Raw genomic sequence first — 72,089 nt, forward strand, 5'->3', positions numbered from 1 at the left:
GATTCAAATGTAAGATGTCAAGCTATATAATCCTAGAAGAAAACCTAGGAAATACCCTTCGCAACATTCTAGCTTTGGCAAAGAACTTATGGCTAAATGCTGAAAAGCAATTGCAACAAAAACAAAAATTGACAAGTGGAACCTCATTAAACTATACAGAATTTCCACACAGCAAAAGAAATTACCAATAGAGCAATCAAATAAGTCCACAGAATGGAAGAATATATTCACATATTATGCACCTGACAAAGATCTCATATCCAGAATCTATAAAGAATTTTAAAAAATCAACAAGCAAAAAACAAATAATCCAGTTGAAAATGGGCAAAAGACATGAACAGATAGCTCTCAAAAGAAAATATAAAGGCAGCCAATAAACATATAAAAATACTCAACATCACCAATTATCAGATAAATGCACATCAAAACCACAATGAGATACCATCTCACACCAGTGAGAATGGCAATTATTTAAAAGTCGAAAAATAACAGATGCTATGGAGGCTGCAGAGAATAAAGAGCACTTACACACTGATGAGGGGAATGCAAACTAATTCAGTCACTGTGGAAAACAGTTTGGAGATTTCTCAAAGAAATTATAATAGAACCTCCATTTAACCCAGCAATCCCACTGCTGGGTATATACCAAAAGGAAAATAACATTCTATCAAAAAGACACATGAACTCATGTGTTCATTGCACCACTGTTCACCATAGCAAAGACATGGAATCAATGTAGGTGCCCTTCAACAGTGGACAGGATAGAAAAATGTGATACATGTGCACCATGGAATACTACACAACCATAAAAGAGAATGAAATCATGTTCTTTGCAGCAATATGTATGCAGCTGGAGGCCATTATCCTAAGAGAATTAACACAGGAACATAAAGCCAAAAAATTCATGTTCTCACTTATAAGTGGGAGCTAAATATTGAATACACATCAACATAAAGATGGGAACAATAGGCACTAAGGATTACTAGAAGGGGGAGAGGGGAGAGAGAACATGGGATGAAAAACTACCTTTTGGGTTACTGGGTTCTAGGCTCACTACCAGGGTAACGAGATTATTTGTACTGAAACTTCGGCATCACACAATATAACCAGTAATAAACCTGCACTTGTACTGCTTTAATCTATAATAAAAGTTGAAATTATAAAACAAAATAAAATTCATTCATTCATAAATGTTTTGTTTTTGACTCTAGGGAGGTCACATGAAGAGAGCCTGCAACTATATTGATAGAAAAAGTTGCTCAGCTGATCTCTGTCATCTAAGTGTCTAGTCATCCTTGCCAAAGTATCAGGCATTTGAGTGAGACCTTTTTCAGGTTATACAATTACATTTATATTAATACATTTGAAATTTCCATAATAAAATGTTTGCTTTTCAAAAAGAAAATAATCTAAAATCTTGCCTACCCTTCATTATGTTTATAACGAAGATGTATACCTTCACTAACTAAAGATAAGCTTGAGTGGGGTGCGTGACTTAGTCATGCATGGGGGAAAAAACTTGCATAAAGTTACAAGTTTCTAGCTGATTCTTAATGGTAATTAAAATATATAGGCCTAAACAATTATCTTGTTAAATTTTATAGGTAACATTCAAGAATGCATCAACAATCAGCACTGCAAAATATTCTCTGAGATGCAATGTTCTCTGAGATAAAAATCAACTTTTTATTAGATGACTGATGCATCTGCTAATACTATAAAAAGAGAGATATGTGTATAATTTGGCAAATATTAAAAATTAAATTATCTCTATTACAAATCAGAATTCCATTGAATATAAAATTGTTTATACATATATATGCTATATTTTAATATTTATGTATATGTTATATATGCATATATTTAGACACATGTGTATATACATGGATTTTAAATTTTGCAGGGAGAAAATTTTTTTGCTTGTTTTCTGACAATAGAACACCAGTGTTTTCATCGAGTTTAGGACAAATACAAAAAATTTAGTTTTTCATGTCTAGGAATATTTTATTTTCTCTCACTTTACTATAGGATGTAGAAACTATTATAACTCATCCATTTTTGTTATTGTTGTTCTTCTTCAATTTTCCTCTGCATCATCTAAATTAATCTTATTTTATGAGATCTTGTTTTTTATCAAGTTAATTATTTTTTTAAAAAAGTCAATTTCAGATGGCTCTGGTCAAATCTCTCTCTAAAGAATGATCTTAAAATGTATCGTTATGACGTATCAGTGGAGGGAGGCTTAGAATGACTGACTCTTGGGAACACCCACACTAAGGGCACAGCAAGACACATCTTCACCAGGTGAGTGCAATGGGTAACTGACCCACTTAGGAAAGAAACTTTTGTGGCATACATGTGAAAAAACATGGGAAAGTTCAAAATCTTGCCAGGTTTTCTAGGACTCCATCTGGTTGCATATTATGGCCCGTCCTTGTGCACATTTTAAAACTGATAGGCAAATTATAGCAAGGAAAATTCAGAGCTCAAATGGTCAACCTGCAACTATAGAGTTAAGTAAAGCTCTCTATTTCTCTTTCCTTTTTTGCCTGCTTTGAATCTGCTGCTATTAAGCTACTGGTGTTGAGATAAAACACACTGTTTATAGTACTACTAATTTAAGGCTACTTTGAGATTTTGTTTTTCTTACATAGTTCAGCCTGTTCTATCTAAAATGTAAAGATTGGAAACATTTGAAACTGAAGGAGAAAAGATGAAAAAGAGGTTTTTAAAAATGAAACTGACATGGAAAATGTGCTACTCAAAACTTTGGTACACAGCCTTCATTGGTTTACCTATCAGTGAAAACAAAGTTTAGCCATGTGAACAAGACCCAATTTTGTAGAAATAATTTGGATCCACCTGTCTTTTTAAAACTGATTTATAGAAATACGGTGACTTGATCTATGTCATCTGAAGTCAGCTGACTAAGAATAAAAAAGTTTCACAACTTCCTCAGAACTTTGCTGGTGCTCACATTTCTGCAGTTGATTGTCATTTCTTTAATCCCCTCCTAAGGGAGTCTAAGTTTATACAAACTTAAGTTGGTTCTTTAGGACACTAGACAGCCATATTCTCAGTTTACTGGCTTTCTGAATAAAGTTGCTTTCCTTGTTCCAATATCTTGTCCCTTGACTTATTGGCTGTGATGCAGCAAGTGGTATGAGTGTAGACTTGGTTACAATGTAGCTATTAGCTTAAGACTACAGGCTTTCCCATCCAAGTATAAAATCTTGAATTACTAGAAGCAGTTAGCGTGCACCACTTTTATGAATAGAATAAAGTGTGGTGGTTAAACACTAGCTCTTTAACTGGATCATCCAGGTGGACACACTGGGATTCATTGAGGAATCAATGCAACCCACAGAGAACAGAGAAGAGATACGCCAACCACCCACCCAGAAGTGGTGTAGAGCCAGGGGAGACCCCTCACTGTGGGGAAATGGTAAATGAGTGACAGGAACTGGGGACCCACACTTCTGCCATGGACCTCTGCAACCCTGAACTCAGGAGATCCCCCATGATCCTCCCTGCAATGGGGTCTCCAGACTGACATGGAGAGCTACATGGAGTCTCAGTATAGCTGCCACTCAAGCACATGAAAAGTCCCTTTGATCCCTAGGACAACCCACAGCCCCCAGAACAAGCAGCTGCAGATCCAGCAATGAGGGAGGCCAGGCTCCCTTGCACATCCGCAGGATGGAGGCAGAATCCATGGGGACTGAGCAGCAGATGAACACCAGGTTTCTCCCGGACTGCACCTCTCTGAACAAGGCCAACTGGCCTGGGACCCTAGCGTGTCCACCCCAGCCCCACCTGAGCTCTCAGGCCAGGAGGAGCTCTGTACTTCCCTGAGATGTAGCTCCCAGAGGGAAGCAAGCAGACCACCATTTTTGCTGCTCCACAGCCCTCACTCCTGTTGTTCTCAGGCTTGGGAGGGAGAGCAATGATTAGGGACTAATGCGGACCCCCAGCACAGTGCAGCTGTCTTATGGAAAAGCAGCAAAACAGTTTTCCACAGGAGACGTCATCCCTCTACTCCTCACTGGTCAGAGACTCCCAACCTGGAACCCCAGGCACCTCTTATCTGGGATCTCAGGCTAGTATCAGCTCTGCACTTTCCTGGGACAGAGCTCCCAGAAGTAACAGGCAGACCACTAGTTTTGCTGCTCCACAGCCCTTACTCCTGTTGCCCTCAGGATTGGGAGGGAGCTCAGTGATTAGAGACTAATGTGGTCCTCCAGCACAGCAAGGATGCCTTATGAAAAAGGAGCCAGACTGTTTTTCTTGTGTGGCTCCACCCATGCTACTTTTGACTGGGCAGGGCCTCCTGACCTGGGACCCCAGCCATCAGCAACCTGGGCTCTTGAGATGGTAGCAGCTCTGCACTTCCCAGGGATGGAGCTTCCGGAAATAGCATGCAGGCCATTATTTTTGCTGGTCCACAGTCCTCACTCCTGTTGCATTCAGGCTTGTGAGGGAGGACGGTGACTAGAGACTAACACATACTCCCAGCACAGCCCAGCTGCCTCATGGAAAAGAGGCCAGACAGATTCCCACATGGGTCCCTGCCTCTGCTATGCCTCACTGGGCAGGGCCACTCAACCAGGGCCTCCAGCACAACCACCCTGCCCCCTGCCTGAACACTCGAGTGTGGTGGCTTTGCATTTCTCTGGGGAAGAAATCTCAGAGACAACCCACAGTCCCTCTACCACTGCAACTGCAGTGGTACCGCTCTTACTGTCCTTGGGCTGGGTAAGGTACAAAGAACCTGAGAATTTTACCCATACCTCCAGCAAACCACAGTGATTTTAAGAAGAGGAGGCTAGTCTGTCTCCCCTGTGAGCCCCTTGTCCCCACTGTTTGTCACCAGGCAGGGACCCCCAGCTTGGTTCCACAACACAGCCACCCAACCCTGGGCCAACTGTACCAATTGGTAGCAGATCCACATTTCTCTGGGGTGGAGCCCCGAGAGACAAGTGAAACGCCTTCTGCTACAGGCACTACCAAGGTCCCTTCCCCTGCTGCCTCCAAGATGGGGAAGAAACATAAAGCCTGAGCTCACCCTAGGACTGTGGTGTGCAGCCTGGGAGTGCCAAACTGAGATTTGCAGCCAACACTCAAGTGGGAGAGGAATCGACACTTTCAGAGCACTGAGAGGATGCACAGCTGCAAACATGAAATATGGAGGAGCCGCATGGATGAGTAAGAGCCTATCTCCCAGCTATTACACTTAAGCAACATCTACTGGATCACAGCCCAAACTTCAACCCCAAAAATACTTTGCAAATATATTCCCCATGAAACAAAGGACAAAAATACTGCTACAAATAAAGACCCTAAACAAAGCTTTGGCCCTCTGAACACATCCAGAAATGAAGTCAATGTATTATACTCAAATACACCACAGTTAAAGGAACATCAGTCCAAAAAGAAGAGAAAGAACCAGTATAAGAACTCTGGCAACTAAAAGTCAACTAAAAGTTGTCATTCCTCCAAATGACAACTCTACTTCCCTAGCAAGGGTTCTTATCCAGACTGAAATGGCTGAAATTGTAGACACAGAACTCAGAATATGCACAGAAACAAAGATTATTAAGATTCAAGGAATCTAAAAATTACAATAAAATGATAAAGGAACTGAAAGATGAAATAGTCATTATAATAAATAACCTAACTGAGCTGATAGAGCTGAAAAACACTATAAGAATTTTGTAATACAATTGCAAGAATTAATAGCAGAATAAAACAAACTGAAGAAAGAACCTCAGAGCTCAAAGACTGGTTCTCTGAACTAAATCAGACAAAAATAAAAAAGAATAAATGAAACCTTTAAGAAATATGGATTAGGTAAAGAGACCAAATCTATAACACATTGGTGCTCCTGAAAAAGAGGGAGACAGAGTAAGCAACTTGGAAAACATATTTCAGGACACTGTCCCTGAAAATTTCCCAAACCTTGCAAGAAAATTCAATATTCAAATTCACGACTGCAGAGAACCTCTGTCAGATAATATCCAAGGTGACCATTCCCAAGACACATAATAATCAGATTCTCCAAGGTTGACATTAAGGAAAAAAAAAAGACATTAAAGGCAGCTAGAGAAAAGGATCAGGTCACCTACAAAGGAAAACCCATTAAGCTAACAGTGGACCTTTCAGCAGAAACCCTACAAGTCAGAAGTGATTGGGGGCCTATGTTCAGCATTGGCGAGGAAAAGACACTCCAACCAAAAATGTAATATCCAGCAAAACTAAGATTCATAACAAAAGGAGAAATAAGATCCTTTTTGGAGAAGCAAATACTAAGGGAATCTATCACCACCAGAACTGCCTTACAAGAGGTACTTAAGAAAGTGCTAAATACGAAAATGAAAGATCATTACCAACCACCACAAAAACAGACTTATGATTATATACCATTGACACTCTGAAACAACCACACAATAAAGTCTGCATAATAATCAGCTAACAACAAAATGACAGGATCAAACCTGCAAATAACAATATTGACCTTGAATTTAAACAGACTAAATGTTCCCCCCACTCCCCGATTAAAAGGCAGAGCATGACAAGTTGAATGAAGAAGCAAGACTGAACACTGTACTGTCTTCAAGAGACCTACCTCACATGAAAAGACACCCATGGGCTCAAAGTAAAGGGATGGAGAAAAATCTACCAAGCAAGTGGAAAACAGACAAAATCAGGGATTGGCATTCTAATTTCAGAAAAGACAACCTTTAACCAACAACGATCAAAAAGGAAAAAGAAAGGCATTACATAATGATAAAGGTTTCAATCCAATAAGAAGACCTAATAATCCTAAATATATACGCACCCTACACAGGAGCACCCAGATTCATTAAGCAATTTCTTAGGGATGTATGAAGAGACTCAGGTAACCACACAATAATAGTGATAGACTTCAACACCCTACTGACAGTATGAGACAAATCATTGAGGCAGAAAACTAACAAAGGTATTTGGGACCTGAAGTTGACACTTGACCAAACAGATATCCACAGAACACTTCACTCAAAACCAACAGAATATATATTCTTACCTTCACATAGCACATACTCTAAAAAAAAAAAAACCTCTAAAATCAACCACACATCCAGACATAAAGCAATCCTCAGCAAATGTAAAGAAACTGAAATTATACCAAACCCACTCTTGAACCACAGAGCAATAAGAACAGAAATAAACATTGAGAAAATTTCTCATAGCTACACAATTTGATGGAAATTAAACAATCTCTTCCTGAATGAGTTTTGGGTAAACTATAAAATTAAGACAGAAACTAATAATTTTTTTGAAATTGATAAAAACAATGATACAACATACTAGAATATCTGGGACACAGCTAAAGAAGTAATTAGAGGAAAGTTTATACTGCTAAATGCCCATATCAAAAAGATGTCAAATTAGCAACCTAATGTCACACCTAGAGGAACTAGAGAAACAAGAGCAAACCAACCCAAAAGCTAGCAGAATACAGGAAATAACAAAAATAAAAACTGAACTGAAGGAAGTTGAGACACAAAAAAGACAGAACATCAACATATCCAGGAGTTTGTTTGTTGGGAGAAAAATAAGATAAACACACTGCTAGCTAGACTATTTGTTTAAAGGAGAAGATCCAAATACACACAATCAGAAATGACAAAGGAGACATTACCACTAAGCCCACGGAAATACAAAAATCACTCAAAGACTAATATGAACACCTCCATGCACACAAACTAGAAAAGCTAGAAGCGATGGATAAATATCTGGAAACATAAACCTCCCAATATTGAAGCAGGCAGAAATTGATACCCTGAATGGACCAATAATGAGTTCCAATATTGAATCAATAATAAAAAGCCTACCAAAGAGAAAAGTCCAGGACCAAATGAATTCACAGCCAAATTCTACCAGATGTATGAAGAAGAGGTGATACCATTTCTACTGAAACTATTCCAAAAATTGTGAAGGAGAGACTCCTTTTCAATTCATTCTCTGAGGCCAGGTTTATCCTGATTCCAAAACCTTGCGAAGACACAACAAAAAATGAAACTTCAGGCCAATATCCTTGATAAACAGATGTAAAAATCCTCAACAAAATACTAGCAAACCAAATCTAGCAGCACATCAAAAAGCTAATACACCATGATCAAGTAGGCTTTATCCCTGGGATGTAAGACTGGTTCAACAGATGCAAATCAATAAATGTGATTCACCACATAAACAGAACTAAAAGGAATACCACATGAGCATCTCAATAGATGAAAAAAAAAAGGCTTTTGATGAACTTCAACATTCTTTCATGTTAAAAATCCTCAACAACTAGGCATTGAAGGTATATATGTCAAAATCATAAGAGCCATTTATGACAATCCCACAGCCAACATCATGCTGAATGAGCAAAAGCTGGAAGCATTCACCTCGAGAAGCAAAACAAGACAAGGATGCCCTCTCTTACCACTCCTATTTAACATAGTACTGGAATTCCTAGCCAGAGCAATCAGGTATGTTTATTGCGGCATTATTCACAATAGCAAAGACTTGGAACCAACCCAAATGTCCAACAATGATAGACTGGATTAAGAAAATGTGGCACATATACACCATGGAATACTATGCAGCCATAAAAAATGATGAGTTCATGTCCTTTGTAGGGACATGGATGAAATTGGAAATCATCATTCTCAGTAAGCTATCGCAAGAACAAAAAATCAAACACCGCATATTCTCACTCATAGGTGGGAATTGAACAATGAGATCACATGGACACAGGAAGGGGAATATCACACTCTGGGGACTGTTGTGGGGTGGGGGGAGGGGGGAGGGATAGCATCGGGAGATATACCTAATGCTAGATGACGAGTTAGTGGGTGCAGCGCACCAGCATGGCACATGTATACATATGTAACTAACCTGCACAATGTGCACATGTACCCTAAAACTTAAAGTATAATAAAAAAAAGAGATAAATAAAATGTATCAAAATAAGAACAGAAGAAGTCAAACTATGTATTTGCAGATGATATAATTCTATAGCTAGAAAATCCTATAGCCTCTGCCCAAAAGCTCCTAGATCTGATAACTTCAGCAAAGTTTTAGGATACAAAATCAATGTACAAAAATCAGTAGCATTTCTATACACCAAAAACATCCAAGCTGAGAGCCAAATCAAGAATGCAATCCCATTCATAATAGCCACAAAACGATAAAATAGAAATACAGCTAATCAGAGAGGTAAAAATATCTCTACAATGAGAATTACAAAACACTGCTGGCCGGGCGCGGTGGCTTACGCCTGTAATCCCAGCACTTTGGGAGGCCGAGGCGGGCGGATCACGAGGTCAGGAGACCGAGACCATCATGGCTAGCACAGTGAAACCCCGTCTCTACAAAAACTACAAAAAATTAGCCGGGCGAGGTGGCGGGCGCCTGTAGTCCCAACTACTCGGGAGGCTGAGGCAGGAGAATGGCGTGAACCCCCGGGGGGCGGAGCCTGCAGTGAGCCGAGATTGCGCCGCTGCACTCCAGCCTGGACGAACTGCACTCCAGCCTGGACGAACTGCACTCCAGCCTGGGCGACAGCGAGACTCCGTCTCAAAACAAAACAAAACAAAACAAAACAAAACAAAAAAACACAACACTGGTTACAGAAATCAGAGATAACACAAACAAATGGAAAAAAGTACTTCGTGCCGATGGATAGGAAGAATCAATATTGTTAAAATGTCCATACTGCCCAAAGATATTTACAGACTCAATTCTATTTTTATCAAATTACCAACAACATTCTTCACAGAATTCCAAAAAAACTATTTCAAAATTCATATGGAACCAAAAAAGAACCTGAACAGCCAAGGCAATCCTAAGAAAAAAGAACAAAGCTGGAGGCATTATGTTACCGAACTTCAAACTGTACTACAAGTCTACAGTAACCAAAACAACATCGTAGTGGTACAAAAATAGACACATAGACCAATGGAAACAAACAGAGAGCCCCAAAATAATGTTACACAACTATAACCAGCTGATCTTCGACAAAGCCAACAAAAACAAACAACAGGGAAGGAATGCCCTATTCAATAAAAGATGCTGGAATAAATGGGTAGCCACAGGCAGAAGATTTAAACTGGACTCCTTTCTTAAACCATATACCAAAATTAATTCAAGATGGGTTAAAGACTTAAAATGTAAAACCTAAAAATTTAAAAATCAAAGAAAATAACCTAGGGAATACTATTCTGGACATAGGCAGTGGCAAAGATTTCATGACAAAGATGCCAGAAGCAATTGCAACAAAAACAAAATTGACAAGCGGGTCTAATTTAAAGAAAGAGCTTCTGCACAGCAAAAGAAGCTATCAACAGAATAAACAGACAGCCTATAGGATGAGAGAAAATATTTGCAAACTATGCATCTAACAAAGGTGTAATATCCAGAATCTATAAGGAACTCTAAAAAATTAAGCAAAAAAGAAAAAAAACATTTAAAAAAATGGGCAAAGAACATTTACAGCCACTTCTCAAAAGAAGATATATACGTGGCCAACAAGCAAATGAAAAAATGCTCCACATCACTAATCATTAGATAAATGCGGATCAAAACCACAATGAGATACCATCTCATACCAGTCAGAATGGCTATTAGTAAAAGTCAAATAATATTAAATGCTGTTGAGGTTGCAGAGGAAAAACACACATACACTGCTTCTTGGAATGTAAATTAGTTCAGTCATTGTGAAAAGCAGTGTGGTAATTTCCCAAAGAACTTAAAACAGAATTACTATTCTCCCCAGCAATTACATTATTGTGTATATACCCAAAGGAATATAAATCATTCTGCCAAAGACATATGCACGTCTATGTTCATCACAGCACTGTTCACAATGGCAAAGACATGGAATCAGCCTAAATGTTCATCTATGATAGACTGGATAAAGAAAGTGTGGTAATATATACACTATGGAATATTACACAGGCATAAAAGAGAATGAAATAATGTTCTTTGCAGCAACAAGATGCAGCTGAAGGCCATTATCCTAAGCAACTAAGGCAGGAAATAAAAACCAAACACCACGTGTTCTCATTCATAAATGGGAGCTAAACATTGAGAACACATGGACACAAAGAAGGGACCAACAGACACCAGGGTCTATTTCAGGGTGATGTGAGAGAAGGGAAAGGATAGAAAAACTACCTTTTGGGTACTGTTCTTATTACCTGAATGATGAAATAATTTGTACACCAAACTTTGTGACACACAATTTACCTATATAACAAACCTGTACATGTAACCCTGACTCTAAAATAAAAGTTAAAAAAAAAAATCTTGCCTGGGTTGAGTGGTGCGTGTCAGTAATCCAAGCACTTTGGGAGGCCAACGTGGGTTGATTGCTCAAGCCCAGGAGTGTGAGACAAGTCTGGGCAACACAGTAAAATCCCATTTATAAAACAAACAAACAAACAAAAAAAGCACATGGTGGCACGCACCTATTGCCCCAGCTACTTGGGGAACTGAAGTGAGGGGAACACTTGAGCCTATGAGGTCAAGACTGAAGTAAGCCGTGATCTTGCCACTGCACTCCAAACTGGACAACAGAGCAAGACCGTGTCTCAACAACAACAACAAAAACAAAAATCTTGAAAGACTCAGTAATTTCAATTATGTAAATTGAATGGAAATTCAGCAAGATTTGTTGTCCACTCTGTTCACTCCTGAAAATCAGCCTCATTACACTTTCAACCATTCTTAGCTTGATTGTGAAGAGGTAAAAAAGTCCTGGATCCAATAAGAAGACTGTTTACAAAACACTTAAACTCAGTTCAAATAAATGTGCACATGTATTACATAACAATGAAATATGAGATCACAGATTTTCAGATAGGAGAAAACATAAGATTTCATCTTCAGAAATGTGTTTTAAACTATGTCAACAAACTGCTCAGAAGAAATGGATGCGTTTGACACTAATTCATGCTAACCCAACCAAGGTTCTCTCTATGCATTTCCTTCATACTCAATATGATGAGAAGAAGTTACCCCTTGACAGGGTCATATTCATTACACATTTAACTGAATTAATAAAGAGACCACATTGTTCAGTCTTGTTCTGTAGTCGCATCCAAGAAGACAGATATAGTAAAAAAAAAAAAAAAAAAAAAGAAATGCCATCCTTTAATTAAAATATTCCCAAAATTCTGACTAGGCTCTAAAGGCACAGCCCAGAACAATCCCTTTTCTGTGATAGCCACTCATGCTTCAAATTATGTCAGTTTAAGAGACTACTTATTACTTTCTAAAAAGTAAAAATATATAGAGTTTAGTCATTATTTTCTTCCCTGAATATCATAACATTTTCTTGAGGTAGGTTTATTTCTTTTCACCAAATAATTCACTTTGGAATAAATAGAGTTGCCTCTTATTATAGACAGAATTTGGAGATGGTCTCAAATATTTTCAGGTCTCTATACCACTTTTGTCCAATTATTCAATGAAAGAGTAGTCTGGGAACTGCTGTGAAGCAATTTTGAAGACGTAAATTAAATTCCCAAATTGATATACCTAACAGTAGAGAGATTATCTGGGTGAGCCTGACCTAATCAAACAATCTCTTTAAATCTGGGCCAGAGACAGAAGAAAGGAGAAAATTGACGCAACCTTGCCGGCTTAAAGATGGAGGGGGCCTTGTGGCACATAATGCAGTTGGCCTTTAGAACCCGTGAGTGGTCCTTAGGTAACAGTCAGAAAGGAAAAGGAGACCTCAGTCCTACAAAGGCAAGCAACTGAATTCAATGCGGAGGTGGATTTTCTAAAGAACCTCCAGATGAGAAATCTGATGTCAGATGATGCCAACCTCTTGGTGTCAGTTTTTGATACCCTAAGGAGACGTCCCAACTGTGTGCTGCTTGGCTTCTGATCTACAGATACTGCAAGGTAATATTTTCCTCTTTTAAGCTGCTAAAATGTTGGTAATTTATTACATAGCAATAGAAAAATAATATACCTCTGCACAATTTTCATCTATGAGCTATTCCCAATCTTCATATAGACAAAATATTTTCAAGCGATATCTATATTATAAATATAGAAGAATGCGTAACAGTTTTAACATTTCAAAAAAATTCCTTGTAGATATACTATTTAACATTATTTTAGTATGGTCATACCATAATCAGAATTATCTTAATCTTTTCTTCATATCCATGTTTTAATGCTATTAGAAATATTATATCACCTTTAGTCATTGTGCTTTGTAACTACTGAAAAAAGTTATAAAATTCTAAGCTTTGACAATTTTTCAAAGCTTATAATAAAATAATATAATAAAAGTCACCTAACTTGCTGCTAAGAGAGATTGTTATGATCCTCCTTGATAACTTTCCAGTAACACTCTCTAAGTAACTATTTTTGGTTAAAAATTGAAACATATTTACATTCTTTAATTCCTATACTGTGTAATTTCTAAACAGACAAAATATTTAGTCAGCTAAACTTAACTATATGTTATGAAATGTTTACTTCTTGTGTTTACCTAATATAGCTGTCAACAATTCTGTATGTGTTGTAGATTGAACTTATATTTGGTTATATTCAGTTTTATGACTACAGATGCTTGACTTTTGCCAAGAATAATCTTAAATATGGTGACAGTAAAAATTATATTTGTTTGAAATGCATTGTTTCATCATGGATGCCACATAGAAACTGACAGACTTTTACTATGGACACCATATAAAAGATGGTGCTTCCAAGTACCAGCTAAAAATGCCCCAAGACAAGTTTTGTTTGATGTTGTCGTGCACTATGTATCTGTGTATTGTTTGCTTTAAAAATCTCTATTTGAAAATTCCATTTTCAAGTTGATGGTGTAAAGTAATGATGCAAGAGTAGTTAATAGTTCTAATTATGACACACATTTTGACAGGAAGTCATTATTATTTTAGACTCAGTAGATGGACCTTTAATATACTTCCAAAAGAATGAAACCTTCCTAGGACCAGAACATAGGCTGACATCAAACTTTTCAATATTTTACAAATTATAAAATTTTAAAGATAATTCTATACAGTTTTCAAGATGTGTGATACTCAGTTACTTGCCTCAGAAAATTGGGATTACATTTATAGTTTCCTATCATTTTCATCAACTGAGGATGTTATTTGGGTAACAATAAATAGAAAAGAATGAGTAGCCTAGTAGTATTCTTTATAACTAAAACAGATAGGTAAAAACATCCTAAACTGAATAGCAGACAATCTGAACACAAAAAAGATTATAAATATGAATGTAAATCACAGGTATATCCAGCATGTCTGCATTTAGTATACTGGTATGTTAATCTATATTGAATGTAGTTTTTAAATCTTAGCTCTACCCTACTATAATAATTGTAGGGGATCCATTGAGAGGTCAATTAAAGTTGAATAACTAAATTCCAGCCCAACATTTTTAAGGAATCACGGTTATAGTTTACTACATATTAAAAGCAGTTCCTTAAACAATTTAGAGTAATGGCTTAGGGTTCTGTTGGTAGCTATTAGTATTACTGACTGTGAAGCAGCTGCTTGATTTAATTGGCAAACACTTGTTCTTTTCATTTACAAGCAAAATTAGCACCTACACTCTTGCCAATAAATTAGACATTGCACCTACCTTGAAATGAGCACTACTAACTACTGATTGTAATTACAGCAGATAACCTATCACACTTGCCTAAGGCCTCTGGTTCTGGTGCTTATACTCACCTTAGAAAATATAAGGAACTGATGTATCCTTGATATAACAAGTTCCTTTGTAAATGTAACACTTTTTTTCTGGTAAACATTTGATGCAGTAATGCACCAAATAATATTTTTATTGTACTGTATATTTTGAATGGAGTTCCACTGCTTGTAAGACAATGGATACAAAATATAATTTAGTAGAAGTTTGCTATGTAATTGGTTTTGCAAATATATAAGGCATAATTTTATTCATATGGCTGCCTAAAATCTGTAGGAGTACAACTTGTTCATACTCTTTTAGAAAACAGTAATAGCCTTATGGTGTTTAGGAGCAAAGTGGTACATTTGAGATTTTGAAATTTTATGCTAGCAGTCTTCCTCAAAACACAGACACCCACATACACACACAAACACACACACACAATTGGCAAAAAGAAAATTTAATCTGAGTCACATCTATGAAAATATGGCCATATTTAGAATAAATTTACTAAATGGTGAATTACTAGTCCACTAGCTAGTCTGGGACAATATAATCTAGATATCTATATATAGCAATCCCTGGAGTGATTCTTTACATGTCTTTAAAGACATTAGGAAAATGAAGATGACAAAACATTTAAGTGAGAATGTCTGAACACAAATTTTTAAATTCACATAGAAATTTACCTTTTTTATTTGCTTGTTTGTTTTTTTGTTTGTTTTTGAGACAGAGTTTCCCTCTTGTTGCCCAGGCTGGAGTGCAGTGGAGCGATCTCGGCTAACCTCAACCTCTGCCTCCCGGGTTCAAATGATTCTCCTCCCTCAGCCTACTGAGCTGGAATTACAGCCATGTGCCAGCACGCCTGGCTAATTTTGTATTTTTAGTAGAGATGGGGTTTCTTCATGTTGGTCAGGCTGGTCTCGAATTCCCGACCTCAGGTGATCCACCTGCCTCGGCCTCCCAAAGTGCTGGGATTATAGGCGTGAACCACTGCCCCCCAGCCAAAATTTATCTATTTTTAAAACTAATATAAATAAATAATTACAATATTTAATTTGTGACTCTATACAGTGTTTAATCATCAATTTTTAATTCTCTCTCACCAAACACGGCCTACTCAGCACCTGGAGTTGACCTCATCTGGACCACTAAGTGGGAGAGAGTTGGGCTTCATTGAGTCGGTACAGTGAGGTATTGAGAAGGGTTTGGGATTTGTTGCTACTCTGGTGCCCTGCAGTGACTTGCAGTGTTACTGTTATAGGTCCTGGGCCTAGGACTGTTGTTCTCTGTCACTTCTCCAATGGCAGGGTTATAGTTGTTTATTTTTTATTTTTTTCTCTTACTCTATGAGAGAAGCTTCCAGGTAAGGCTGAGGTCATGTCCCTTTCTCAGCTGCAGGCATTGTTCCTTCACACCTGCACCACTGACAGAGGCTTTCTGGATATTTCTTCTTCCCTGTGTCTTTTCCATGAATACTAGGTGGACATTCATGAGAAAATGATCTGCAAAGAGCTCTTTTGTCTGGCGCTCTCAGGGGTCTCATACTGTCCCACTGTCCCACACCTGGCCTTTAGCAATTTGTTTAAAGTGTATCTGATTTCTTCTTGCCTACTCTTAGAGTGGCCTTACACTATGTTCTACCACGTTATGTCCCCGGAGTCACTGCTTGTGCCTGGCCATTGGTTGCTCTGGGACGTCAGCTTTCTGTCAGCTTTAAGAATAGTACTGATTTTGCATGTCATTCTGCTTTTTTTTTTTTTGTTTCAAGGTGCAGAGTAATATTCTTTTCAATTTTCTACATCCTAGAGAGAAATGACCTATGCATTTTAATCATTGAAACCTTTATTTTAAAAGACTTTTGAGTTAAATTAGAAGAATTTCATCTGGAATTTCAATTAATGTGACACTTGGTTCGATTGTAAATCAATAAAGTACTAAATAGCCTCATGACAATTTTAATATTTATAACATATTGCAAAGATAACTTGGACACTGGCTTTATATACAATACTTTTAAAAGCACATAAGAATTGTGTGATTTTATTAACCTTTCTATATATGTTGTTTTGCGTGGAAATAGAACACAAATCAGAATTACAATCACCAGGTTGCACTCTTCTGAAGGAATAAAGGAGAAAATAATCCTATTAATATTGTAATATTTACTTTATAATTTTTTAAAAACTTTCTGTCATTCGAAATGGTATGACTTAGTTGCAATATTGTATTTCTCTGATGTGTTAAATACTAAGTCTTTACAATGGAAACAAACATATGGGTATATATACACAATGAAATATTATTCAGTCACAAAAAAATGAATGAAATTCTATCATTTGCAGTAACATGGATGAGTCTGGAGGATATGTTAAGTGCAATAAACCGGGACAGAAAGGCAAATATTGCATGTTCTCACTCATATGTGGGACTAAAATACAGTTAATTTCATGGAGATATAGAATACAATGGTGGTTACCAAAGGTGAGGAAAGGTAGTGGGGGAGGTAGGAATAAAGACAGGTTGGTAAATTGACACAAAAATACAGTTAGATAGAAGGAATGTGTTCTAGTGTTCAATAGCACTATAGGGTGACTATAGTTACCAATAATTATTGTATATTTCAAAATAGCTAGAAGAGAAAATTTAGAATGTTCCCAACACAAAGAAATGAAAAATATTTGAGATGATGGATATCCTTATTACCCTGACTTCACCATTCTACATTGTATTCATATAACAAATGACCACTTGCACCTCATAAATACATACAATTACTATGTATTAACAACAAAAAAAGATTCCACCACAATACTTCTGATGCAATATTTTGACTAAACTTATTGCACTTATGAACCATTTTATTTGTTGAATCAACTAAAGACCATCTATTATGTGGTACTATAACGCTTAATCATTCTTATTCCTCAAAGTTCCTCTCTATATGGTCAAAAAACATTTTTTATTTGCAATCTAAATACATCCTTATCATTATTATTTTGTATCTTTGTTAAATGTTACACATTCTCCCCCACCTATCATTATTCCTTTTCTCTTTATTTTTCCAAATATTTTCTTTCAGGATTTATCTAAATTATCATATGTTTCATAAATATTTCCCCAATTATTTTATTTCACATTATTCTCTCTTGGCTAAATTATCACTTTATTATTCTGTAGTTCATAGTTTCTAATTAGTAATCTAATTTGGTATATTTCTCTCCAATTGTTGATGTGTTAATCATGTCTCCTCATGCAGAATATGAGGCTCCTGGAAAGCAGGTAATGCATATATTTTAATTAAAGCATATAATTCCCTAAGAGTATAAGTACTAACATAAACATTCAGCACCATATAATAGCCAGTAATTAATTGATCATTTGTTAATTATATAGTAAAAATTACATAGATATTTTTATTGTGGCATAAAATAAAATTTGTGTCTGCACACATAAAAAATTTAGTCACCATAAGGATCAAAGTCAATTCAGTGAGAAAAAATATATATATATAATTGGACCAGTGTACTTATAAGATGTATAGTCTGAATCATTGTAATTTTATTATTTGTAATCACCGATTTAGTAACATTTATATAATTCTTATTACTGAATAAGAAAATATCAGATCTGTCTTTACCTAAATGAACAAAAGTTCACAGATTAAAGGCCCTGGTTACCGAAGAAATTTTATAACAAAGCATTGAAATAATCTAAGTAAACTCAAATTATTCTAAGAAGTGAGTCATCGTTTTCTGAACTGATAAAAGGAATTACATTTAAGATCAACTTTGATGTAAGCTTGACTACCAAATCATAAATTAATATCTCCCAAATTTGGCCGGGCGTAGTGGCTCAGGCCTGTAATCCCAGCACTTTGGGAGGCCGAGGCAGGCAGATCACTAGGTCAGGAGATGGAGACCATTCTGGCTAACATGGTGAAACCCCGTCTCAACTAAAAATAGAAAAAATTATCCAGGGGTGGTGGTGGTCGCCTGTAGTCCCAGCTACTCGGGAGGCTGAGGCAGGAGAATGGCATGAACCCAGGAGGCGGAGCTTGCAGTGAGCCCAGATGGCGCCACTACACTCCAGCCTGGGCGACAGCGCAAGACTCCGTCTCAAACACACACACACACACACACACACACACACACACACACAAACAATCTCCCAAATTTTACTTCATATTTTATTAAACTCATTCTTTTTTTTATTTTTTATTTTTATTTATTTATTTATTTATTATTATACTTTAAGTTTTAGGGTATATGTGCACAATATGCAGGTTAGTTACATATGTATACATGTGCCATGCTGGTGTGCTGCACCCACTAACTCGACATCTAGCATTAGGTATATCTCCCAATGCTATCCCTCCCCCCTCCCCCCACCCCACAACAGTCCCCAGAGTGTAATGTTCCCCTTCCTGTGTCCATGTGTTCTCATTGTTCAATTCCCACCTATGAGTGAGAATATGCGGTGTTTGGTTTTTTGTTCTTGCGATAGCTTACTGAGAATGATGATTTCCAATTTCATCCATGTCCCTACAAAGGACATGAACTCATCATTTTTTATGGCTGCATAGTATTCCATGGTGTATATGTGCCACATTTTCTTAATCCAGTCTAACATTGTTGGACATTTGGGTTGGTTCCAAGTCTTTGCTATTGTGAATAATGCCGCAATAAACATACGTGTGCATTTGTCTTTATAGCAGCATGATTTATAGTCCTTTGGGTATATACCCAGTAATGGGATGGCTGGGTCAAATGGTATTTCTAGTTCTAGATCCCTGAGGAATCGTCACACTGACTTCCACAATGGTTGAACTAGTTTACAGTCCCACCAACAGTGTAAAAGTGTTCCTATTTCTCCACATCCTCTCCAGCAGCTGTTGTTTCCTGACTTTTTAATGATTGCCATTCTAACTGGTGTGAGATGGTATCTCATTGTGGTTTTGATTTGCATTTCTCTGATGGCCAGTGATGGTGAGCATTTTTTCACGTGTTTTTTGGCTGCATAAATGTCTTCTTTTGAGAAATGTCTGTTCATGTCCTTTGCCCACTTTTTGATGGGGTTGTTTGTTTTTTTCTTGTAAATTTGTTTGAGTTCATTGTAGATTCTGGATATTAGCCCTTTGTCAGATGAGTAGGTTGCGAAAATTTTCTCCCATTTTGTAGGTTGCCTGTTCACTCTGATGGTAATTTCTTTTGCTGTGCAGAAGCTCTTTAGTTTAATTAGATCCCATTTGTCAATTTTGGCTTTTGTTGCCATTGCTTTTGGTGTTTTAGACATGAAGTCCTTGCCCATGCCTATGTCCTGAATGGTAATACCTAGGTTTTCTTCTAGGGTTTTTATGGTTTCAGGTCTAACGTTTAAGTCTTTAATCCATCTTGAATTGATTTTTGTATAAAGTGTAAGGAAGGCATCCAGTTTCAGCTTTCTACATATGGTTAGCCAGTTTTCCCAGCACCATGTATTAAATAGGGAATCCTTTCCCCATTGCTTGTTTTTCTCAGGTTTGTCAAAGATCAGATAGTTGTAGATATGCAGCATTATTTCTGAGGTCTCTGTTCTGTTCCATTGATCTATATCTCTGTTTTGGTACCAGTACCATGCTAAACTCATTCTTTTATAGATATTTTAATATCTACATCATTAATTCTACTTGTTTCTTTTACATTTGCAGTAAACTTTTTATTTTTGTATACTTTTACATTTATAGAAAAGTTTGAGAATGGTGTGAACCAGAGAGGCGGAGCTTGCAGTGAGCCGAGATCGCTCCACTGCACTCTAGCCTGGCAACAGAGCAAGTCTCCTTCTCAAAAAAAAAAAAAAAAAAAAGTGAAAATACTAAAGAATCCCCATACAACAAAAAGCCTGTTTATCTTAACATCTTACACAATATCAGGCATGATTTTTTTTAACTCATCCATGTTTCTGTTTATATACAGGATAACAAATTCAGGAACAATGGGAAAGTAATATATAAAACCTTAATAGGAAATACAATAGAGATTACAAAACACTACCATTTGATTTTTTATGCAAATACTTCAATAGTACAATATTTTTACTCACTTGATAAATAAAGCACATGACTCAAAATGCTAAATAATTCTGTTAGTCTAAATTTTTAAAGAATAAAATGTTGGTGAAAAACCAAAATTGTTTAGTAAGGTATGTATGATCTTGTTTATTATCTATCATAGATATCAAGAAGATCATAGTTAATAACAATTTAAGCTTTAGAGAATACTGTTTTAGGCCCAATATTGATATATTAAATGAAGGTATCAGAGAATCTTTTATTTATGGTATCAGGTTATAAAGATCTATTCAAAACCATTTTTGTCAAAGTTTAAACACTGGAACAAAAGTCAAATTGTTTCTAAATGAGACACAAAATGATTCTTGCTAATAGTACAAATTTTGTCCCATGGGTAATACTATTGTCTTTTTCTTTTTAAAAAAAATTATTTAAATTTTTATTTCAGATTCAGGGAACACATGGGCAGGTTTGTTAGCTGGGTATACTGTGTGATGTTGAGGTTTGGGGCACGGATGATCCTGTCACCCAGGTAGTGAGCAGAGTCCCCAGTAGGTAGTTTTTCAGCTCTTGCTCCTGCTCCCCTCCCTACCTCCCCAGTGTCTATTATTCCCATGGGTCCTCAGGTATTACTATTTTCAAGTTTTTTTCTTTACATGAAACTACTGAAAGCAAAAGTATGTCATGCTTATAGGTTACTCTGTACATTTATCATTCTATTAATAAACATCTTAAGTAAGTAAGTAGTATATTAAGGCCATAAACCAAGTCATTATCTCCTATCAAAGGACTACTGTTATTCAATCATCTAGAAAATTCATTTTAGGAAGGACGCAGTGGCTCACATCTGTAATCTCAGCACTTTGGGAGGCCAAGGTGGGTGGATCATGAAGTCAAGAGTTCGAGACCATCCTGATCAGCATGGTGTAACCCCGCCTCTACTAAAAATACAAAAATTAGCTGGGCGTGGTTGTGTGTGCCTGTAATCCCAGCTACTCAGGAGGCTGAGGCAGGAGAATTGCTTGAACCCGGAGGCAGAGGTTGTAGTGAGCTGAAATTGCGCCACTGCACTCCAGCCTGGGCAACAGAGAGAAACTCTTGTCTTAAAAAAAAAGAAAATTCATTTTAATGGGTTATGTTACAGGGTTGAGGTCAGCCTACAGACACAAAATAGGTTAACTGAATTTTTTTTTTCGTATCAGGTTTTAATTTTTTCATTGGAACAGGATTTGGGGGTGGGGATACTAAATGTGGCAGGGTTCAACAAATTTACATTTTATCAAAATAAGATTCTTAAAGAATACAATGATAGCATATGCTTTAACTTTTATAGCACAAACCCTCATATTAATTGATGGTCACAGAAAAATACTGTAATGCTCTAAACAAAAGTTTTAAAATACATCAATGACACAAGTTTCAAATAAAATGCAGAGATCAAAATACTTAACTGTCCTTTCATCAAGCTTTTACAAACACAGTCTTCGCTGTCTGAGCAAATCAATTTTAGTTTCTTCATGGTCCTCCATCTGTCTTTTAACATGACATTTGTCCAGCTGTTGAATTTATAATGCAATAGTATTTTAGACCAGTTTCCCTCTCCGTATTTCCTCACGCCAGATCTCAGATTCTTGTCTTCTTCCCAAAGCCATGCCTGTCTTTTTCTAGCTCGATATTTTTCAGGAGTTACCGGTTGACTCTTTGAAACAGGTATTCTGCTTTCAGTGGCTCTTCTGCTTTCTTTTTTCTTTTTTGTACTTTGAAGAGTTCCTACTCTTCTTTATTTCTTATTAAGGTCTTGTTGCTGGGTTCCATGTTGCAACTTAGATAAGAAAAGATTCTTGTGAGACTTTTTCTTGTATCCAAATTAGCTTCAGTTTCCATTTCAACATCATTACCATTAGGTTTATCTTGAGAAGTTACTGTGCTTGTTCTTTTACTTTCTACTACTTTTGCTGCTGCCTTCATTAGAAAGGTTGATGATTTTTCACTTAACACATAATTCACATAACTCTTAATTTTCTCCCTCATGTGGTTGTACCTGAAGTGTTGAAAAAAGGAATGAAATGTATCTTCCTGAGAGATTATCATAAGCAATTTGTTTTTGAGAGGCATATGAAAATTTGGATCACCAAATATTCTTTCAAAGACTTCTTCTGCTTCTTTAAAGTTGCCATTTTCCATACAAACAGCTGTAGCCTGAATTTTAATTAAATTCTGTATTTCTTCGTGAAGTTGGTCATGTTCCTTTTCAATTGAACCCCAAATCATCAGGGCTGATTCCAAGGGTGTAATTCGTTCATCATTTTCGAACTGTGCCTCAAGGGTTTTTCCTGCTGCAATTCTTGTCAAAAACTGACATATGTATATTGTTCTCAACTGGTAAGCTGTTAGACTGGATAGCCCATGAATAATAGCCTCTGCGCTGTTGCGGGTCCGGCGGAAGTCCTCGGAGCGGCCCTCGCGGAAAGCTCCGCAAAGAGAGAGGCAGAGGAAATCGAACATCCAGCCGGCAGCCCATGGCCTTGCCCTCGGCCACCAGGCCGGGGTCCTCCTCCTCCTCCTTGGGCGCCCCCACCTGCACCTGGCACTCGAGCAGTTCCTGGCACTCGAACTGCTCCTCGTCGTTGCTCTTTGTTTCTGCCATCTGCTCCTCGGTAGGGTCGGCATCCCTACCAGCCGCACAACCCCGCGGGCTCGGGGCCCAATATCAGGCATGATTTTTTAAACTACACCTATTTTTCCACAAAGTTCGATTCTCTAAGCTTTTGTAAGTTTTTTTGTAAAAAAAAAAAAAAAACAAAAAACTGGTTGAGTTTTTGAGCCACGAATTTCTCTTTATATCAGTATAGATTTTGCACTATATTATGCAAAGTTAAGGCTGTGGCAAATTAAATAGATTAATATGCATTTAATAATGATAAGTACATTTATCCAAATGTCTAAATCATATCGTTAATAGGAAAATATCTTGGCCTTAACATTTCTTTCCTTATGTTATACCTTAGTGTGTATTTTCAGGAGTTCAACTGTAATCACTTTATAAAAATTGTAAAGGTTTAGCATTTTTGTAAACTGTGACTTTGTAAACTCTGACTGTGGACAGAGAGAAAGAGAGAGAGTTAGAAAGAGGTAAAGTTAAAGATGGAAGAAGGACTAAAGAGATACAACGTTGTTGGCTTTAAAAATGGAAAAAGGAAGCCATGAGCCAAAGAATGCAGAATAGAGGCTGGAAGAAAAAATTGCTTCTCCCATACAGCCTCCAGAAAAAATTAAAATAAATAAAAAATAAAAAACAGTCCGGCTAACACCTCAATTTTAGCCCAAAGAGGCCATATCATACTGTTGATCTGCAAACAAGATAACAAATTGGTACCATTTTAAGCTTTTAAATTTATAGTACTTTAAGGCAGTAGGAGAAAACTAGTATTCTCTCATTTAATAGATTGCCCACAGCCATCTAAAGGTGAATTGAACAAGAAAGTGAAATAAAGTCCAAGAAACGTTCAATTTGATTGCTATTGTTAGCATGACTTAGCACCAGAGTGCTGGCTGGATTCATTTTATGGATTCCTAAGAAAATAACTCTTTCATTGCAGGAGATCTCTCACTCACACATTCATATAAATAATTGTTTTTGCTTGCTTAGTCTTTGTGGCTTTCCACAGGCATCAGTAGTGCCCTTCCATGTTTTTTTCTCCTAAGTTTTTTTTTTTTTTTTATTGCCCTTGGCAACCTTGAAGCTGATCTGAGGGAATTATAGGCTATCATTTAATCACGTAGCATACTGCTACTTAGTGGGAGCCATCCTCTCTACTCTTGCCTATGAAAGAGTATAGAGTATGAAACGAACTGTAACTTGAAAGTTTGCTCAAAAATCATCATTTGATCGCCTACTTAATCATTTTGTATCTTCTATGAATCTTTCTTTCACAATCCTCCATAATGGTCAAGTTATATTCTAAAGAAAATTCTTATCTATTGTTTTGAGGTCAGGCCTGAGATTTAAATAGTATCAGTTACAAATGATTTTGGTTACAAATAACAGAGTACTCACCATTGCAGATATTAAAGGCATTTAATAGTTTTACATAATTAGAGATCACAAGATAGGAAATGTCATATTTGGCACAGTGCCAAAGAAGTTATTAAGAACCTTGCTTTTTAAATTATGTTATTAAATTTTACTTTATATGTTTCTTTTTTAATAATTCAGAATGTTTGTCTGTAGGATAAAATAAGCTGGAAGAATAGGTGAAAAGGCTGAAAAACTGGAATATTCTTGTTCATCTGCCTTTGTTACCAGGAAACTAAATACATTCCAGAAATATTGTCGTGTGAAACTTCCTTTTATAACTATTGACAAAAACTATGCTATATGACCACTGTATCAGAAAATGAAGGAATATTTTAAACTTCTAATTGAGACTGAGCTAAAGTTCACACCTCGATAATGATTAATTTTATAATAAATACTGACTGAGAATACAAAGGAAGAATAATTTTGGTGAAAGATTAATCCTCATCATTCAATTATGTAAAAGGTATAAAATATAATGTCTCAAAATATGTGATTATGGATTAGATAAGACACAAAAAATTGTTCCTAAAAAATCAGAAAAATAAATTACATGTTCCTATTTTCAAGATACTATAAAAAACTAAAACCAAAATTCATTATTCATAATTTTTTATATATTCAAAACATTGTCATTATTATTTTGTGATAACTAGACTACCAGTTATACCATCAAGGACACACAGAAAATGTCTTCTCTTAAAGTTAGCTTTTATCAAGTTGTCTATAGCTCTAAGACATACATTAGTTTAGGAGAAGATGATTTATATAGATTCCAATAATAGTCTCACTGTCCTAGATACCAATCAATAGAGACTCTTTCTATTATTATTCACTTGACTTTGTCATTTGTGCTGACATACAGCCAAAGATCAGTGTGCAAGTTATTAAAGAGAGTTTCGGCATATGAAAATAATGCTTTTAAAAAGAACTTTCAATGTTAGTAAAGCATATTTTAAGGACCTAATAGAATCAACTTACAATGTTTTAAATAACAGCAAGATATCTATCTTCTTTACCTCATTTAGATATTCGCCTATAAAGAATCTTCCTCATTAACTCTTTGCCAGTTTGAACTGGTTACCTACTAAATACAATTGAGTGCAAATTTTAAATTAGTAGTAGTAGTGAAAATATGCCTACTATATATATAACACTGAAACTATAAGATTATGTTACTGAAATTGTTTCAAAATTATTTTTAAGCACAGTAAGTTGTATTGTGGGGGAAAAGGAAGGAGACAAACTGAAAAGGTTGAGAATTACACTCCTAACTAATAAAATATATTGTCTTGTACTTCCATACTTCTGTCCACACTCTTAGTCATCTTTATTCAGGTAAGTCTCTTAAATGAGGTCTTCATACTTTAATAAATCAACAAAATCAATTTTGAAGATAAAATAAATTAAATATTGTTAAAAATTGTTCAATTTGCTAAGCTTATTTTACATAGAGGTAAAATAGGCAAAAGCATAGAAAAAAATTATGTGTGTGTGTGTGTGTTTGTGTATTGGTTATTGCCATTATTTTATTTTATTTTGAGACTGGTTCTTGTTCTGTCGCCCAAGGTTGGAGTGCAGTGACATGATCATGGCTCACTGCAGCCTCAGCCTCCCAGGCTCAAAAGATCTTCCTGCCTCAGCCTCACAAGTAGCTGAGGCCACAGGTGCATGCCATCACACCTGGGTAATATTTTTTAAGTTATAGAGATGAGGTCTCCCTGTATTGCCCGGGCTGGTTTTGAACTCCTGGATTCAAGCAATTCTCCTGCCTCAGCCTTCCAAAATGCTGGATTATAAGCATGAGCCCTGGTGCCCAGCCTTTGTCATTCTTTTATAAAATAATTTTAAATGTAATGTATTTCAACTGAGGTACAAAATATTCCAGGCTCCTTCATGTAACTCCAGGCTTACTTATGAGAAAGATGTCTAATAATGGCTTTAAATTAAGAAGATTCTAATCATTGAATTAATAAGTCCATGTATATTATAAACATTTTATTAACATAAAAGAATACAAAAATTATTTTTGTAACATGAAATACAGTAGAGATAAAACAAACCACGAACAGAAAAATACCCAATATTTTCCACATGGAGGCATAAGATATTGGAAAACTATTTTACAGGGTAACTTCCACAAGTCTTGAGAAATACAAATCTCATAATTTAAAAAAATGTATATACACCCTGTGGCTTTGGGATAGAGTCACTATAACTTTATGCCTTAGGCCAATAACAACTACAAAGGAAAGCATTGTATTCAAATCTAGTTAGCAAGTAGCTGAGCGTTTTTCTATAGTGTTTTCATCTTCATCTCATCACAGCTGAAAACTTGAAATGTTTTGACATCACAATTAGTATCAGGAAAGGAAATGGGTATGTTACTAAATCCACTACAAAGAAATGCACAAATAATTGAGAAATCCTCTGCCTCCATTTTTATAATATAGTACACCTGCTTTTTCAAGTATTGAGAAAATAAAAAATATAATAGATTATATATATTTATATAATGTAATATGTATATTATATATAATATATTCTACCACCGAGTTAATTTACATTTTATATTTCAGAATATTTAAAATATTTTATGTTTTAAAATATTTCATATTTTAAAATATGTTCTCTCTCTCTTATAGACACACATAATCTTTTTGTTCATAAATTGCTTAAAAATATTTTTGATATGTGTGCAGAAATTCTTGCTTGTTTCTGAAGATAGTAACTGTGACAGATCTAATTTTAAGTTAGTGAATAGATATCTTAAAGTGTTACTCAATGGTCCAAACAAGACTATTTTATTTCCCAGTATATTACTCACTTCCCACTCTGCCAAATGACTGTTTCACATATCTTCATTTCCTTCTAAACTTTCCAGTACACCTTAAATTTTCCTGATATTTATCTGATGCTTGTTCCTCATAATTGACGGAGAAAACATAATTATTCAATTATCATCTAATCATGTATCCACCACCAAATCAATCAGCGAACCAGTATCCATACTCAAAATGAATAAATCTCTTTTGTCTTTATCAAAGAGATGTCCCCACCTCAATCCCATAATAGTTTAAAATTTTTTCAATGGCTAGAATCAAATAGACACAATAAAAAATGGTAAAGGGGATATTACCACTGATCCCACAGAAATACAAACTACCGTCAGAGAATACTATAAACACCTCTACACAAAATAGAAAATCTAGAAGAAATGGATAAATTCATGGACACATACACCTTCCCAAGACTAAACCAGGAAGAAGTTGAATCTCTGAATAGACCAATAACAGGCTCTGAAATTGAGGCAATAATTAATAGCCTATCAACCAAAAAAAGTCCAGGACCAGACGGATTCACAGCCGAATTCTACCAGATATACAAAGAGGAGCTGGTACCATTCCTTCTGAAACTATTCCAATCAATAGAAAAAAGAGGGAATCCTCCCTAACTAATTTTATGAGGCCAGCATTATCATATTTGGTATCATTTTATGATACCAAATCCTGGCAGAGACACAACAAAAAAAGGGAATTTTAGACCAATATTCCTGATGAACATCGATACAAAAATCCTCAATAAAATACTGGCAAACTTAATCCAGCAGCACATCAAAAAGCTTCACCACCACGATCAAGTCAGCTTCATCCCTGGGATGCAAGGCTGGTTCAACATATGCAAATCAACAAATGTAATCCATCAAATAAAGAGAACCAGTGACCAAAACCACATGATTATTTCAATAGATGCAAAAAAGGCCTTTGATAAAATTCAACAGCCCTTCAGGCTAAAAACTCTCAATAAACTAGGTATTGATGGAAGGTATCTCAAAATAGTGAGAGCTATTTATGACAAAAGCCCACAGCCAATATCATACTGAATAGGCAAAAACTGGAAGCATTCCCTTTGACAACTGGCACAAGACAGGGATGCCCTCTCTCACCACTCCTATTTAATATACTGTTGGAAGTTCTGGCCAGGGCAATTAGGCAGGAGAAGGAAATAAAGGGTATTCAATCAGGAAAAGAGGAAGTCAAATTATCCCTGTTTGTAGATGACATGATTGTATATTTAGAAAATGCCATCGTCTCAGCCCAAAATCTCCTTCAGCTGATAAGCAACTTCAGCAAAGTCTCAGGATACAAAACCAACGTGCAAAAATCACAAGCATTCCTATACACCAATAATAGACAAACAGAGAGCCAAATCATGAGTGAACTCCCATTCACAATTGCTACAAAGAGAATAAAATATCTAGGAATCCAACTTACAAGGGATGTGAAGGACCTCTTCAAGGAGAACTACAAACCACTGCTCAATGAAATAAAAGAGGACACAAACAAATGGAAGAACATTCCATGCTCATGGATAGAAAGAATCAATATCATGAAAATAGCCATACTGCCCAAGGTAATTTATATATTCAATGCCATCCCCATCAAGCTACCAATAACTTTCTTCACAGAATTGGAAAAAACAACTTTGAAGTTCATATGGAATCAGAAAAGGGCCCACATTGCCAAGACAATCATAAGCAAAAAGAAGAAAGTTGGTGGCATCACTCTACCTGATTTCAAACTATGCTACAAGGCCACAGTAACCATATAGCATGGTACTGGTACCAAAACAGATATATAGACCAATGGAACAGAACAGATGCTGCAGAAATAACACCACACAACTACAACCATCAAAACATACACACAAAACAAGAAATGGGGAAAGGATTCCCTATTTAATAAATGGTGCTAGGAAAACTGGTTAGTCATATGTAGAAAGCTGAAACTGGATCCCTTCTATACACCTTATACAAAAATTAATTCAAGATGGATTAAAGACTTAAATGTTAGACCTAAAACCATGAAAACCCTGGAAGAAAACCTAGGCAATACCATTCAGGACATAGGCGTGGGCAAATACTTCATGACTAAAACACCGAAAGCAATGGCAACAAAAGCCAAAATAGACAAATGGGATCTAATTAAACTAAAGTGCTTCTGCATGGCAAAAGAAACCACTATCAGAGTGAACAGACAACCTACAGAATGGAAGAAAATTTTTGCAATCTACCCATCTAACAAAGGCTAATATCCAGAATCTACAAAGAACTTAAACAACTTTACAAGAAAAAAACGACTTCAAAAAGTGGGCAAAGGATATGAACAGAAACTTCTCAAAAAAAGACATTTTATGCAGCCAACAGATACATGAAAAATGCTCATCATCACTGATCATCAAATAAATGCAAATCAAAACCGCAATGTGGTACCATCTCATGCCAGTTAGAATGGCGATCATTAAAAAGTCAGGAAACAACAGATGCTGGAGAGGATGTGGAGAAATAGGAATGCTTTTACACTGTTGGAGGGAGTGTAAATTAGTTCAACCATAATGGAAGACAGTGTGGTGATTCATCAAGGATCTAGAACTAGAAGTACCATTTGACCCAGTGATCCCATTACTGGTTGTATACCAAAAGGATTATAAATCATGCTACTATAAAGACACATGCACACTTATGTTTATGGTGGCACTCTTCACCACAGCAAAGACTTGGAACCAACCCAAATGTCCATCAGTGATAGACTGGATTAAGAAAATGTGGCACATATACACCATGGATTACTATGCAGCCATAAGAAAGAATGAGTTCATGTCCTTTTTAGGGACATGGATGAAGCTGGAAACCATCATTCTCAGCAAACTAACAAAAGGACAGAAAATCAAACACTGAATGTTCTCGCTCATAAGTGGGAATTGAACAATGAGAACACATGGACACAGGGCAGGGAGCATCACACACTGGGGCCTGTCAGGGGGAGGGAGGAGTGGGGAGGGATAGCATTAGGAGAAATACCTAATGTAAATGACAAGTTGATGGGTGCAGCAAACCAACATGGCACATGTATACCTATGTAACAAGCCTGCACGTTGTGTACATGTACCCTAGAACTTAAAGTATATAAACACACACACACACACACACAATTTTTTTCAACGGCTTAAAATAACAAAGTTTATTCCTCACTCTTACTATAAGTCCATCAAAGAACTGCTGGTTCTTCTGTTTTCAAACCATAATTGTTCTTATAGAATCCAAGCTCAAAGAGTATCTAGTGTCACAAGAGAAAAATTCTTACTTTCCTTAAATTATACCATAGTATCATTGCCATATTTGTTTTGCTATTACGCTAAATTTTTTGAATGTCATATAACTTCCTGTCATATATCTTCATTTCCCCTTCTCTTCAATCCATTTTAATCAGGTTTCTCTTCCTATCATTCCAATAAAATGTTGCTTATCACAGTCAACAATACATTTCTTTTGAAATTTCAATAATTTATATTTTATCCTCACCTACTTGAACTCTTATAGGTTATGGAATGTTCCATGTAGCCTTGCAATGTCTCACCTCAGTTATGAGTCATGTTTTCTTTAACTCGTTTGCCTAAAGAACCCATGTGTCTGCAAACTCAGAGTCCCGCAACATTGGGATTTAATATCTCAGGGTCCACCACCAAAAAAGTAAAGATGGAAATGGTGAATAAATGCCCTAATTTCTCATATTTTAGATGAACTATTCTTAAGACCATTCTGGATGATACACAGGATTCAAATTTAGTTAAACTTTCATTATCTACATTATGACACAGTATTCATATCTACCTTATGACATAGTATTCATTATATAGGTAATGAAGTTTTAACTAAATTTGAACCCTGTTGAGTAATTAGTGCACATGTTACTGGCTTTTTCGAAGTCTCCATTTCACTCTTCCTATTACCTCATTCGATAATACTTCTAGGTTATTCCTTATGAAATAATTATTCCCAAACCCATAGCTCAGGAACTGAGTAATGCAAATGAAAACAATTGATATTAACAGTGACCACAGGAAATAGACACTCAGAATGGCACTCTGAACCTGGATCTTTCGTTCATCAGATGGGAGCAAGGGCTGATTGTCATTGACATGGCTAGAACTCCTAGCATGCTGCAGCATCACTTGCAGCAGGAATGCGCTATAGGTGGAAAGGAAAGCATTGGCTTATGCAGAAGCTCTAGTACTTGAATGATATGGGGACAAAATTAAGGATTGTGAAGAAATGACTAAGCTAATTTATAATTTTTGAAAAGAGAGAATGATATGCTTAAGTTAGCCAACTATTACCCACAACATGTTTTCAAACTTGGAAGGTTTGAATGGAAATGTATAAAGATATCTTCATCTCCTCCAGCTATACCACAAAGTGCTGAAAATCAGGCATGAACAATTATGAGAATGGCAGAGTTGCAAACGGAACTGAATTGTTAAGTCTTAAGTGCCAATCTATAAAATAAGACCTCTGAAAGTTGGATATTTAAATTAGTTTTACAACGTGTATGTATAGAAAGTAATAAAGCCATGTAATTAAATATGTACAATTTTTAATTGTCAACTATATCTCAATAAAGTTGGAAAAATTAGATTTGGGTGGTTTATGTAACATTGTGTCTATATTTCAATTTTTAGATTAGCATCAAGTGAAGCTACAACTACGCAGGGACCCATTTGTAATATTGAGGCCATGTTTGATAATGATTGATGATTGATGATGGTAGTTGTAGTTAAGAGGAAAGGCTAACATTTATTGAAAGAGGATACGTGTCATATTTTTTCTACTGAGTATGCAAGAGGAGCTTATTTTAATACACTTCATGGATGGAAACATAAAGCAAAGACTCATTACAATTTTTGTCCCAAAACTAAACAATTTAGAAAAATTGGAGCCAAGATTTTTACCTAGGTATGTTTGTTCCACTGCATCGTCTATTAAAAAATTATTTGTGTAGGCTGGGCGCGGTGGCTCACACCTGTAATCCCAGCACTTTGGGAGGCCCAGGCGGGCGGATCAGGAGGTCAGGAGATCGAGACCATCCTGGCTAAGGTGGTGAAACTCCGTCTCTACTAAAAAAATACAAAAAAATTAGCCAGGCGTGGTGGCGGGCGCCTGTAGTCCCAGCTACTGGGGAGACTGAGGCAGGAGAATGGCGTGAACCTGGGAGGCGGAGCTTGCAGTGAGCCCATATCGCGCCACTGCACTCCAGCCTGGGTGACACAGAGTGAGACTCCGCCTCAAAACAAAAACAAAAACAAAAACAAAATTATTTGTGTCACGTAAATGAGCTCGGACTTTGCCTTAAGAACTTTTGGAGCCCTACTGGAAAATTGCAACAGCCTCGATTTAGGAGTTTGGAATTTATTTTAGTATTGAGAAAGAGAATATTGTCCTGTTTTGAATATTTACGTGAATATTAATGTGAAGATGGAGAAAAGTAGACATATAGCAGTGAGGCTTATGAATAGAAATTATAGTTCTTCAAGATTGATTGGATATGGAATAAGATGTAATCAGGTATAATATTCACAGTATTCAAAAACCAACACAGCATTAAGTACCAATCAATCAGATTGAATGTCAGATCAATCAGAATAGACAAAAGCAGTTTTACAGTACCAGTCTATCCTGGCTCATTATCAACTTATATAAAAGAAAGAGACAGGAAGTGTGTAGTTCATGCTTCTGACTTAAATGAGTGGGTGGACGGTAATCTAGTCTTTGTGACTGGGGCATACTTTTGTACTGAATTATAATGTGGGTTTATTTCTTTCACAAAGTAGTTTCTTTGTCTTTGCCATTTGGAAAAAAGAAAATAGCAACAATTTCTTATAGATTTATCAAGAATATAAAATAAAATACGGCATTTCTATCAATTGCCTAGAAAAATGTATTGTAAGTGCTTATTATTTGAAGAGCTTTATTTTATGCAGAAAAAGTGTATTTAAAATAATAATGTTCTTTTAAATTTTTTATAGATTGTACTCTGGAATATATTTACCAGGGATTAAATAGAGAAATTTATTTAGAACAAAGGCATGTATTAATAGTAATACATATTAAAATAGATGTGACTTCAATGTCCAAATATAGAATATTTTAACAAATTATTATAAATTAATATAATGCTATATAAACACACATATTGCTGGAAATATAAAATATATGTGTCCACACCAAAAAATATATATATTCATTTCATAGCTATTAGTGGATGCACTTATTATCTTGCAGTTTTTCTTAATCCAGCTTTCTCTCCTCAGCAGAGTATCTAAATTTGATATCGACAGGAGATCACAAAAGAGCGATGGAAATGCAAGGAAAATTAATACTGCACAACTTTTTGGGATTTTTTAACTTCAAATTTTACTTTAGAACACTAATAAAATAAAAGTGTGCATAAGAAACCAGAGAAACATACCTTTTTATGGAATAAAAAATTGATATAACTTATTTCAGGATAGTTGATCTATAAAAATAAAAATTTAAATGTACATACATGTATTTTTAAATGTGCTCAAAGAAGCACATCGACAGACACCCATTGCATTATTATTTTTAATAGTATACAATATTAAAATCAACTTAAGTATACACGGGTAGATAACAAGTAATATAAATTTTGTATGTTTCGGTATAAATACAAAATAAAATACAAACCAGCAGTTGAAATGAACGAGTTAAATACAATTGCTGACCTGCGGAGATGTTCACAATATATTGTTAAGTGACAAAAGGAATATTTTAAATATTATATAATGTGAATAATTCCTTTAGTGTAGCTGAGAAATAAATTCTATTCTTAGGACTCCAAGGCTGCTCTGTGTGTCACTATACTCCATTGCCTTCTAGCCATATTAACAAAATTAGCATAAATATAACCCTTGTGCCTTAGATTCTCCTGATACTAAGAACCCCTGATTAATTTAGGATTGGGGCATGGGTGCCTAGCAATATAGATCATCCTTAATTTGACTTGAGCTTCTGCCCAATACCCTAAAGAATAAGATAAACCAACAGACTTATTTGTTTACCTTGGCAAATGCATCCATAAGCACTTATAAAGGAATGCTTATAACAAAATTTAACTTCCTAACTACAGGAAGGCAATATAACTAAATATTATACTTATAATGGAATATTATGACAATCTTTTAAATAATTAGATGTGTAGGAAAACACTGGAGAAGGAAAGGGGAAAGGAACAATGAAAGAAGGGAAAAAACAGATCAAGGGGGAGGTAAGGAAGGATGACTAATTTTAGTTTTTAGTCTTCAGTATATGATTCTCACATGCCTTTTCTAATTTATCCCACAGCCACACTTTTTAAAAAACACGCTATAAGCCAATTAACTGAATTCCTCTCACATTTTCTGTTTCCATGACTTTGTTCTTGTTGTACCCTTTGTAGAAATGTCCTTTCCCAAATTTCTGAATGTGTGTATCTTACCTGACCTTGAAGAGCAACTCAATGGCCACCCATTTCACAAAGCCATTCATGATCAATCTCTATCTCAACCAAACCCTCACTGTACAAATTCTGAGTATACACAATCATACTTTATCTGATCCATTTAATAATGTCTAAACTGTTCCATAGGGGCTGGTGAATGAGTTGTTATTTTTCTTGGCATCTAAATAAATAAGATTTTTCAATATTCATTCTAGGGATATTAATATTATTTTCCTTCGACTGTATGTTTTTGCCTTTAAAATTTTATTTTATTTGAAATATCTGATTTGTATTTACAGTTTTAATGAATTGCCCCAAAATTCATCTATTTTCTAAGTTATCACAAAGCTGTACCTAAGCAAAGTTTAATTTTTGCTTATTGAAACAGTATTTTTTAGTATTGTTCATATATATGTGTATGTGTATAAATATCAAATTAATCTTTTGTTAGCAATACGATCATCACTGATTGAAAGATGTTTCACACAAAATTTTAACTTTATCTTATTAATCCCATAAATGTAATAAATCTATACAAGCTGCTCACTGAATTTCTGCTTTGAGGAATTCTAAAGGTTTAATATAGGCAAAATAAAGATTATCTTGTACATTATGACAGAAAATGGGTTCAAAGTTTGCCTCTAAATGCAAAACAGTTTTACCTAATTTATATATGTATATGTGTGTATATATGTATATATAGATGTGTGAGTAATATATATGTATATATGTGGAATGTGTTTGTATGTATATATACTACTAGAAAATAAAATGAGATTTCTGCTGGCTTCACTTTGTGTATTTTAAAGAACTATTTTTCCTGAGGCACTGGAATATAGGATCTATATTGTAGATTGTTAGGAGATTTGCCCTATTTTTTGTTTCATTTTATTACTATCTAGCAACATTTGGTTACTATTGCCAACACCCCCTTCACAAACGTCATAGCTACCCTAATAGTTCCCATCACACCAAATGGCACTCCCGTGCACTCCGTGCAAGGCCTGCAGCATCTGACCCTTTCTTTTTCTAAGCTTATTTTTAAACTATTTTTTATGTTCTATGTCACTATGCTTTAACCACACTAATCTTCCTTTCACTTGAACCTGAAAATCTCCTTTTCAGGAGGTATATTAAATGATTTGCACTTGTTGTGTGTATTTTATGATGCTTTACTCCAAATGAAACATTAAACTTCCTTCTTTGCTCTATGACTCAACCATGACTTCTATAGAAAGGGTTTTCCTGGAGACCGTATCTGATAATCCTCACCCTTTAGGTCATTCTTATTCCTTTTTCTAACGAGTACTGTTTATTTTCTTTGTAGGTCTTACCACTGAAATAACACTGGTTGCTTATTTAAATATCTTTCAGCTTCATCACAATGCAAGATCCTTTTAAATAGAGGTGTATATTGTTTATTGTTGAAATTCCAGTGTCTAGAATAGAGTCTAGTATAGAGTAGCTGTACAATAAAAAAGTTAATGTCTAAAGCTATATATACCTATATATGGAAAAGTTGTAGTGTTTTGGGTATTATTGATGAGGGTGAGGAGCTGTTGTGATGCAGAAATTGGAACAGTTCCACATGTCAAATTATGTTTTTTAAGGTATAATACTATTTCTTACTTTAAATCTTAGATTACCCTATTCTAAAGATAGCACAATTAGTTTTAGATTGTTATACACAGAAATACTTAGATATAAGGAGAGCAATATAATTGTTTCAGTAAATAATACTACCACTTTTGCTGCTTATTGAGAACTATCTACTGTAGTTTGCACAGCTTTTGCGTAGATGATAGTGAAGGGCACCACCATTTGGATTATTCCACAGACAAAGGAAAACATAGTTACTGCTCTGTAATGATGGAGCAGCTTCTGGAGAAGACTAATCATTGCTAGTTATTGCAGCTTTTCCAACTTGAATAGGAACCCTGAAAGAAAAACGGGGAAAGTGAGAGAGCAAGAGAGAACAAATTACTTGTAAAGAATTCTAAATCTGAAATATCTGATTTCAAACAGGAGTGTGGTTGTGAAAAACAAGACATAGACATAATGTAGAAACAGGTGAATATTTACTACTTATTCTTTTCTTTATCAGAGGATATCTATCTTCATGTATCTATGAAGACACACAAAAAAAGAAATTTAACTAAAAAATCATGTCTCTTTATTTCATCATAGCACACAAAGCAGAGGAGGGAAACATAGGCCCTGCAATGAAAATTATGTGCTATACTACTGCCAGCTGTCTTGAGTGGCTTGCCCAGTTTTTGAGTGCTTAAAAGAAAGTTGTAAACAACATGTCACCTGCTTATTCACATGGGACTTCGATGTTGGAACACAGTATCTGTTTTGGCATGAATGAAATTCACAGGTTTACTTCATTAAGCTCCTATGGGAAGTTAAGCTACTAAAATTATTATTTTGATCTTTGTTGTATAATTTTTAAAATAAGAGCATGAGAAATACAGTGAATAAATGTACAGTTAATCCTTTGTATTTGTGGGGTCCACACCCACATTTTCAACCAACAGCAGATAAAAAATATTTGAAGAAATTGTACTTAATACGTACAGGCTTTTTTTCTTGTCATTATTTCCTAAACAATACAGTATAATTATTGACACAGCTGTGCATATGTGCAAATTATACCATTTTATATAAAGAGCTTGAGTATACTCAAATTTTGGTATATAAAGGAGATCCTGCAAAAAATTATCCAAGAATACTGAAGGATGAATATGTTTCACTTATAACAAAAATTCCTGTATTTAAGTCCCTTCTGAGCACATGTAGCTTGTACAGATACCAACAGATAAAATATTGTCTAATGTGTCTAATGTGTCCATTAAGATGGTTATAACAACCATGTTGCAAATAGATGAAATATTTTGTTAATCAGAATAACTATCACTGAATAAATAAATTTGGTTCCTATAATATTAGCTTAAATAAGTATTATTTTTGAATTGACTGGATACCTTTTTAGAAATATTATTTTTCCCTTTCATACTATTATCTATGAAGAATATTTGTCCACATACTACTCTAATACATCTTCTTCAGGTGGAATTTTCTAAGAAGTTAAAAACACAAATCTAATCATACAGACTAGTTTGCACTGTTCCTACTTAGCAAATATTAACTATAACTATTAAATCTGTAGATTGCCAGCAAATTTTCAGTAAGTCATTTAATTCTAATAGCAGTAAGATAAATGATAACATTTCTTTTAAATTTTGAGGTTTTCCTTTTTATTCCCCTCAATGACTAAAACATTTCTTTTTAAAAAAGCCAAGAGGAAATAAAGTACACTTATGGTCCAGGCTTCTGTTCTTTAAATTGCATTTGTTTTAAAGAAAAATGCTTATGGGGCACATTTCGGTTACATGTGGCATCAGTGTTAATGACATCGATATTTTATAACAGCTCAGGTTTAAGATGAAAATAACAGCTATTAACTTAGTTTGAAAATATAAATTTCAAACATTTTTCTTGCAGCTTGTCAATAACACCCCAAAGCATATACATACCAAAAAACTAAGAGATATCTGTAAAGTCCATTTTCTTTATTTGGTTCACACAGTCAATAAACAATTCCTGTTGATTATGTGTCAAAAATATATAAGACACATAGATGTCTCTGCTTTTTGGTTGTCATATATCTTACCAGCCTGGGCTCTCACAACAGCATTCTAACATGTTTCTCCTTTCCCTCTCATGACTTTCATTTATTTTCCAAATACACTAGCCGTATAAAAATAAATTGTGAAATATTATCTAGGACAGTTTGCATAAGTTTGGAATTCTGTTTCTTTATAGTTGTATAGAAAATACCTGTAAAATATGTACATATTCAATTCCTTTATTTTTTCTAATAATTTATTGATGTAAAATCATGTAACATAAAAATAACTACTTTAAAATAAACAATTATGTGGCATTTAGTACATTCACAATGTCATACAACTAACTACTATCTATTTCCAGGCTATGTCAAGTACAGCAAAGTAAAACCCTTTAACATTTAAAGAGCTAGTTTTTTGTTGTTGTTGTTTTTGTTTTTGTTTTACCTCCCTCTGCCCCCAGCATCAGGCAATCACCAACTGGAGTTCTGTCACCATGGATTTTCTGGATATTTCATAAATGGAATCATGGAATACGTGACTTTTTGTGTCTTGCTTATTTCACTTAAGAATAATGTTTTAGAAACTCATTTATGCTGTAACATGTATCAGTATTTTATTTCTTCATTCATTATGGCTAAGTGATATTCTATTGTATGTATATTCCACAGTTGTTTTTTTCCACTCAACCACTGATAGACATTTAGGCTGTTGTTAGCTTTTGGCTGTTGTAAATAGTGCTACTGTGAACATGGGTACACAAATATTTCAAGTGGCTGCTTTCAATTTATTTAGACATATACTTGGAAATGGGATTGCTGGATGATATGGTAGTTCTATTTTAATTTTTTGAGATAGCTCCATCCTGTTTTTTATACAGACTGCCCCATTTTACATTCTTGCCAACAGTGCACAAGTTTTCCAATTTCTTTACATCCTCACCAATTCTTATTATGTGTTTTTTAGTTTTGAGGTGGGGTGGAGGTTGGTTGTTGCTTTCATTAAATACTAGCCATCCTGACGGTTGTGAGGTTTGGATTTCATGGTTTTTATTTGTATTTCTCTAATAATTAGTAATGATGAACATCTTTCCATATATTTGTTGGCCATATATATGTATCTTTGGAGAAATGTCTATTTGAGTCCTTTGTTAATTTTTAAAATTCAGGTTATGTGATGTTTTGTTATTGAGTTTTAAGAGTTCTTTAAATATTCTACACATTGAAACCCGTATTCCCATTATAAATACATGATTTAAAAATTTCTTTCTCATTCTCTAGGTTGATAATTCATTCCACTGATTGTATTTTTTGATGAATAAAAGTTTGTAATTTTCATGAAGTTCCAGTTGTCTATGTTTTTTTTGTTGCCTATGCTTTTGGTTTTTTATCACTGCCAACTAAAATATTACAAAGTTTTTCCCTATGGCTTTATCTAGGAGGTTTTTTTTTTTTATAGTTTTAAGCCTTATGTTTAGGTCTTTAATCCATTTTGAAGTAATTTTTGTATATGCTATAATATCTGTAAGATAAAGGTCAAACTTTATTTTTTGGTATATGGATATCCATTTTTTCCCAGCACCATTTATTGAAGGGATTGTCATTTCCCCATTGGGTGTTAATTTTTTTTGAAGGCCTTTTTATCATAAACAAGAGGTTTATTTCTCAGCTTTGTATTTTATTCGATTGTTTAATTTGTCTTTCTTTAGGCCAAATCATACTGTTGTGATTACTGTATTCTTGTAGTATGTTTTGAAATTAGAAATAGTGAGTCATCCAACCTCTTTTTCAAAATTGTTTGGCTATTCAAGGTCACTTGAGATTCCATATACATTTTTATATTTCTGAAAAATTGATGGTAAACTGGTAATTTAATAGACATTCATCGAAACTGTAGATCACTTTGGGTAGTGTGGACATCTTAATTGCTACCTCTTAACAATTTAAATTGTTTTAATCCATGAAGATGGGATGTCTATTTCTACTTATTTGTGTCTTCTTTAACTTTTTTAACATTCTTTTCTAATTTTCCAGGTACAGATCTTTCAACTCCTTGGTTATGGTTATTCTTAAATATTTTATTCTTTTTCATAATATTTTAAATAAGAGATTTACAATATTATATTATATATTACATATTATATAATATTACATATAATATAATATAATATTACATAATATAATATTACATATAATATTACATATTATATAATATAATATTACATAATATAATATTACATATAACATTACATATAATATAACATTACATATAATATAACATTACATATAATATAACATTACATATTATATAACATTACATATTATATAATAGTACATATATCATATAATAGTACATATTATATCATATAATAGTACATATTATATCATATAATAGTACATATTATATCATATAATAGTACATATTATATCATATAATAGTACATATTATATCATATAATAGTACATATTATATCATATAATAGTACATATTATATCATATAATAGTACATATTATATCATAATAGTACATATTATATCATATAATAGTACATATTATATCATATAATAGTACATATTATATCGTATAATAGTACATATTATATCATATAACAGTACATATTATATCATATAATAGTACATATTATATCATATAATAGTACATATTATATCATATAATAGTACATATTATATCATATAATAGTACATATTATATCATATAATAGTACATATTATATCATATAATAGTACATATTATATCATATAATAGTACATATTATATTATATATACACACACACACACAAATCCTGGTCACCATAGCAGATATTTTTCTAAATGTCAAAAGCTAGGGTAGGAGATGTAGTTTATTACTCCTTTGTGTTTTTTTTTTGTTTGTTTTTGTTTTTGAGACGGAATCTGGCTCTGTCGCCCAGGCTGGAGCAGTGGCGCTATCTGGGCTCACTGTAAGCTCCGCCTCCTGGGTTCACACCATTCTCCTGCCTCAGCCTCACGAGTAGCTGGGACTACAGGTGGCCGCCACCACGCCTGGCTAATTTTTGTGTATTTTTAGTAGAGACAGGGTTTCACTTCGTTAGCCAGGATGGTCTCCATCTCCTGACCTCATGATCTGCCTGCCTCGGCCTCCCAAAGCGCTAGGATTACAGGCGTGAGCCACCGCGCCTGGCCGAGTTTATTACTCTTACAGAGTAAGAGAATAAGTTTATTATATAATATATTATGTAATATTACCTAATATTGTAAATAAGAGAACTACCAGATGATATTAGAACACCTTGCTATTCCTGAAGTAAGGAAATACTAAAGAAAAATAACAACAATAGATGCATGTCACAAGGACAAAGGTGCCACTTTAAAGAGGCTTCTCTGGAAGCCAAATCTGGGATAATATAACCAATGAAAGTGATGAATTATAAACTTTGAAATAAGATGGAAATCTGTGAGTCCACACCTATAACAAATGATAGATAGGTATATGGATAGATAAAAAGTGCTTTAGTCCATTTTCTGCTGCTATAACAGACAACAGAACAATTTACAAACAACAGAAGTTTATTCAGCTCATGGTTCTGGAGGCTGGGAAGTCTAAGAGTGTGGTGCTGGCATCTGATGAAGACCTTTGTGCTGCATCACGTTATGATAGAAGATGGAGGGGAAAGAAAGTACATACAAGAGTGGAGAGAATATGGGCTAAATGTATCCTCTTATCAGGAACTCCCCCACTCTTTAATAACTAATGCATTCCTGAGATAATGGGTAAAGGGTTAATGAACATTCTTTGTATTAGTCTTACAATTTTTATAAGTTTAAATTTATTGAAAAATAAAAGTAAAAATAGAAAAGTAAATTTTTTATAATTTTTATATTCCACAAGTATTTTACAAGAGTTGATCTTTGGTTTTGTTTTGCTTTGCTCTTTTTTTAGGATTTCTTTTAGAAGTAAAATATTTTTATGTTTCACTCTATATTTATTTTTTAATTTATAGTATAATTTTTTCATAAAATAGGGTATAGAAAAATTATTCTAAAGATGTTTGAGAAAATTTCTCTTACTTTGGCCTTGATTATAAAGTTTTGTTTTTTTTTAATGATACTCTTTTCTGTTACTAATTCCATAATCTTCCTCTCCAGTTTGTCATAATCAAACCAGATTAATTATGCATTTGTATTACTCATCCAATTTTGAGCTAATTAGATTGTAAAGTGCTTGATCTCTTTCATATTTTAATCTCTATTTTTAAAACCTGTGCATAGTTAATGTAGAAACACTTACTGATAAATTAAAATTATGACATTGTACAGATTTTTCAGATGCATAAGATACTGTTTCATGTCTTTTGAAATTATCACAAGTTGAAGGATGACAATGTTAAATCAGGTGCACTTATTACACTTATTTCACCTTCTAACACAATGTTAATGCTTTTATGATGAACATTATTTATACATATACCAAATGTTTCAAGCTGATATGTTTGAAAATATAGTCATGGGCAGCCTCTAGTAATGAAAAATGATCTGCATATTCACAAATTAATCCACCTGTGTTTCAATTGGCTCCACTCTTACAATACCCTAGCATAGGCTCTGCTATATTCAAATAATAGTCAATTTTTGAATTAATGGATGAGGAAGTATGTTTTAAGCAGCAGAAGGTAAAGATTTCTACCATGTTGATCAATTATCCTCAGATCTTTTAGCTTAAGGAAAAAGGAAAGAGAAAAAGAAACACACACACACACACACACACACACACACACCAAATCCTGGTCACCATAGCAGATATTTTATAAATGTCAAGGGCTAGGGTAGGGAATGTGAGTTTATTACTCTTACAGGATTTGAGCCATGGAATGTAAGGGAATGTCAATCTCTATTTAAATTTTATGTATTCTGCAAAATATAAAAAAGTCTGCACAAAGTAAAATCATTTAGTATACTGTTTTTCCTCTTCAAAATACCTTACCCTTCTCATATCTTATTCTTGCAATCTATAACCTACTGCAAATTCAATCTCAATTCTGCAGCTTTATTGCCCCTCACCTAAACTTTAGAATACTTTCCACTCTGCCATCTGCGATTATACTCCCTAAGCAGTATGACCTTCTTTTAGTGTTTCATGCTTTAACTGAAGCACACCCCTTTCCTTGAGCATTATTTTACCTTTACTCCTATCGTCACTATCAATAGCACTGATGATTATTCTCAGCCAAATTTAAGCTGTATTTTTCTCCATCAAAACCACACTTACTCTTACACTCAAAACCTTCTGGGGGGTTGATTTGGAAGCATATTTTTAGGTTTCTCAATTATCTTCTACATTGCTCCCCTATTTCTTTTTACTTCTTTTTCTTTTTTCTTTCTTTTCTTTTCTTTTTTTTTTTTTTTTTTAATTGAGACAAGGTTTTACTCTGTCACCTAGGTTGGAGTTCAGTGGTGCGATCACAGCTCACTGCAGCCTTGACCTCCGGGCCTCAGGTGATCCTCCCACCTCACCTCAAACTCCCAAGTAGCTGGACCTAAAGGCACGCTCCACCCACACCCAGGTAATTTTTCTATTTATTGTAGAGACAGAGTTTCGCCATGTTGCCAGGGCTGGTGTCAAACTCCTGGGCTCAAGCAATCTGCCTGCCTCAGTCTCCAAAAGCTCTATTACAGGTGTGAGCCACCTCGCCCAGCCATTCCCTTTTTGAAACAGTTTCTTGAATTTTGCCCCCTAAGCTCTATTTACCTTATTCTGTTGTTTCTGACTCCAGCTTCTTGATCTCTTTTTCTCGATTACCACCTCTACCTTTCTCAACATTGCCTCTCAAGATTTAGTGCTATACTTTTCCTTTTCAATTTCACCTCTTCCATGTTAACAGCTTCCATTACGATCTATATATCATGTATATACCAGTGGTTTTCAAATATGTATTTAAACTTCTTCACTGACTTTCAGACTCATATCCCCAACTGTCTACTAATACCTAGAGGAGCTAAAAGTTTTTCTGACACAAGATGGAATCTTAAATATATATTAAATAAAGTTCAAATTTACCTGAAACTGAACGTATTCCAAATTTGGGATCTCATCGGCACACCTTCACAACCATAAAAAATTAAATATATCTCCTCTGATGTCTCCTATCTCAGTGACTGACACCACTATCCATCTTTATACGCATGATATATACTGAGAAGTAACATTTATCTTCACATATCATATGCTATTTTTCACTGTCTTATCTCCCAAATGCTACTAAAATAAACTTTATATTTTTTTAACTGTCATCACGAGTTCAAACATTCCTCACACACTCCGCCATCTTTTACTATTGACCTAGGTTATAACTTTGTCACTTTCTACTCCAGTATACCACAGATACAAAGACAATAATATTTTATAATTTTTTCCAAAAATTGTATGGTTTTTTTTTTCTTTTTGAGACATAGTTTTGCTCTTGTTGCCCAGGCTGGAGTGCAATGGCATGATCTTGGCTGGGATTACAGTTATGCACCACCACTTCTGGCTAATTTAGTATTTTTAGTAGAGACGGATTTCTCCATGTTCATCAGGCTGGTCTCGAACTCCAGACCTCAGGTGATCTGCCTGCCTTGGCCTCCCAGAGTGCTGGGATTACAGGCATGAGCCACCGCACCCGGTCTCCATTTTTACATACTATTATTTTGCCTAGGAGACTTTTCTATTGTTTCCCCACACTCTCAATTATTTTTCTACTTAAGTTCCTTTCATTCTTTAAATACCTGTTCAATATTATTTACTTAAGAGCTGTTTCTTACCTAGCAAGACTAAAATGGATACTTAGGATTCATGAGATCACAGCTTTGTGAACTTTCAGTCATCTAACTTGCACCATTTATTTTTATGTACTCACTATACCATAGTATTCACAAAAGAATGGTATCTTATCTGACATTTTTGTCCCCAGAGACTAGCACAGTTCCTGGTACATAGTAGGAAATTAACTACTGTTTATAGCGTCAATGAATAAATGAGGAGCCATAAATGCTTTGTTAGGGGAGACACAAATAACTCTATTATATGTAGTTTATATTATCCAATAAAATGGAACACACGATTCAGCTAGATATAACATTAACAGAATTATAGAACAGAATTATCTACTCTGTTAACAGAATTCTAGCTTTGAATACTAACAAAATCCACTATGTAATTTTTAAATGTTTTTATTTATTTTATTATTATTATTGTTTTTTGAGACAGAGTCTCACTCTGTTGCCCAGGTTGGAGTGCAGTGGTGCGATCTAGGCTCACTGCAACCTCCGCCTCCCACTTTCCAGCGATTCTCCTGTTTCAGCCTCCAGAGTAGCTGGGATTACAGACACCTGCCACAATGCCCAGCTAATTTTTGTATTTTTAGTAGAGATGGGACTTCACCATATTGGTCAGGGTGGACTCCTGACCTCAAATGATCCACCCCTCTCGGCCTCCCAAAGTGTTGGGATTACAGCCATGAGCCACCACACCTGACCTTGTAATTCTTATATAAAGGCAAACAGGGCATAGTTATATGAAGAGTATAAGGGACATAAGATGCAGAGTTTTTTTAATTATGTTTTACAAAACAATTAGACATGTTCTTTATATTGGAAGCTTGCAGATATTGAAAATATAAGATTAATTCAACTCACTAAAGGTATTTCTACAGAGAATTAGGATTATTTTGGTTGTTGTTCTTACAAAACTTAATATAGTAACTGAAATTAGAACACAAGTTCAGAATGCTAAAATGTCGGTAACCTGAAGTAGAACAAATTAAATCTCCCAGGATTAGGAAACGGATTTGTTTCAGGATCTGGGATGTAGCTGAGTTTGTAAGGAGTGTTAATATTTTATGTATGTGTATTCAAAAATACTAAGAATAAATATCCAGGTAAATAATTACAGATTATTTCAATGTCTTATGTGAGGTCTATAAAACTCTTATTTGTAAATAATTTACAGTTAAATCCTTTGATGCGTTTCTGAAATGTAAATGTTTGGGCTGTTTATTTAAAGTGATCCACATGGTTTACATAACAGATGTTCAGGTGACAAGAGTAGATAATTCTGTTCTAAAATTTAGAAGCTCACATCAATGTCTTCTCAGTGTGAATGATGGCCTCAAGATGTTAGGCCAGAGAGGTCCCTATGACCTAACGTTAATTATAATGTTTATAAAGCCTTAGAATGGTGCCTGATATAAAGCAGCTGATTTATAATAGTAAATTGATGATGCTGATGATACTTATTAATATACTTTCAGCCAATTATAATAATCCACATAGAAAATGTACATCCATTTATTTATTACATCCTCGTTAAACGTATTGGATTTAGTTTTAATTGTATGTGTCTGAACATGTTTGTACATAATGTGAACAGATTTATTTTAAAATTTATTGAAAAAAGTTTATGGAATTATTATGTAATATTCTACAACTTACTTTTGGTGATTATATGTGTCATTAAAGGTTAACCCTGATTATTCATGACATAAATAAGTCAAGACCATAGAGTTAGTCAAGAAGTTTTACAGTTATTTGCATGTAAAAAGCTAAGCTTCTGAAAAAAAGTCTATTACTTCAAGGTGTCTGGATTATATTTATGAATTTAATTCCAAAATATATTTTAGGCTTTTATTATATTCAATATGTAGTAAGAATAATTGAAGAGTGGAAAAAATTAATCAAACTGTATCTTTATTCTCAAAAAAATTCAACATCAATCAGAACAGTCAGGCTTCTGTAAACCTATGAAACTGGTAATTAATCATGATGTTCCTAGAAGTGAAATACACAGAAAGGCGTCTTAGTCTGTTTTTGCTCCTATAAAAATACCATAGACTGGCTAATGTATAAAGAGCATAAATTTATTTCTCTGAGTCCTGAAGGTAGGGAAGTCCAAGATTAAGACCCTACCAGTTTCAGTATGTAGTGAAGACTCATTTCTTATAGAGGGCAATATATAGGTGCCCTCATATGGCAGAAAAGACAGAAAGGGCAGAAGTGAATGAATGCTGTATTCGCATATGACAGAAGAGCAGCAGTGCAAAACATGGCCTCAGCTAGTACCCACCAGCCCTTTTATAAGCACTAATACATTCATGAGGATGAAACCCTCATAATTTTATCACTTCCCTCAAAGCCACACCTCAATATGTCACCACCATGAGGATTAAGTTTCAATATAAATTTTGGAAGAGACACACTTTCAAACCATAGTGGAAGCCTACTAACTTTTTTCTTGATATGTATAAGCAGAAATTTGTAGGTCAAGTGAATAAAAATGTAACCTGGATTATAAAAACAGAGCCACAGCCCCTCAGTCAATTCCTAGGTTTGCGCCAGTTTGCAGACCAAGAAACCCTTTAATAAAGAGGAAGCCAGATACTTCTGAGAAAAGACCCAAGTATGCTACCATAAATTTATGCTGTTATTCTTTGCCACGATAATGGTACATTGGGGAAACACATAATAATCAGGCTTAAATTGATACTAATTTTAACAGTCTGTATACATCATTGTGTCCTACCAGTCAGAGTAGAGGCACATGAAGGTCAGGTGTTCCATGGAGTTTTAGCTCAGGTTTAACTTACAGTGGACCTAGTAGGTCCCCAAATCTACCCTGTGATTAGTTCTCCTATTCTAGCACTTTGGGAGGCCGCGGCAGGTGGATTGCTTGAGCCCAGGAGTTTAAGACCAGCCTGGGCAACATGGTGAAACCCTGTCTCTGCAATAACATACAAAAAAGTTAGCCAGGCATGGTGGCGTGCGCCTGTAGTCTGAGCTACTCTGGAAGCTGAGGCAGGAGGATCACTTGAGCCTAGGAGGCGGAGGTTGCAGTGAGCCAAAATTGTGCCACTGTACTCCAGCCTGGGTGACACAGTGAGACCTTGTCTCAAAAAAATAAAAATATAAATATGAAAAGAAATGCTGTTTAAAATGGCCTTTTTTAGACCGTCATAGGTGAATTGCAGCACAGGTCTTTAGGATTTTGGAGCAAGGCTCTGCCATCCTCCACAGGTAATCACTCTCCTTTTGGAAAACAGATCTTGGTCTACTACTAGGCCTTAGCAGAGACTGAACCCTAAACCATGAGCCACAAAGTTAGCATGTAATATTAGCTGCCCATCATGGACTTGGTGTTATCTGACTCACTAAGCAATGAAGTTGAACAGGCATAGCACACTCCATCATGAAATGGAATTGGTATATACATGATCAGGCTGGAGCAGATTCTGAAGGCACAAATAAATTGCATAAACAAGTAGTCCAAATGCCTGTGGTCCCAACTTCACTACTCTGCATTTTCTCTTTCAGCCTGCACCTGTGGTCTTATGGGGCAGTTTCTATGGTGAGTTGACAGAAGAAGAGAAGACTTGGACCTGGATTACAGATGGTCGTGCATTATATGCAGTCACCACCAAGTGAACCGCTGCAGTGCAACAGCCCCTCTCTGGTACATGCCTAGAGGACAAGAGAGAAGGCACATCCTCCCATTGGACAGAACTTTGAGCAGCACACCTAATTTTTCACTTTACTTGGAAGAAAAAATGGCCAGATGTGTGATTATGTACCAATTCATGGGCTGTAGCCAATGGTTTGGCTGGGTGGTTAGGGACAAGACAGAAACATGATTGGAAATTATTGACAAAGAAACTTAAGGAAATGAAGTGCTACTCCACAATAGAGGTAAGAACAGTTTTCCCAGAATATACGAGATTCTTTAAAGTGTCTCATAGTATTCTCATGCCCTGTGATTAAGGTCAATGGAAAACTACAACAACCCAATCCAGGAAGAACTACTCCTGACCCAGAGCCTTCAGTTATAAAGATTTGTCTTAGTCCACTAGTTAAATAACCACAATCAGCTGAGGTACTTTCTGAAAGTAAAAGGAATACACTATGGGTAATGGAAGAAGGTCCCTATAAACCCTAGCTGCAACCACACAACCAGTTACAGAAATAAGAACTGTTTAAGTGTCATGGTATTCCTCCTTATTTTGTTATGAGTGTATATGTTTAAAGTATAATATATATAGTATATATACTTATAAATTATATATATGTAGGCATATCTTGGTTTTCTTTCCTCTCATATTCCCTTATCATGTAAAGTAAGTTGTGTTGAATTTTTATCATAGCAGTGAAGTATCATTAATCTCATATTATAACCTGGGAGTTGCTAAAAAATTAAACATCACTCAAGAGTTTATCTCCAATTCAGGGAAGTGGCTAGTGCATTCTAATTCGTAGGCAAGATAGTTGCATCATATTATATGGAATTATGACCTTGTTATTGCCTTTAGAATTTAAATGTGGTTTAAGAGGGTGCTTATTGGTGCCAAGTTGACAAGGTGCAGCCCTGTGATGGTTAATTTTATATGCCAACTTGGGTGGGCCACAGGGTGCTGATATTAATCACAGCTTCTGGGATGTGTCTATGAGGGTGTTTCTGGAGGATATTAGCATTTGAAGGGTGACTCAGTAAAGCAGATTGCTTTTCCCAGTATGGTTGGGCCTCATCTAATTGAACATGAATAAGCAAATAAAATGGAAAGAGAAGAAATCTGTCCCTTTTTTTATGCCTCACAGCTTGAGCTGGATGTCTCATCTCATCTTCTCCTGCCCTTGGACTGGTTGTTACAACATCAGCTCCCCTGGTTCTCAGGTCTTTGAACTCACTGAGTAATACCACCGCCTTTCCAGGATTCCTGCTTGCAGATAGCAGATTGTGGGAATTCTCAGCCTCCACAATCATCACATAATCCAATTCACCATAGTAAATGTCTTTTTATATATGTGTATGTGTATGTCTGCCTACACATATGCACATATTTAGGCATGTGTCATCTATCAGTGAATATATGGTCTGAGAAATTTATTGTTAGGTGACTTTGTCATTGAGTCAACTTCATAGTGTCCTACTTACACAAACATAAATGGTATAGCCTACTACACAGCTAGGCTATATGGTATAGCCTATTACTCCTAGGCTACAAACCTGTAGCAAGTTACTCTACTGGATATGGTAGGCAATTGTAACAGAATCATAAGTATTTGGGTGAGTAAACATATTGAAGCATGAAGATACAGCAAAAATAGAGTATTATCATCTTATGAGACCACTCTCATATATGCGGTTCATTGGTGACCAAAGTGCCATTATATGGTGCATAACTGTATGTGTAGATATGTGCATACACACACGTGTCCTATAGATACTGTTTGAAGAACCTTCACTAGTATATAGAGTCCTAATAATAAGGAAAAGGAGAAGAGTGAGAAGCACATGCAAGAACAAAGCTTTATGCCCATCTATTCCCCTTCCAAACAGCACCTCATCCTACCATTTGTAGGCACTGTTGTCTATAAATGTGTGTCATTTATCTGGACTGACTTTTTACAAGTATTTTATGAGCATGAACAAGCCACTGAACACTCCCAAGTGCAAGTAAGTAAAATAATGTCTTTTCTGTTTACTTGCCTGGAAAGCTGAAAGGGCCACATAAAATAATATTTGAGGGCTTTTAGGATTATAATGTGATTGATTTCTAAGCTCTGTTCTAGTTGAAATCCCCTCTGCCAAGCCCCATATTACTCTTAGCAATCACACTTTGATACTTCAAGAAAACAAAGGTATTATTAGACACACATATTTTTTAAAAAGATAAAAATGACATATGAAACTAGTGAATGATTTTATTGACATCTCTAGTCCTGTTACTTTTCCCTCTAATATGACACAGTTATTAACAGATTCTGTAGAATGCTTCTTTATTCCTTATTATTTTAAATAGACACCTCACATCCACAAACATATGCACACACAGACAACATAGAAGAGTGATTAAGAACACAGACTCCAGAACCAGGCCATTTGTGTTCAAATATTTATTCTGCCACTTAATGTGTGATGACTTAGGCTCAATTATTTATCCTCTGTGTCTCAGTATTTTTTTCCATAAAATAGGGAAAGTAAAATTGTCTAAAATACAGAGTTTTGAGAATTCAATGAGTTAATGTATATAAAGTATCAGAATAGTGCTCAACATACGGTAAATATTAGCTAATAATTTCATAATTATTGTATAAAATGTGTAATTTTTACATGTAAAAATTACATAAATCGTATTATATATATTGATGTCTGTCTCTTAGTATGTTGTTAACGAAAATTTATTCCCCTCAATATAGAGTGCTAATTATTTACATTTAACTGCAACATTATATTCTATCTTGTGACTTTAACACTAAAAAATGTACAAATGGTTTTCAGTGTATTTTACCAAAAATTTGCATAATACGCTTTGTTTTGATATATGAAATATTTCTAACATAAAATGAACTGGAATTGTTGGCTCAAAGGTTAAAAATGAAATTTCTTTTTCTAAGTAAAAATAACTTATTTTTAAATTAACTACATTATTTTCCTTTCTAAATGTTTGGAAGAATATTTTTAATTGCATATTTGTCATTACTTGATATTATACCTTAGAGTTATTTAAGCTTATTATTAAAATATGTCTTGTTTTGATCTACTTTTCAAAACTACTAGTGAGGTTGGGCAAATTTTCATAAGTTTCTGAATTGCCTGTCCATATTAGCTACCAAAATTTAATGAGTTGTCTGTTACTTGTAGTGATTAGAATTTTTTATTATATTATACATATTAATATTTTGTTGGATATATTTTTGTGAGAATCTTCTCTAGTTATTAAAATTAATTTGGCTGTATTAAAACTACACAAATAAAAAATTTGTTCAATAAATACACAAATTTCCCACATCTATTATATAATATAGAACATTTTGGCTGGGCACAGTGGCTCACACCTGTAATCCCAGTACTTTGGGAGAACCAGGTGGGAAGATCACTTAAGCCCAGGAATTCAAGACCAGTCTGAACAACATGGTGAAACCCCATCTCTAAAAAAATAAAAAAAATTAGCCGGGCATGGCTATGCACACCTGTAGTCCCAACTACTTCAGGGGATGAGGAAGGAGGATTGCTTGAGGCCTGGAAGGTGGAGGCTGCAGTGAGCTGAGATCACGCTACTTCACTCCAACCTTGGAGACAGAGGGAGACATCACACCCCTCTTCAACAAAAAAAGACTTAGACATTCAAAGGGTTCAGGGCTGCTCCATCCAGACTAAACTGTCAGAGTGTTGTCAGTAAGTATTTGCCAATTATTTCCTTCAAAGCTACCAAGAGAAAATTATACAAGTCAGTGATTCTCAAATTTTAATAATAAACAGAATCTTTGGAGGGTTAAAAAAAAAAAAACCTCCCTGAAATTCCCTTGAGCCCAGGACTTCAAGGCTGCAGTGAGCTGCGATCATGCCACTGCACTCCAGCCTAGAGGACAGCTCAAGACCCTATCACTAAAAAAAAATAAAAATAAAAATAAAATAAAATAGAACATCTAGGCCAGGCTCGGTGGCTCATGGCTGTAATCCCAGCACTTTGCCGGGCTGAGGCAGGCAGATCGACTGAGGTCAGGAGTTGGAGACCAGCCTGGCCAACATGGCAAAACCCCGTCTCTACTAAAAATACAAAAATTAGCCAGGTGTGGTGGCACATGCCTGTAGTCCCAGCTACTAGGGAGAAGAGTAGCTTGAACCCAGGAGGCAGAGGTTGCCGTGGGCTGAGATAGCTCCATTGCACTCCAGCCTGGGCAATGAGAGTGAAACTCCATCTCAAAAAAAAATAAATAAAATAGAACATCTCAACACACTTCAAGCCTCTCTTATACGTCTTTTGAATATCTTTAACATTTTATATTAGTATATCTAAAATGTGTCATCTTGCTTGCATTTATTTAAAATTATAAAAATCATAAAAAATGCATTTATTTTTCTGGATACTACCTTTTTATTCAACTGTATACATTTAAGGTTCATCAATATTAATATTTATAACTGCATATAACTATATCAATGTGGTTTTACTGCTATATATGTTATTTGAGCTTACCAAATTTACTTATATATTTGAAACTGTTGAACCATCTATTCATACCTTTCTAGATGTTCTTTTCTCATCTTTTTTGTATTATTTCAATTTATTTTCTCATGTGCTTACTTTTAAATGTTTTACTTTGTACTGATAAAATTTTATTTACCAAAATTTTTATTATGCATATTTGAATCACTATTTTTATTTACTTTCCACTCTAAGCCTGAAAAATCCAATTCAAATCACCTTAAATTTAATTATTTCACTATGTATTTTTTATAGTTATTATTTTTATTTTACTTTAAGTTCTGGGATACATGTGCAGAATGTGCAGGCTTGTTACATTGTATACATGTGCCACCGTGGTTTGCTGCACCCATCAATATGTCATATATCCACTATGTATCTTTAATATTCTTACTATTGAAGATATTAGTTCTTACAATATCATATTTCTAAATATATTTTGGTAAATGTTTGCTAATACCTATATTAGGATTTATATACTAAATTCATGAAAAAATTAATTTACATATATTTATCTCATAATTTCCATGTCAGCTTTTGGAATTCAGATCAGAAATAGCCCATATAAAACTTCCCTCTTTCCTACTCTTGAGAAGAGTTTATTAAAATTTAGTGTAGTTTCCTTACTTAATATCTGGAGGGAAATAATCACTGTTGATGTCATCTGTGTCTGAAAATTACTCCGTAAAAGGAATTGGAGATTTCTTGAGAGATAAAATTTTATGTTTTCTTTCTCTGTTTGTGAATTTCAAAAATGTTATGTATATTGTTATTTAAATTCAATATTATTTAAATTGTCAATCTTTTTAGACTTGATAATCAATTTTATTTTTACTATCAATATTTTATTTGGTCATATCCTCTATTTTCCACTTTTACTTCTTTTATGCCTTGTTTTGCACTAATCTTTTTTTTTTAATTACATGTTCCCCTTCTATTCACTTGTTAGTTACTTTCTCCTTTAATTCATACTATTCTTCTGATGGAGCATCCTTGATTTATCATGATCTAACACCAATGATTACTTTCATCAATTTTCTGATATTTCTAAAATATTAGAACATTGGAACATATAAACTCTATTTTCCTCTCTGTCATTTTAATTTTACTTATTTTAGTTCTACATATATTTTAAACTCTATAAAACATCATTTTGTATAGTCAAACAATTTTTACATTTATCTGAATGCTTACCACTCCCAATATTCTTCATTTTTTATTCTATTTTTGTCTTACAGGTCTTAGTTACTTCTGCCTGGTTTCCCTATAGGTTTTTCTCCTTACTAATAATGAATTCCCGTGGTTTTGTTTATTTGAAACCTTTTTATTCCAACTCAAATTTGAAAGGTATAGAATTGTACATTAGCAATTATTTCCTTCTTGCATATTGCAAATGCCATTCCATTATGTCCTGAATTTCATCATTTCTTTAGAAAAGTCAGCTTTCATGCTCAGTGTTTTTACTTTTTAGACTTTTGTTTCCCAGTTCTACAAATATCTGGCTGTTCTGAAGATTTTCTTCCATTTTGTCATTGCTTGTCTGCAGGTTTACTACAGTGTTCCCATGTGGGTTCTTCCTTGTGTTTAACCTATGGGACTTTATGAAGCTTCCTAAACATGTAGATTGATATCTTCTATTACTTACAGATAATTCTCATACTTTACCTCTTTATATATTGTTTCTTCATTCTTACTCACATTTTCTTCCTCTCTTTGTTTCTTACCATATGTATGCTAGTCCTTCTGAGCATGTATATCTCTTTATTCTTATTTTTCAATTAATTTAACTATGTGATGCCTTGAAAAGTTTATGTTATAGCCAGTGTCTAATTTCCTGATAAGCCTTCATGTTATTCATTTCATTAGCTGTAATTTTGAATTCTATAATTTTAAGTGCTTTTAAGTTTTAAATATTGAAATTTTTCATCCCTTCTGGTTTTTAATTTTTCAATTGTCTTTAATATATTAATTGCAGTTATTTTAATGTCTCGACCTGCCCTATCTTCTACTTTGATCATCTTCAGGTATGTCATAGTCGTCTCTTCATTTTTTGATTAGCAGTTCATATTTCCTTGCCTCTTTGGCACTTATGGTGCATATGAGCGCATGCACACGTGTGTGTTGCAAAACAGTTGTTTTTATATTTATATTTGTTATTGCCAAATTTATTAATCTTTCTGTTTTTTCCTTATTTAAGAAAGATTTTCTTTTTTTTTTTCTTTTTGAGACAGAGTCTCGCTGTGTCACCCAGGCTGGAGTGCAGTTGTGCAATCTCGGCTCACTGCAACCTCTTCCAGGTTCAAGCAATTCTCCTGTCTCAGCCTCCCGAGTGGCTGGGACTATAGGCACCCACCACCACACCCGGCTAATTTTTGTGCTTTTAGTAGAAATGGGTTTTCACCGTGTTGGTCAGGCTGGTCTCAAACTCCTGACCTCAGGTGATCCACCCACCTCAGCCTCCCAAAGTGCTAAGATTACAGGCGTGAGCCACTGCGCCCAGCCAAAAAGTCTTTTTTTAGTACAATATCACAGAAATAGTTCCTTTCTGTTCCCTGATAGTTTTAAACTTTATGTTTTCACAATTAGACCATTGATTCACCTAGACTTCTGTTTTGTGTAGGGTATAATTCTGTGATCTCATATTAATGTTTTTATTACATTTAAAATACAAACTGTCCTAATACTATTTATTGGCCAATTCAATTTTTTTCATTTATTTTAGTGGAATTTTATATTATACAGAGATATGTGGTTTATTTTCTTAGCTCTCTCTATTCCAAATTTTGTTATTTAAATGCATTCATACATTTGGATTTCTTTATGAACTGTAAAATCACTTTAGAAGTCTGTTTTTCAGAAGATGTTCTCTTTATGTACTTCTCAATACAGAGATTATGTAATTACTTCTGCAGTACCTTGCCAGGTACTGAGCTTGAATCTGGTCCTACTTTGGAATCCTGGCTCTGGACCCTTGGACTATATATTTAGCCCAATTTTAATCCCTGAACACAAATGTGACATAAACTGTGATGTGATTGATTCTGTCTTTGATTGCGACAAGGAGAGGGCTAAACCCACAAAGCTGTTTAGAATTATGAGAATGCTTTTCCAAAAAAGTGGGATTGTTCTCACAACCATCCTCAAAATATGGTCACTTGACATCAAAAATAGATTGACAGACCATATCTGGTCCTTGGTCACAATGCCAGTATCACTATATCCTTCCTTTTTTGTCATTAATAGAGAATTTGCATTATTATGAGTGTTGCTCCATATTAGTGTAATGATGTACATGCTCTATGTGTGATTAATGAACATACTCATACAGAAACATAAAATGGCTGCTCATGTACCTGATCTTCCTTTTGACCAAGATTTCTCTAAATGTGTTTTCACTGTAACAGTGAAATAGAACCAAGTTTCATATACTGATCTCATGATTTCATTTCTTAAAAAAAAAAAAGTAGAAAATAAAGAGAACTTTCAATATTGGAAAAAATATTATTTAAATGTAGTATTAGTAAGAAATTTGTCTCTTAATTGGAAAGTAAACAGAGGTACCAACATTATTTAATAATTTTTCAATAATGAAAAAACTGCCAAGTGCAGTGGCTCATGCCTGTAATTCTAGCACTTTGGGAGGCTGAGGAGGGTGGATCACTTGAGATCAGGAGTTTGAGACCTCCTGGACCATATGGTGAATCCCAAACTTTACTAAAAATACCAAAAATTACCTGGGCATGGTGGCACGTGCCTGTAATTCCAGCTACTCACGAAGCTGAGACAGGAGAATCTCTTAAACCCAGGAGGTGGAGGTGGCAGTGAGCCAAGGTCGCACCATTGAACTCCAGCCTGGGCAACAGAGTGAGACTCCATCAGAAAAAAATAAAAATAACAGAAAGAAAAAAGAAAAACAATAACTGCATCTATATTTACTCTATGTTGTATATTTATTTCTATAATAGATATAATTATTTATATTCAGAGGCATTTCAATTTCTCCTGAAAGAAAATTATAACTGCCTTGTATATAGGTCGAGTATATACTACTTTTTGAACTGAAAAGAACAAAATGACTGTTAAGGAATGTATTAATCTGCACAAAAACCACGTTTATACTGACTGTTTTAATTCCTTAGGCACAGAGCATGGACATGTATTTTAAATGGAGGAAGTCTTGGAAGCAAGGTAAATGTAACTATTTGTAATTCATTTAGTAGTTTAGATTTTATCCTGAATCTTTGTATATGAGATATATTGGCTTATTCTTGTTTCAACCCTGACAATCTTTAAGCTTTTTCATGTTGCATGTACAAATTGAGGATATAACTGGCAGGCAGCCAAGAATATGCAACTATGGTACTGTATCTATTAAAATAGTATCATGAATAGTCAGTTAAAATTATCCTATTCATGTAATCTTTCTCAAAAAAGAACATAAAATGTATGATTACTTCTACTAGAGATGGACCAATATTTTAGTATAAGTAAATGCGAGAATGTAAAAACAAGTCATTAAAATTTGTCAACAATTAAAATGAAAACAAACATTTTTTCCAGAAAAATGTTCAGCTCTATTTTCAATAAAGACTATCTTTGACCAAAAGAAGAAAAGAAAGATAAATAATAGTAATTTAAACTGGTGTTCAGTATAATCCAGATTTGTGGGGCTACCAGGTTTTTTTTTATATTTCACAATCATTTGAAGAAGTTCCATTTCAAAACTATCAATGGTGTTTTTGTAAGTTTCCAAAATAGACAATTCCAGCAAATTCAGTTATAGTCCATGGCAGGATTTCTTATAGATGAGACTGAGGAAACATGTAAAATGCAAAAACATACAGGCCTAAGAACTTCATACATAGAAAAGAGGTGATGGAGGTGAGAAGCCGTGCTGTTCCCAAGCAGAGAGAAGAGCATGGGCCATGCTAAGGATATCTGAATTGGAATGACCTACTGGGGAATCAAAATGGAGAGATATAGATGAAGCAGAAAAAACACTGAGGGAGGAGTGGAAATTGAAGAAATAAATTTAGGTTAGGCACACTGGCAAATGACTTTGTGTGTCATATTAGGCAATGGAGAGATATTGACATCAATTCAATTGGGAGAGTGATTTGAATAGATTTTGCTGTAAAACTAGCATCGCCTTTGTGTGTGTGCAGGGTGTATATATTAGGATGTGAATGGGTATTGGAAACTCAGTTTTAGACATTTCTTAAAAAATTAATTCCTTATCATTACAGTTTCTGTCAATGTCTACACATCCTGTTTCTGTAGCAAGAAGTAGTGCAAATTTTCAATGTAACAATTAAATTTCTTATAAAAAGAAAAAGATTATTTTGTGTATTGATAGTATATTCTCTGAATAAAATAATTTCAACCCATTAATCCTTCTGGATTTTCATAACTTCTCATTGAATAACTTCTCCCTTATTTATTTATGGTTTCTTATACAAATTAGGTATTTTAACACTCAGTTATAATATAGTATGTGGAGATTAAATAGAGCTTTAGAAACAGCATTTACATATCTATATAGTTTTATAATCTCATGTATACCATTACTTTTAAATAGAGACTAAAAGTTTACTCATTGATAATCTATTGGTAAGAGCCAATCAATGAATGTTCCCGAAGTCGTAATAGGTTTAAACAAAATTGAAAATCATTATTATAGTAAGTGTGAAATATTATTTCTTTATATTTTGGATGATTTACATTGAATTGTGCCCTAGCACAAACCTACTACTTAAGTAGTGTGCTGATATTGTTAAAATATATTTTCTACAGTATTCTCACTTATTCTACTTATCATCCAGATGTAAGGGAATAAATTTATAAGAAAATGGAGGTCTTCAATCACTCTGCAGAGGGGTTATATTCCCTTGAAAGAAAAAAAAATCAAGTTAAATCTAGTAATTGTTTTAAAATGCTTTAATATTTTATTTTTCTCAAGAAATTTATAGTATACTTTTATTATAAATGCACACCATGACTTATTAACTTTCCAGAAATGCATTCTTTCATTCAAAGTCACATCCAAATAGCAGCTCTTCAGAGTACAAATGGGAAATCTTACTCATCTTGGTCATGCCCCTTGGTGCTATTCCCTAAATGGAATTTGAAATGACTGTTCAAGAAATCTAGTGTAGCTAGAGGAATAAAAATGAATAAATAGCTAAATCATAATGTACAGAATAAAAGGGTTTCACTAGGATTGTGGTCATCTGTGGGAAGAGATAAATTATATTTAAACATTGCCAACAGTATTTCACAAATACCTGCCTCTAACAATTGCTACAAATGAACCCAAATGGTTTTATGTGAATGTGTAAGTGAACAAAACCGCTCTTGTTTCAATGAGGTAAATGAACAAAGGCACTCAATTAGAATGTTCTCATTGCTAGCACCAGCAGCTTAAAGGTGTCCAGTTTGGCCTTATCATAAAAGGCAGTCAGGTTCCTGCAGTGCAGCATATCAAGACAAATGGTCTCACCTACATTTCTGTAAAACATCACCTTTCTAATCTGTACAGATATGTAGGTGAAGGGCTTGATAACTAACAATCCAATTATTCAGTATTGTAGGAACTCTTTAGCTATAACCTTTATGTTTTTCCATTCCTATAAGCTCCCTGTGAAAGGTGACGTATATGTTCAGAAGACATATAGAAAACTGACAACTGATTTAGGTTCTATATAGTGCACTGAACCACTTTCATTCCATATAAATGAGTTATTCTTAGAGCATCCTTATTTTAAAAAGTAAATATCTTTTAATATTTTATGACATTGAAATTATTTAATATGTTTTCCTTAGAACAAGACAGGTTCTTGTTGATATAGATAAACACCATGAGTACTTAATTCTCATTTTCTGGACATAAGCTGTCTATAAAACTCAGTGTGTGTGTAATCAGTAAATTATGAAAGAGTGAATAAAATTCAATGATTCATATTTGGAATACAATTGCCAATTATTTTTAGGAAAATAATTTTTCTATCACCCAGACCTAGATTCTGGAATCCAAGTTGCCCAGAAATGTCTCTTAGTTCTATTGTTCTCTAAACAACTATGTGTAAGAGTCACACTGAGAGCTTATTAAAATGTTTTCTCTGTCCTGTCCCCAAATAATCTGTCAGTAGTTGTATACTTGGGTATAGGTATGTAGATTTTTTGTAAGGCACCTCAGGTGACTCAGACCACCTGAGATCTGCAGACTTTGAGAATTACTCTTCTAGATGCTGTCAGCCAGATACTTACTTGGATAGAGTTTCAGGAAAGAAAATTGTCATGTCTATGTCTTCTAATGACATGAAATGTCGCCTGAATATAAAATCAAATGTCAAAATGATCAAAATAATTGTTAAACAGTGGCCCTTCTCTTCCTCATTCATTTACTCTGGGAAGCTGTTTTCTCTTGGACCTCATGGTCCTCAAATGCAGTTGACATTAGATAACAAGGCAGAAACTGCTCATCACTTCCAGTATCCATCATACCTTTCTTTCTTAGCAAAGTAACCCAGGATTTTACCTTGGTCTTGGATACCCAAAATAAATATCATATTTCCTTACTTCCTTGGAAATGGTGAAGTCTTGTGACTAAGCATTGTCCAAATGACCGTGAGGAGGTATGATATTGCAACTCTAAAACATCCTGTAAAAAGTGGTCACAATCCTTTTTCCTTCCTTTCTGCTTTCTGATAGATGGAGTAAGTATGATGGCTGGAATTGAGTGTCTTAGTCTTTGAGTATAAGCTACATGTAGAGGATGCACCAGGTTTCTTGAAGAGAGATTCTGATTGTTTTCCCTTTTTCATGGCTTTTATTTTCAAAGGTAAGTTCACATCATGAAACATAGCCTCTTAATAAATATTTGTTGAAAAAAGAAATAAATCTTTTTCAGATCAGATTTCAATTAAATATTACTTTTTGGATTTCAAAATTAAATTATTCCTTGACTTTTGTACTTTTCACTGAAAGAAGGACAATAAATTGCCACGTCTAGAATGCTTTTGGAAATAAAATAAACCCCTTAGTGAATTTTTTTTGCTGATTATGACTGTCACCTACTGTTATTAGACTGAAATTGTGAAGATAATTATAGGGTACTTTTCTGGCATGTTAACTGGCAATTCTGTCATAGGTAGGTGTTGTTGTTTGGGAAGAAGCTTACAATTATTAAAATGGGAATTTTAGCTGCGGCTTCACTCCAGTAAATACGTAATTCATATCTATATTCAAGCCAAAGAAAAGGAGGGTGGGAGAAATCCATTTAGTATTATAGTGTGCCATTAATAATTTACTTAGCAGATAAAATTAAAATGGGTATTTCATCTGTGGAAATTAAAATTCTTACCTCTGAGAAGGCTCTATTTTCCCAGCTGTTAAACACAGGAATGTTTTTCAAATTCTGACAGCAAATTTAATCAGACAAAAATAATGTGGTTTGATATTTACCTATCTCTTAACTACTTGAGAGGTGACAGCGTGCGGCAGCCCTCGCAGCCCTTGCTCGCTCTCAGTGCCTCCTCGGCCTCAGCGCCCACTCTGGCCGCGCTTGAGGAGCCCTTCAGCCCGCCGCTGCACTGTGGGAACCCCTTCCTGGGATGGCGGAGGCCCGAGCCGGCTCCCTCAGCCTGTGGGGAGGTGTGGAGGGAGAGGCACAGGCGGGAACCCGGGCTGCGCACTGTGCTTGCGGGCCAGCTAGAGTTCCGGGTGGGCGCGGGCTTGGCGCCCCAGACTCGGAGCAGCTGGCCGGCCCCGCCAGCCCCCGGCAGTAAGGGGCTTAGCACCCGAGCCAGCAGCTGCAGAGGGTGCGCCGCGTCCCCCAGCAGTGCCGGCCCACTGGCGCTGCGCTCGATTTCTCCTCAGGCCTTAGCTGCCTCCCCCCAACAGCCCCCCCGCCCCGCCCGCCGAGGGTTCCTGCGCGGCCCGAGCCTCCCAGATGAGCGCCGCCGCCTGCTCCACTGCGCCCAGTCCCATCCACCGCCCAAGGGCTGAAGAGTGCGGTGGCACGGGGCGGGACTGGCAGGCAGCTCCACCTGCGGCCCCAGTGGACGATCCAGTGGGTGAAGCCAGCTAGGCTCCTGAGTCTGGTGGGGACTTGGAGAATCTTTATGTCTAGCTAAGGGACTGTAAACACACCAATCAGCTCTCTGTGTCTAGCTCAGGGTTTGTAAATGCACCAATCTGCACTCTGTATCTAGTTAATCTGGTGGGGACTTGGAGACTCTTTATGTCTAGCTAAGGGATTGTGAATGCACCAATCCGCACTCTGTATCTAGCTCAAGGTTTGTAAATGCGCCAATCAGCACTCTGTGTCTAGCTCAGGGTTTGTAAATACACCAATCGACACTCTGTATCTAGTTAATCTAGTGGGGACTTGGAGAACTTTTGTGTCCAGCTCAGGGATTGTAAACGCACCAATCAGCACCCTGTCAAAACGCACCAATCAGCTCTTTGTAAAACAGACCAATTGGTGCTCTGTAAAATGGACCAATCAGCAGGATGTGGGTGGGGCCAGATAAGAGAATAAAAGCAGGCTGCCAGAGCTGTCAGTGGCAACCTGCTGGGCTCCCCTTCTATGCTGTGGGTGCTTTGTTCTTTTGCTTTTTGCATTAAATATTGCTGCTGTTCACTCTTTGGGGCCACACTGCTTTTATGAGCTGTAACATTGACTGCAAAGGTCTACAGCTTCATTCCTGAAGCCAGCGAGACCACAAACCTACCAGGAGGAGTGAACAACTTCAGATGCCTTGCATTAAGAGCTGTAACACTCACTGCGAAGGTTTGCAGCTTCACTGCTGAGCCAGCGAGACCACGAACCCACCAGAAGGAGGAAAATCCGAACACATCCAAACATCAGAAGGAACAAACGGCGGACTGTAACACTCACCGAAAGGGTCCGCAGCTTCATTCTTGAAGTCAGTGAGATCAAGAACTCACCAATTCTGAACACATACTTATTCACATGTCATCGTTTTCTATACAATGTAAAAACTACTGGTTATTCATATCCAATAGTGGAGATTCTAGAAATCTTTATAATATAGTATAATATGCAAAAATATAGTTAATATAGTTTGCAGTGTTTTAGAAAAGGAGAAATGAAAACATAAAAAGTTTTCAATCTCCTTTTCTCTCACTTTTTGCCTTACCTGAATGAATTTTTCTTCCTGGAATTTTCTTGCTAATTAAGTTTGTGATTTCTTAGAATTGTGTTTACAAAAGTATAAGCTGTCATAAGTCATGCTATGAAAAAGATAGTGGATTATTCTATTTATGTTATATTTATATGAAATAAAATATTAAAGATAAGGCAGGCTAAGTTCATTACACAAAATTGATTTTGCTTAAGAATGATGACACATACAAATTATTGATAACTACTTCACAAATTATTTTTCTAAGAAATTGACTATTGCTGTTTTTTCCCTCCTCTCACAATTTCATGCACTTGAGACCATTTGTAACACCTTTCTTACAACGCTTTCTTCTTTGGCACCACATTACTCTGGTTCTGTACACCCTCCTTGACTGTTCCTCCTGCGTCTTAATTACGGGAGGCTCATCTCCTCAATGTCTGATCTCCTGAACCACCTCCTTTATTTTTTTGTCTTTAAGAATAATTTACATACTGAAACCATAAATGTAACATCTCTCTCAAATTTTAGTATGAGTTTTCTTTTGTCTTGTTCTTTTGCACCAGAATGGAAGTTAGAATTTTAAACATATGCAAACATGCAATGATTTTTCTTTCCCCTTCCGACCTTCTAAATCAGCTTCTCTCATACTGGCAATTTATTTTTATTCCACTCCTTTTTAAAAAGTGTTTTGATATAAACATTTCATAACCATTTATTTGCCCTTACTTCTGCCATTGTTTAATTTTATCAGTTCTATTTAAACTTAAATTCAAAATTTTCAACTTCAAATAAAGTTAGAAATAAGTTGTGTTCCCTCCTTTCTTTCATATTGTATATTCAATTATTCCAGAAAACTTGTATTTTTATTTGAAGACTGCAATTTCTAATATTATATTATTTACTTCTGTCATGCATAAATTATTACAATTAGCTTTAAATTAAACGTTAAATAAGTTAGGCCAAATTTTCAAAGTTGTCTAAATTTACCTCTGTAATTTACTTGAAAGATGCTAAGTAAACTATTTGAAAATAAATCAGTTGAAAAATAGAGAGAAAATATAATCTATACATTTGTAGTTAGGCTAGATCATGTATTCCTTGTATTATGAAGGTTATGACTTTGAGCACCAGGGCAATTTACCAATGAATAAGCATGAAATATCACATTTATAAAATGAAATGCACCCAAAACATAGTAAGTCTATTTTGTGATATCATTCTAAGTTGTAGAATACAGTATATTCTTGTTTAACCCAGTTAGTTCATTATAATCTCTCTGAGAATATAATATTCTGATGTATGAGTCACACTTTTAGAAATTTTCATTTAATATGTCTAGAATATGAACTGGGAAGCATCACTTTTGAAAAGGTCCCCAAAATAATTCTAGTTGCATGACCCCCCTCCCTGACCTTTCATCTCTATTCTAAAATAACATATTGAATTCTAACTTTCTAAAACTCTCTTCTTTGTATTTCACATTTCATATGCTATTATTTTCTATAGCATGTTGGATAATTAGACTTCTCAAAAATGAAAGAAAGGTATCAAATGAAAAATTTTAAAAATGTCCTCTTAAAATGAAAGATAGCCTACAGCCTACATTTAAATGTTAAATTTTGGTAGTCTCCACTGTGAGAATAATACATTATTTTAGAAATATTTATTTCTTCAAAATAAAGTAGGTTATGTTTGTTGGAAATATTTCTATTCAATATTTGATGAGACAATTTATATGTTACATAGAACATCTATTGGCTAACGTACATTTGTCCTTCAAAAACGTTATTGAAATAATCATCTTATTCTAATTTTCATACCTGGTTGTGATAGCATGAACTATTAGTTTCACTATTTTCACTAAATTGATATTCTAGCAATTCGTCATTTCGTTTGAAAATATAAGAACTAGAAATATGTTTCATCATAAACATATTGATAATAAAAGAAGAAAGGCATGGTGTAGGTTGACTCTATTTCCCTGACATTTTGCACAGCATAGGTATAAACTCAAAATATGCTATCAGTAATTGTGCCATATCTGTGTACTTAGGTCACTATTAGTATAACAGTGCATCTGCTGAGAAATGAGGCTCTACAAGACAGAAGTGGATACTGTTGCTGTTTTCTTCAATTTTCTTGCTTTAGGCAGTGGAGTCTTGACACTGCAATCAGTTAACCTGGTCCAGCAGAATATGTTACAATGTCTTTAGAGGACTCCTTTAAATTAGCACTTTATAAAAATATTGAAATGATTTTCTTCTAAACTGATACATATTGCTTGTATGACAGTGTATGCATGCACACATCTGTGTGTGTGTGTGTGTGTGTGTGTGTGTGTGTGTGTGTAATGTAGCCTTTGATTTATGCAGATTAAGTACTGTTCCAGTCCAGTCTGAATCTTTCCCTCTGAATTCCATGCTACTTTTACCTTATTTACCTGCTTTTGGCTTCAATAATAGATGCTTTTTATTTTTGGCCAACAAATTAGACCAATTGATGGTGTTCTCGCATTTTCCAACTTTAGTCCCTGGATGACTGCTTTGTCTCATGATACCAAGGCTCTGATTACGTTGTGGTGTGAAGAACTACTTTAAATCCAAGTAGAGAAGAAATTTTCCAAGGGCTTACTTACAATGGCATCCTTGATATTTCCTGTGAAATATCACTAAAAAGACCCCTGCAGCAATGCATCATATGATAAGATTTGGCTAATGTGCAATGATCTATAATCTAAATGTTTTAAATATTTGTACAGTAATGGGTAAATTTATATTAATTTTTTAGTTTTCACAGTGTCTAAAAGACCTTTAGCTGGTATCAATAATTATTCCAGTTAGTATATGTGGTGCTCAAGCCAGCTCAGTATTACATTTAGGAATGGAATTTTTCTTATTGTGATATGTATGCATGTATGAAAATAGAAAAAAAGATATTGTGAGTCCTTAATATTAGAATGATATAATTTTATTTTAAACTAAACTTTTTGATAAACTATAACTTTACCTAATATATATCCTGAATCTGCTTTTATGTTAATAAGACAATTGAAATAAAAATAAATATTGAAATTGTTTAAAGCATGTTATAATAGTAGTGTCTTATTTACTAAATACATAGTTCAATCCTCAATAAAACAATATTACATCACTAATTTATATCTGTCTATTATAAACTAAATATTGGTAATCACAACCCATGTTTTCTTAGGTTCAAAATATGTAATATTAGATTATAAACAATTTTTTACTTTAATGTCAACAAAAATTACCCGACTTAAGCCAAACTAAAGAAAATAAATGAATCATATTTAATGCTTAATTTACTAACTTATACCATCTGATCATGAATTTTGATACCTGTAGATGAGTCATTCTTAAGAAGTCACATTTTAGTCATTTTAATTGAGGTATAATTTATATAATTTGTATGGCATAAACTTAGCTTGTTCTATTTATATAATGTTCTATTTATATAACTCAATAACTTTTAGTAAATTTACAGTGTCATATAGCCATTACCACACTCCAGTTTTAAACATTTTCATCATTTAAAAAGATCCTTTGTGCTCATCTGCAGGTTTTTCTTGTTCCCACATCTCTGCTACAGGCACCTACTTACCTGGTTTTTGTATCTAGAGAACTGCCTTTTATTATAAATGGTATTATACAATATGTGGTGTTTCCTATCAATCAGGCTTCTTTCACAAACATAATGTTTTTTTTAAGTTCATTCATATTGTAAAATGTGCTTTGTTTCTTTTTACCACTGAATAGTATTTCATTATCTGGATACACCACATTTTTTTATCTGTATGCCAATAGGTGGATATTTGTGTTATTTCCAGTTTTTGATTTATGAATAATGCTGCTATAAACATTCCCATAAAATATTTTCATAAACATATGATTTTATTTCTTTTAAATGGATCTTTAAGGTAAAATTGCTTAATTTTATGGGACATTTATGCTTATCATTTTAAGAAACTGTCAAACTCTTTTACAAATTGGCTGTATCATTTTACATTTCCACTTGCAATGTATGAAGTTTTCAGGACTATGCTGCTGGAGAAATGACATGGAGTACAATTTAAGTTTCCCAGTCAACTGAACCAGTTAACTGCCGGACATGTGAATGAGGTTATCTTAGCCCTTCCACCTAATGGACTGGTGGGGGCACCAGTCCATTCATCGAATGACTGCAGCTGCAAGCAGGATGAGCAAAAAAACTTCCAAGCTGAGCACAGTCCAAATTAGAAAATCATGAGTAAATAAACGCATACAAATCTGGTTTTAAATAGCGTTACGTCACATAACACCTTCCTTGTTACTAACTGCATGACAGATTTGTTTTATTATGAATGGCAAGTTCTACTCCTAAATAATACTTCTGCTTTTGGACTATCTGCGTTTTTGCTTGACATTTTGGTAACCACCACTACTGCTAACTTAAATAATAGGGACATGGAAAGGAGCCCATTTTGTCAGCAGTATCTTTGTTGGCTTTGTCAGTGGAAGTCACTAGTGCAGTATCTGAGGGCTGGAGAGGTCAACGTCATTCTAAATCCTTCAGTGGCTACAGTGTTGGACTGTAGAGTGTCTTGGCCCACTCCTGTGGTGACAGCAAGAAAGAATATGATGCTCTTGCAGCAGCCAGAGCATCTTAGATGCAGAAGGCTAGGGCCTCTTGTCACAGTTGCAAGGCCTTCTTTCCTATATTTTCTGGTGTTTGGGGAAGGCCATCCCCGACACCTTTTTACACCTCTACCTTTTCTGATGATTCTGTCATCCAACTCATTGCATGAAATTTTTTGTGTGAAATGTCAAGAATGGATTGTAGGGTTTTCCTGACCAATTCCTGACCATTAAATGCCCCCTGAGAAGCCCATTCAAAGAAGCTGCTCTATCAAACGCCAAAGGTAGGGAATGAATTTATAGATACTTGTTTCCAAATATATGTTTTAGAAAATTTGTACAGAGTTACAGTCTAGTAAGCTTGTTTCCATTGAGGAAGAATGCACCTGGGAACCAGGTTAGATAATGTTGAAAGAAGAAACGACCTCTTGGCTTCAACCCCCATCCAGTTATCCCACCTGCAGAAGAACATGAGTTCTTTTTCTTTTAAACTGAAATAATAACAGAGTGTTATGGTGGGGGCAAAACAAACAGTTATGCATTCTTTCAGGTCTCAAATTATCTCCTACGTTGAGAACTTTGAGCATTAAATGCTCATCTTCCCCCTTGCCTGTTTTACTTCTTCACTCAAAACTTAATCACCACTTCATCAGAAAAGTCCTCCTTCCTTGGCCTCCCTGATTAGTTGGGTGTCTCCACTGAAACATTTTACAGAAACAAGTAAATGTACAGAAGTAATGAAAAGTTACTTTTCATTACTGAAAAGTAACTTTACAGTTACACGTGTGATTATTGGAATCAAAGCTGTCTCCACAACTTACCTGTCAGTTCCATGAATACAGGGCTATTAACTTGATCTTTTTTATTGTTGCTATTATTCTCACCATTAAACCTCCTAGCTCTAGCCTTAGTTAATTTGTGATTTGAATCTTAGGTTTATTTATTTTTTCACTCTTTCCACCTTGGGAAGTTATTTTATCTCTGTACTTTAGTATCCTCCTTCACCTAATATCTGCATTACTTTAAGCAATATATGTAATTTTACTAAGCCTTAATTTACTATTTTATTAGCGATGTAACATTGGGTTAAATTAAAACCTTTCTATGTGTCATTGTATTCAGAGTAGGATAATAGTGTTATTTGGAGGATACCTAAGACACCTGCAGTGTTCAACATTTAAATGAGGCTACTTGAAAAAATTGAGGTAATACCCTAACACGGTTCCCATAGTAATTAAATTTTATGTGATATAGTCTGTGTAATTCATATTACATATAGGAGATGAAGAAGTCAAGAAAGTTATTATAATTTGCGTTGTTACATATGGGGAGCGATCTTCATTGTTAAGCAGAAGCTTATTGATTGAAGAGGATATCAGACAGAAAATCTTCTTTTCTGGTTTTGCCACTAACCATCACTTATTACATAACTGTTTGAGCCCATAGCAGTCCATTAATTAACACTATATCCTTAGTAAATATAACATATCTCAGATTCTGTTTCTTCATTAATGAAATGAAACATAACAATACTTATTCTATTAGATAGTTATGAAATTTAAATGAGGTAATTCACATTCAGCTCTTAGGATAATTTTTGTAACAATGTAGATACTCAGTATATATTACTTGATATTGGTGCTGGTGTTCACTTCACTGTAATATGCCTTATTTTACAGCCTTTTGAGGTCTTACTTGATCTATTTAACCATATTCTCCATACCACTAGTATAACTGCTTTTCCCTAAAAGGTGATTTCTTCATTGCCCTCTTAACATGTCATCCAATTTCCATGTTAGAAAGTTTGCCCCAACCTATACCTTCACTTAGTCTGACTCTCTCTCTTCCCAGTTTTTCTATCCTTCGACAGCCAGCTCGATGCTATTCTACTGAAATGAGCTTATCTTACGATTTCAACTAATTTTCATGAGAATCTTATACTCAGAGAACATGAGATAACACTTACTTGCCTTTGGATTTTAAAAGTAAATATACACATATGGTCCATATAAGATGGTGAGCAAATTGCATTAACCTGAGTAGAGAAATTTTGCCATGACATTTTTTTCCACGTCACATGCGTGGTTGTCTTTGTGATTTTTTGTTTTCTTTTGTTTTTCTTTTTTGAGACAGTCTTGCTCTGTCGCCCAGGCTGGAGTGCAGCGGCGCAATCTCGGCTTACCGCAAGCTCCACCTCCCAGGTTCATGCCATTCTCCTGCCCCAGCCTCCTGAGTAGCTGGGACTACAGGCGCCCGCCACCACGCCCGGTTAATTTTTTTTTTTTTTTTTTTTTTTGTATTTTTAGTACAGGCGGGGTTTCACCGTGTTAGCCAGGATGGTCTCGATCTCCTGACGTCGTGATCCTCCTGCCTCGGCCTCCCAAAGTGCTGGATTACAGGCGTGAGCCACCATGCCTGGCTTGTCTTTGTGATTTTTTCAGTAAAATAAAAATACAAATTTGTGACAATTTTAAACGTCATTCTTATCTTCCAAATATTAACTTCTGACTAGGACATAAAATATTTATATTTGGGCATCCTTCTGCATCCAGCCAGTAGAGGTTTCTTCATGAATGTGCCTGGAGCAATGCTCTATGAGGCTGATTGGGAAAACTGAGAATTAGAGGAAACTCAGTGAAATTGCAATGTCCAGTTTAAGTACAATTTAACATAGAGTTTGCTTTGGGACACAGATATAATTTTTTAAAATACCACTTTCAACCTGATTTTCCTAGGCTGATTTGGTTCCCTTATCAATTTTTGAAGTCTGGAGAAGCATAAAATAGTGAAATCTCCTTTATCAAGTAAAGAACAGAATGAAAAGTGGAATTCCATTGCTATGCTTTAAATAGAGTATCTCTTGTTATAATAATGAGATATTTTTGAAGAAGAGTACTCAGCGATGTGAGCTGCAAACTCATCTGTTTGATTTGCAAATACCATTCTTTTTAATGGGAAAGATTTGAACAAGGTAATTTAAAGCAACAAGAGCACTTTAGATATTTTCATCTAAATTTAAATTTAAATGAAAATTCAGCAGTCATTTCAAACCATAGTTTTTCATTGTTATTAATGTATTTTGTCAACAGTGTATTATAGATTAACTCAGTGGTGCTTTTTAAAAATAATATTGTTAAGTAAAGCATCTATTTTATTTCTTCTTCTTCTGATTACATAATGCAAGCCACTTTTGAAAGCTTAACAGAAAATTACAGAAGAGTGTCCAGGCCAAGATAGGGTGAACTAATTCAATTACAATAAAAAAGGGATTTAAACTCAGGCTACAACAGTTCTTGCTTTTATTGACTATTTTTCAAACCTTATGAAGATTAGAATCAAATCACTTTTATGCAGGGTTATAGACAGAGCTAATAATATCATGACAACTAGTCAAATCAACAGTGGCCATATGAATTGGAATATTAACAAATATAATTAAAATTTTAAGCGCCAAGTCTCTGAGAGTGAACACTCACAAAATCCAATAGTTC

At 34.9% G+C, this 72,089-nt stretch overlaps 1 pseudogene; it reads right to left on the bottom strand.

Annotated features, from left to right (window-relative positions):
* On the bottom strand, positions 20,595 to 23,463 carry TERF1P3 (TERF1 pseudogene 3; annotated as a pseudogene).

The sequence above is a fragment of the Homo sapiens genome, chromosome 4 (genome assembly GCF_000001405.40).
Source record: "Homo sapiens chromosome 4, GRCh38.p14 Primary Assembly".
Taxonomy (NCBI): Eukaryota; Metazoa; Chordata; class Mammalia; order Primates; family Hominidae; genus Homo; species Homo sapiens.